Source organism: Chiloscyllium punctatum, chromosome 19, assembly GCF_047496795.1.
Source record: "Chiloscyllium punctatum isolate Juve2018m chromosome 19, sChiPun1.3, whole genome shotgun sequence".
Lineage (NCBI taxonomy): Eukaryota > Metazoa > Chordata > Chondrichthyes > Orectolobiformes > Hemiscylliidae > Chiloscyllium > Chiloscyllium punctatum.
The window spans coordinates 19794210-19866298 of NC_092757.1; positions in this window are offsets into that span (position 1 = coordinate 19794210).

Below are 72089 nucleotides of genomic sequence, written 5' to 3' on the forward strand. Positions count from 1 at the left end.
GTATATGAATAATAAGGGATTAGAGGTACATGGGCCAAATGCTGGTAAATGGGATGGATTTATTTAGATCTTCTGGTCAGCATAGATGAGTTGGACCAAAGGGTCTGTTTCCATGCTGCCCATCTCTATGACTTAAAAAGAGGCATGTTATAGAAGAGGTGGTGCTGGAGATTTTACAACACACAGGAATGGAAAGACCCAGGACCTGATTAAGTGTATCACAGGACATTGTGCGATGCTAGGGAAGAAATTCTGGAGCCACGACCAAAGATATTTATACCATTGACAACCGTGTGTGATGTGCTGGAAAGGCTGGAGAGTGACATAGTGGAGAGTGAAGGAGGTTTGCTAAGATTACAAAGGGATCTTGATGATATGGGTGAATGAGCTGAAAAAACTGTTGATGGAATTCAATCTGAACAAATGCAATCTAGTGCACTTGGTAAAACACACAAGGGTAGAGCTTATACAATTAATGTTCTGGCCTCGGTTAGTGTTTTAGAGCAGAGCGACCTCCGGGTTCAGGTACATAATTCTTGAAGTTTGCGTCACAGGATGGATAAGACAGTGCTTGGCATGCCTGACTATTGCTCAATCCATTGAGTGGAGGATTTGGGACGTCATGTTGAGATTATGCAGACATTTAGGAGGCCTCTTCTGCACTACTCTGTTGAGTTCTGGTCGCTCAGTTAGAGGGAGGATATTATTAAGCTGCAGGGGGTTCAGAAGACATTTACCAAGACGTTGCTGAATATGAAAGACTTGAGTTCTGAAAAATGGTTGGATAGGCTGAGTCTTTTTTCACTGGAGCCTGGAGTTTGAGATGTGATGTTATAAAAGTTTATTTTTTAAAAAATGAGATATACATCGATTTAATGGTAGTTGCCCTTTCTGTAGGATGGGGGAGTCTCAAGAGGAGGGACCACATTTTTTAAGGTTAGAAGAGAGAGATGTTTTAAAAAAAGACATGGGGGCAAATTATTAAACAGAGAGTGTTTTGATTGTGGAATGAACCTCCTGAGCAAGTGTAGACGTGGTTACAATTACAACGTTTAAAAGACAGAGATACTAAACAAATATTTTGTATCAGTTTTTACTAGGGAAAAGGATATGGAAGATATAGAATGTAGGGAAATAGATGGTGACACCTTGCAAAATGTCCATATTACAGAGGAGCAAGTGCTGATGTCTTGAAATGCTAAAGGTGGATAAATTCGCAGGACCTGATCAGGTGTACTCTTGAACTCAGTGGGAAGCTAGAGAAGTGATTACTGGGCATTTTGTTGAGATATTTGTATCATCGATAGTCACAGGTGAGGCGCCGGAAGACTTGGGTCAGCTAACGTGGTGCCACTGTTTAAGAAGAGTGGTAAGGACAAGTCAGGGAATTATAGAGTAGTGAGCCTGACGTCGGTGGTGGGCAAGTTGTTGGAGGGAATCCTGAGGGACAGGATGTACATGTATTTGGAAAAGCAAGGACTGATTAGAGATAGAGATTTGTGCGTGTTATATCATGTCTTAAAAACTTGATAGAGTTTTTTGAAGAAGTATCAAAGAGGATTGAAGAGGGCTGAGCAGTAAATGTGATCTATATGGGCTTCAGTAAGGCGTTCGACAAGGTTCCCCATGGGAGACTGATTAGCAAGATTCGATCTCTTGGAATACAGGGAGAACTAGCTACTTGGATACAGAACTGGCTCAAAGGTAGAAGACAGAGGGTGGTAGTGGAGGTTTGCTTATCAGACTGGAGGTCTGTGACCAGTGGAGTGCCACAAGGATTGGGCCTAAGAATGGTGAATAGCCAAAGGTAAGGGAGTCCAAAACTCGAGAGTACAAACGGGACATGAGAGCGCAAAGATTAAAAGAGGGAGTTGAGGGGCAACATTATCCACAGAGGATGGTGCACAGACTGCCAGGGGAACATGGGAGAAACAAGAACAATGACAACATGGAAAAGACATTTGGGCAGGTACATGGAGGGAACAAGGTTTGAAGAGCTAAGGGCCGAACACAGGCAAATGAGACTCATTCATTATAGGAAACATGGAGAGCATTGATGAGTTGTACCACAGGTTCTGCTTCTGTGCTGTATCACTCTGTATCCAGTTAAAGAGGATTACAGTACCAAAATAAAGCATGTTGTAGACACTGAAGCAATTTACCGCGATAAGGATGGTAGTCTGGAATGCAGTACATTTCAAATATGTGGAGGACTATCGGGAAGGGAGGTTGTTACAGGGACAGGAACTATTATAGGAGTTAAAAATTACTGAAGACACTGGTGCACAAGCCATGCCATAGACACAAAGTTGCAGAGTAGTGAGTCTTAGCACAGTGATGGAGGGAGAACACAGAACAGAAAGATCCCAGGCAGCATTCCCATACCCTCATCGGAGGCCTGCTTGCCCCTCTCTTGTCCTGATGCTCACTAAGACAGCACAGGCCTGGATTGATAACTATGAATTCCCCATGCTCTCTCAGTGCAACATACATTAAAGTAGAGGTGGTGATTCAGTCTGGGGTGTGTCTGTACTGTACTGTGCTCCCCCTCCAGCACTGTATCTATGTCATGTCCTGTTAGCGATGTTTGGAGCCCTCTCATTGCTCCCTGCTCTGTGCACTGAGTGATCTTATCTCACTGCAGGATTTATTGAAGACTCCACATCTCCCTGCCCTTTGTCTCTCTGGCTGACCAATCATCTTCAATGAGGTGTTGGACGAGACCCCAAGCAATTGGGAGGTCTATTGATTCAGGAACTTCCTAAATACCTACAGGAGACAGAGAAATAGACAGAATAGAAACTTAGACTGATGCAGTGAGGGTTACACATGGAGAATGGAAATGAGCCGCAGAGATATCTGGAAAATCCCACTCCATCCCTGGGTTGTGCTGTTGCATTTCTCTGGAGCGGAGAATTCTGTTGGCTCAGGATCTGGAGTAACTGGAAGTGCGGGAGGAGCTGACAGAGGCAGGAATTAGACCCACACAGTGAGGGATACCGCATGGAGAGAGACTGAGTGATATCAGCAGAGTGCTGGAATACTTCGGGATCACACAATCATGTTGGAAGAATGGGTTTAGCTTCATGATGCTCTGGTATCAGTGCTCAGGGATGAGCAACCAGTGAGCAGGCGAAGTGATGGCCGAGTGGTATTATTGCTAGAGCATGTATCCAAAACCTCAGCTAATGTTCAGGGGAAGAGGGTGTGAATTCCACCATCAGAAATGGTGGAGTTTGAAATTAATAATTTTAAATATAGTAATTAACAATCCTGAAATAAATATGAAACCATTGCTGATGTACAAAAAAATCAAATACTTGTCCTTTAGATCAGGGCATCTGCTCATCCTCATGTGGTCTACACGATATACCCACAGCAAAATGTTTGCCTCTCAATTACCCTCTGAAATGGCCGAGCAAGTTACTTAGCTCGAAGGCAGCTAGGGCTGGGCAAGAAAGGCTGGTCAGCCAGAGGCACCCACATCCCATACCCGATTTAAAAAATAATCCATTAGGAAGGTCCCACTGGAACTGTGCTGGGAGCAGTGTCCTGACCAATCATGTCGGTAGGTTTATGGGACAGGGTTTTAAACTGACACAGAGGATGCAGGGACAGGGTTCAGGTGAAATGAGCTTTCCAAATGCAAAGAGAAAAGGTGAAGTATAGGAGCAGCATGGGAATGTGACTGAAGACAAGCAGAAAGGAACCGGATGGGACAGAGTTTAACCACATCAGGGAATGTACATTAGGGAATAGGTCTGTGACAGGAAATTGTGGGAAAGAGTAAATTATGTGTTTTTGGAATGGATAATGTCTCTTCAACAAAGTAGATTGATTTGTGACACAGAGATAAAAGTGATTTAGACACCAGAGAGACATGCGTACAGGGCGAACAAAACGCGGGCATAAACATTCAATTGTTCACCACCTTGTGCAAACTCAGGCATAATGGGCAACGCTATCAGTAATGGATAACAAAGGCATTACAGAGAAATCATTTGACCTCAGATCATGAAGTAGATTCAGTCTGAATTTAAATTCTGGCTACTACTTGCAAAGCACACAAGCAGCAGAACAGTTTTAAGCCACCGAACTGCATTCCATTGCTCATCACTGCATTAAACAGGAACTCATTGGAATTTTTTAACAAACACATTGTGATAATTTTGGGAAACCAATATTCCCATAATCTGGGGCAATCACACTGACAACAGTGATATTGGAAGAGGAGTTCAGAAAAACCCTTTTTTCGGTGTTTTTTTTTAAATAACACATTGTGCAACTGGCTAAGGACATAACTATCTCAGAGCGACCATTGTGTGATGAAACTTAGTGAATGAGTAATGTCACCTGGAGAGATCCTCAGAGAATATGTGATAAAGTGCAGTTTAAAGAAATATGAATTTTTAAAGTAAACCACAGAAAGGATAAGCTACAACGAGAAACAAAAGCAGCCAATTACATGTGTTTGAGATGAGAACTGACCATGGCAAAGAGGCGAAACAGACTGAAATATGTGCCTGTAAATGAACAGTTTGAAGGAAGTGTAAATCACTCAACAAAAGAACATTCCATTGAAACAGACAAAATCTCAGCAAGAAATTCCCACCGGCCCCTCTCTCAGGACAAAATAGACCATATTAGATTATGAGACTGAGAAGATCACCAAAAAGTACTTAAAATCCTGTAGTGACAGAATGTTCTAGGAGTAAGTGTTAAAGGGATTGCAAAGGGTCTGCTCGCAGGAGTTGGACAGTGGGAAGAGGAATCATTGTAAGGGTGTCATGTCACAAAAGGAACAGGGAGGGGTGAAGGTGCTGGAGGTGGTGAGTGTTACAGAGAGTGGTCAGGACCTGAACGGTGTTACAAAGCCAGTCTGAATTGCTGCAGCTGGAGGTGTTCGCAGAGATAGGGAGGGACATATGTATTTTTATTGATTCATTCATGGGATGTGGGTGTCACTGCTAATTACGCAGAGGACAGCTCAGAGTCAGCCGTGTTGCAGTGGGTCTGGAGTCACATGTCGGCCAGGCCAAGTTAGAATCTCAGATGTTCTACACAAAAGGAGGTCAGTGAACCAGATGAGTTCTTCCCACTGATCAACAATGCTTTTATGGGGACCTGACCAAACTCTTGTACAGATAAAATATGACGTCCCAACTCCTACTGTTAATGCTCTGCCCAGTGAAGGAAACCATCCCAAACGCTTTCTTCACCAGCCTGTCAATCTGTGACACCACTTTTAAAGAACTGTGTACCTGGGTCACTCATTGACAACTCGACCCAGGGCTCTAATATTAACTGTACAAGTCCCACCCTGGTTTGTTTCACCAAAATGGCACACTTCACATTTATCTAATTAAACTCCATCTGCTTTTCTTCATCCCACTATCCCAGCAGTACTGTACATCCTGTTGTGTCACAGATAACCTTCATCACTGTCCAGTTTACCACCAATTTCAGTGTCCCCCAAAAAACTTACTTAACTTACTTAACAATATTCCCATCCAAACCATTTATCCAAATGACAAACAACAGGGGACCCACTCCACCGCTGGTCACATGTCTCCCGTCAGAAAAACAATATGTCACCCATCACCCTCAGTCTCCTACCATCAAGATCAATTTTCTGTCCAGTTGACTATCTCCTCCTGAATGCCATAACCTTTTACACTGATCTGAGGTTATTACCCAGTTTACCATACTACACGTAGAACACAGAACAGTACAGAACAAGACCCTTCGGCCATGATGATATGACAATCTTTTATCCGACTGTAAGAGAAAAAAAAGTGGCAGATAGAGTTTAATTCAGATAAATGCGAGGTGCTGCATTTTGGAAAAGCAAATCTTAGCAGGACTTCTACACTTAATGGTAAGGTCCTAGGGAGTGTTGCTGAACCAAGAGACCTTGGGGTTCAGGTTCATAGCACCTTGAAAGTGGAGTCGCAGGTAGATTGGATAGGGAAGGCGGCGTTTGGTATGCTTTCCTTTATGGGTCAGGGTATTGAGTACAGGAGTTGGGAGGTCATGTTACGACTATAAAGCACATTGGTAAGGCCACTGTTGTAATATTGCGTGCAATTTTTGTCTCCTAACTATTGGAAAACTGTTGGGAAATTTGAAAGCGTTCAGAAAAGATTTACAAGTATGTTGCCAGGGTTGGAGGATTTGAGCTACAGGGAGAGGCTGAACTGGCTGGGGCTTTTTTCATTGGAGTGTCAGAGGCTGAGGGGTGACCTTAAAGAGGTTTACAAAATTATGAAGGGCATGGATAGGGTAAATAGACAAAATATTTTCCCTGAGGTTGGGAAGTCCATAGGTTTAGGATAAGAGGGGAAAGATATAAAAGAGAACTAAGGGGCAACGTTTTCACACAGAGGGTGGTACATATATGGAATGAGCTGCCAGAAGAAGTGGTGGAGGCTGGTACAATTGCGACATTTAAGAGGTATTTGTATGGGTATATAAATAGCAGGGGTTTGGAGGGATATGGACCTGATGCTGGCAGGTAGGACTAGATTGGGTTGGGATATTTGGTCGGCATGGACGGGTTGGACTGAAGTGTCTGTTTCCATGCTGTACATCTCTATGACTCTAACTTCCATTCCTTTCATTTTATTATTATCCATGTGCCTATCCAGAAGTATATTAAATGTCCCTAATGCATCGAATTTTACCGCCACCGCTGGCAGTGCACGCCACATACACCACTCTGTATGTAACAAACCTACCTCTGAGATCTCCCCTTAAGCATCTGCTAATCGCCAGAAAATTATAACCCCTTGTAATAGCTATTTATGTCAGGGTAAAAAAAATCTCTCTCTATTCACTCTATATATGACTTCCATCACCTTGTTCACCTCTGCCATGTCACCTCTCATCCTTCTTCACTCCAATGAGAAAAGCCTTAGCTCCCTCAACCTTTCTTCATAAGACATGCTCTCCAGTACAGGCAGCATCTTGGTAAATCTCCTCTTCACCCTCTCTAAAACTTCCACATCCTTCCTGTAATGAAGGGACCAGAACTGAACACAATATTCCCACTGGGGTCTTACCAGGGCTCTATAGAGCTGCAACATAACCTCACGGCTTTAAAACTCAATCCCCAAACTAATGAAATCCCACACAATATATTCCTTCTTAACAAGCGATCAGCGTGGGTGGCAACTTTGAGGGATCTATGGATCTGTTCCTCCACACTGCGAAGGATCCTCCCATTAACCAGGAATTCTGCATTCAAATTCAATCTTCTAAAATGAATGACCTCACACTTTTCTATATTGAACTCCATCTGCTACTTCTCAGCGTCTTGTCAATGTCCCATTGCAACTTACAACAGCCCCCCACACTATCCACCACTCCACCAACCTTCGTGTCATTGGGAAACTTACTAACCAACTCTTCCACTCACACATCCAACTTATTCATAAGAGCACAAAGAGCAGATGTCCTGTAACCATTCCCGGCAGAAAACCACTGGTCACTGAGCTCCAGGACGAATAGTTTCTATCTATCATCGCCCTCTGTCGTCTATGGGCCAGTAATCCTGTATCCAGACAGGCAGGTTTCCCTGTATCCCATGCCTCCATACTTTGTGAATGACCCATAAAGGTGTTTCGTCACATTCTCAAAAGATTCAATAAGACTTGTAAGGCATGACCTGCCCCTGACAAAACCATGCTGACTATCTCTGATCAAACTATGGTTTCCCAAGGAATAATAATAAATCCTGTCTCTCAGATTCCTCTCCAATAATCTGCACACCACAGACATAAGACTGACAGATGTGCAATTCCCAGGATTACCCTATTCCATTTTCTGAACAAGGGAATAATATTTTCCTGCCTCCAATCATCTGGTCCGACTCCAGTGGACAGTGAGGGTGCAAATGTCATCACCCAGGTGCACTGCAATCCATTCCATCGCTTTGTATAGTAACTTTGCACGCATCCATCCATTACAAAATTCTCAACACATCCTCCTTCTTAACATTTACCTGTTCACGTACATCAGCCTGTTTCACGCTGTCCTAACAAATGACAAGGTCCCTCTCAGCAGTGAATACTGAGGCATAGTATTCATTAAGGACCTCGCCTACCTACTGTGACTCCAGGCACAAGTTCCTTCCACTATCCCTGACCGGCCCTATCCTCACTCTGGCCATGCTCTTGTTCCTCCCATAAGTGGAGAATACTTTATGGTTTTCCTTCATCCTTCCCAACAATGCTTATTCACGTCCTCTTCTCGTTGCCCTAAGTCCATTCCACGGTTCCTTCCTGGTACCTTCTGAGAATCCCTACTGTGTGGAAATGGGCCATTTGGCCCAACAAACTCCATACCAACCTTCCAAACAGTATCCAACCCAGCCCCATTCCCCACCCTATTACTCTCCATTTGCCTTGACCTATGCGCCACACCTACATATCCGTGAACACTATGGGTAATTTAGCATGGCTGAGTCACATAATCTGCACATCTTTGGGCTGTGGTGGGAAACCAGAGCACCTGGAGGAAAACCACGCAGACATGGGAAGAATGTGCAAACTCCCCACAGACAGTCGCCTGAGGCTGGAATCGAAATGGACTCCGTGGTGCTATGAGGTCGCAGTGCTAACCACAGAGACATCGTGCCAGCCAATGCAACTCTCTGGAGCCCTGTCTGATCCTTGCTTCCTCGAACTTAAGTAAACTTCCTCCTTCCTCTTGACTAGATGCTAAAGTCCATGTGGACAATGTTGACTTCTCTGCCTTCATCTACCTTTGGCCACCTCCTTGAAAAGTCAATCCGGTTTGTGAAACCTGGTTTTCTACTCACAAAGCCATGCTGACCATCTCGAATCAGCCCTTGCCTTTGTAAATGTAAGGAGCTCCTTTCTCTCAGAATCTCCTCCAACAACTTCCCCATCACTGGGCTCACGGGGCTGGTAATTTCCTGGCTTTTCCCTGCAATCCTTTAGTGATGGAATAGCATTAGCCGCCCTCCAGTGCCTCACTGTGTCTGTTGATAATATACGTATCTCTGTTAGAGACACTGAAATCTCTTCCCTAGCTTCCCACAATATTCTAGGATTGACCTAATGATCTACTGAGGATTGATCTACTTTTATTTGTTTTAAGATTCCAGCACTTTCTCTTCTCTGGTGAGGATTCTTTCCAAGACATCACTATTTATTTCCCCAAGTTCCTGCTCTTCCATGTCTTTCGCCACAGTAAATACTGACAAGATTATTTTGTCTAATATCTCACCCATCTCTTCTGGTTCCACACATGGGTGACTTTATTGATATTTAAGGGGCCCTATTCTCTACCAAGTTACTCTTTAGCCCTTATTGAAACTTGCGTGAAGGCTTCTGATAATTGAAATACACCATAGCCTCCGTACCACCACACCCTCCTACGGCATTACAATTCTGCCACTTATATTCACACCAACAAATTAAATTCAACAGATTCAAAAACAAATTCTCTTTTAATCAATAGGCTTTCTAAGTGGCCAGTTATTGTATCTTGACATATCCTTTCTAACAATTTCCGTATGCTCCCGACTTACTGTTAGGCTAACAATATTTGGTTTCAGTCTGACAGCAGAAAGGGTTGAGGGAGTTCTTGCTTATCAATCTGAAAAAGATAGCTTACAGGGTCAGCACGTAATAGAGAAGGCAAATAAAATGCTGGCATTTATTACAGAGGGAATGGAGTCTAAAAATAGGCAGGTCTAGCTAAAACTATGCAAGGTACAAGGCAGACCACCCCTCGAATATTATGAACAGTGTGAGTGCCCGAAGGAAAAATTTGTCGCATTGGAGGCAGTCCAGACAAGGTTCACTCGGCTGATCCTGGGAATGGAGGGATTTTCTAATGAGAAGAGGTGGAGGATGTGGAGATTGAATCCATTGAAGTTTAGATAATGAGAGAGAAATGGAATGAAACATCCAAGATTCTGAGGGGCTCTGATCGGGCAGATGCTGGGAAGTTAGTAAATAGAACAGTAGAGCACAGCAACAGGCCCTTCGGCCCACCACGTCTATTCTGTCCAAGATACTATTCTAACTCGTACCATCTGCCTGCACATGGTCCATATCCCTCTGTTCTCTGCCTGTTCATGTTTCTGTCTAAATCCCACTTCAAAACTTTACTCACATTTCTGCTTCTACGACCTCAGTCAGTAACATCCACTCTACGTTAAAAAAAACTTGCTTCACACATCTCGTTTAAATTTCCTCTTTCTCACCTTAAACCTATGCGCTCCAGTATTTGAAACGTACACATTGGAAAAGAGATTCTGACTATCTACATTATCTATCCCTGTTCCAAATGTTATGCTCCTGTACCTGGTCACCTGTCAGCCTCTGATACTCCCACAAAACAATCCAACTTTGTTTAATTTCCTCTTACACCTAACACAACCTTAAAAACCCTAACACAGGCAACATGCTGATAAAACACTTTTGCACCCTCTCAAAAGCCTCCCATCTTACCTATTGTGTTGAGATGAGACCTGCTGACAGTACTCCAGATGTGGCCAAACAGAGGTTTTATAGAATCACAGCATCAGTTGCAAACCACTATACTCAACATTTTGAGCGATGAACACCAGTACTCCATTTGCTTTCTTTCCCATCTGAAACACTTCTGTTGCCACTTTCTGGGAGTTACTGACTTGCACCAAGATCCTTCTGTTTATCAATATCCCTCAGTATGCTAACATTCTTAGTGAATTTGACATCATCTCACACTTGTCCAGATTAAACTCAATTTGCCATTTCTGTCTATCTATCCAACTGTTCTGTAACCTCCTGCAGATGTTAATGAATCAGCGAAACAAGGGTTTTGTGGAAAAGGCAGGAAAGCAGAGTTGAACAGTATCAGATCAACCATGATCTGATTGAAGGACAGAGCACACTCAATGGGCCAAATGGCCTCATTCCCCTCCTACATATCATGGTCTGAGCACAAACTCAATATATCCTGCATAACATTATGGGTCTCTGCTCACAAAAGTCCTTTATAATGGGATTATTGGATTTTTATGAGTACACAGCATTTGATCTATAAATATGATATGATGTTATAGAAAACCGTTTCACATACAATCCAGGATTCTATCCATCACAGCACTGATAGTCAGTGCTGTATGAGTCGGCAAGGAGTCCACTGTCACACACCGTTGCAGTACAGCCCTTGCCATAAGTACATTCAGTGTCCTGACTGTAACCATATTGACATTCCAATCACTGGTTGGTGACTACAAAAGAATTCCTGCTAACGGTTGCTGCTGCTTGCTTATTCTCAGCTCCACTTTTGACATTAAGATCCACATGACTTTCTCATTAATATATTAACCTCATCCTTCCTTCACAAGTTGTTGGCTTTTTGTCTAGTCTGCCTATTGGGACTAGATTGGGTTGGGATATCTGCTCAGCATGGATGGGTTGGACCGAAGGGTCGGTTTCCATGCTGCACATCTCTCTGACTCTATAACTCTATCCCAACAACCCTTCAGTATTCACTTCCCAGTGATGGTCATTCTGCAGCTACATCTCTGGAATGACAGTTCCAATCTATCTCTTCACTGTCATTTCATCTGCCTTATGGCGAATACAGGGAGTCATTCCTCAGTCGTGGGGGGTTGAACAGATGGGTAGAGGTTACAGAAATAGGGAGGCTTACGGGGAATCAAGGATGTTACAGTTAAACAGAGTTACATCTGGTCAAGAATGTCAAAGGGACAATGGGGTTTGGGGATTGGAGGAATTTACAGAGATAGAGGGAGCTGGATTAGATTCTGGAGATAGGGATAGGGATGGATGTAGGGAGAGGCAGGTAGTCTGAGAGGCACAGACGGGGAGTGTGTCCGGGAGAAGTGTATTGTGAATACTAACAGACATACGGAAGATTGTAGTGACTAAATACGTTTACAGTTATAAGAAGGCTTCTCGGTTCTGAAGGTTACAGAGATCGGAAGGCAATGGAGAATGCCAGGTTGCTGGGATGGAGACAGTTACACAGATGGGGAGGGTTGCACAAACTGAAAGAGGTTCCTGTGGTCGGGAGGGGTATGGTGTCGGGAATGAGGGTGAAAGTTAGCAAGATAACGATCAAAGAATTGGAGAAGGAGAAGGAGGTTACAAATTTTTCACAGCTAAGGAAGGGTTGTAGGAGCTGGAGAAGGTTACATAGACAGGGACCGATGGAGAGGTTAAAGACAAATACATTGACATGGAGGGTGGTATTGGTGGGAGGAGCTTACAGGGATAGACAGGGCTGTCAGGGTTTACAGGGATGAAGGAATTTAGTATCTACTGGAGAAGGTTAGGGATTAGGGTGTTAGGGACTGCAGAACCTGACAGAGACAGAGAGAATGGCGTGGACTAGAGGGGATTCCAGACAGAGGTAGGATTATCGGGACTGGAGGATATTACAGAGATCACGAACACAGCATGGGCCAGGATTGATGCCTGCGATCCCCTGTGCTGTCGCATTGAGGACCAGTACAGCAGAGGTGAAAGCAGGACCCTCACAAGATGGTGGGAACGAAGCCTAGAGTGTTGCTGTTCCTTGCCCAGCTTTGTATCTCTGTCCTGTCTTCCAGGTCTGAATATAGACGTCTACTAACTCCACCCTGTGCTGTTTACTGTGAGTGATCTTACCGGCTGCAGGATTTACTGAATGTTCCAGATCTCCCTCTCCATCTCTCTCTGGCTGACTAACCAGTTTCAATGAGGTGATGGATGAGACAGGAGTTAGGAACATCCTGATTACCTGTATGAGACAGAAATAGTCAGAATGGGAACTAAGACTGATGCAATGAGGATAATTCATGCAGAGTGGCACAGAGTCCAGCAGAGATCTCGAAACTCCCAGTCTCCATCCCTTGCCCGTGCTGCTGCATCTCTTTGGAGTGGACAATTCTGTTGACTCAGGATCTCAGACCATCTGTAAGAGGGAGAAATGCTGACAGGGGCAGTAAATAGACCAACACAGCGAGGGATACCACATGGAGAGATACTGAGTGATATCACATTATTAGACACTGCACTAACAGGGAATTGTTTGAATTTATAACAAAGGCACTGGGATAATTGTGAGGGGATTCAACCTTCCGATCTCATCATCTCTTTGGCGGTGGGTCACAGACGAGGCTGACTCTCTCCCACTCTTGGGCGGTGCGGGTGCTGAGTTGGCTGTTCAGACCGATGTTGTCTTTCACAGATTCTGTTACACTTGGGGCAGAAGGTGGCCATGGGAAGGGGGTGGGTGGGGCATTGGTGTGGTCACGCGCTCCTTGTGTTGTTTTCTCCTGGATTCCCATTTTTCCCCACAGCAAGTCTCGAGGTGCTCGACACCTTCCCAATGCTCCTTCCCCACTTCAGACGGTCTTGGCCAAGGCCTTAAAGGATTTGATTAAGAGTTGAAAAAAAACCTATCAATTCTGAAGAAGCCAACGTTTAGAAATGTGGACGCATTTGTTAAAGAGATCGCCAGGGAGTCTCCGAGCAGGAGGAGTGCAGTAGGAAGAGGAAACGCCAGCGTTTAATCAGATGATCAGAACAGGGAGAATTGAAGGTGCTGGAGGTGGTGAGGGTGTTACAGAGAGGGGCAAAGGCCTGAACAATGTTACAAAGCCAGTACGAATTGCTGCAGCGAGAGCTGTTTGCAGAGGTAGGGATCGATATCTGTATTTTCATTGATTCATTCATGGCCTGAGGATGTCACCGGATGGACCAACATACATTACCCCACTGCTAATTGCCCAGAGGCAGCTCAGAGTCGGCCATATTGCTGTGGGACTGGAGTTACATGTGAGCCAGACCAAGTAAGAATGCCAGATGCCCCTCTCTAATGGACATACGTGAACAAGTTGATTTTTACCAGTTAATCAACAATGCTTATACGGTGGCCTCACTGATATCCTGTACAGATACACCACGACATTCCAACTCCTACTCTCAATGCTCTGCCCAATGAAGGGTAACCATCCCAAACGCCTGCTTCACCAGCCTGTCTACCTGTGACGCTACTTTCAAAAAACTGCGTACCTGCATCCCTGGGTCAATGAAATGATTGACAACAGTAATAAGGGTCCGAACATTAATTGTACAAGTCCAGCCTTGTCTGCTTTACCACAATACAACATCTTGCATTTCTCCACCTGTTATTCCGAACCTCACTGGTCCAGCAGTACTGTTGTTTCCATCGTACTCTTCGATAACCCTCTTCACTGTCCACATTATCACCAATTTCAGTCTCACTCACAAACTTGCTAACCATGGCTCCTGTATTATCATCCAAACTGTTAATAAAAATGATACACAACAGTGACCCAGCACCGAACACTATAGCACACCGTTGGTCACAGGCCTGCAGTTTGAGTGGCAACCCTCTATGAACATGCTCTGTCTCCTCCCGTCAATCCTGTTTTGTATGCAGTTGGTGAGCGCTCCCTGGTTATGTGTGATCTAAACTACTTAATCAGTCTGTCATGCAGAACCTAGTGAAAGGTCTTGATAAAGTTCATGTGGACATCGTGTACTGCTCTGCTTTGACCTCTCACTTGTCTATCTCCACACTCACATTTGAGGCATGATTTCCCATGCACAAAGGCATGCTGACGATCGTTAATCTGTCCTTACCTTTCCAAATGCACGATGATCGTTTCCCTCAGAATCTCCTCCAACAAATTACCACCCCTGCATCAGTCTCACTGGTCTGTAGTGGCTGTTGATGATGCAAATATCTCTGGGAGGGGCACTGCTATTTTCAACCTCGCTTCTCACAAGTGCCAAGGTTTTCTCTTACTTATTGCATTTTAAGACATCCAGCACCTCCTGTTCTCCAATGTAAACTCTTTTCAAGACATCCCTATGTATTTTACTAACTTCCCGAGCTTCCATGTCTTTCTCCGTAGTAAATCCGAACACAAAATATTTGTTCAGTATCTCCCCCATTAGCAATGATTCCACACAGACAGCCACAATGAACTTTCAGGGGCCCTATTCTCTCCAGTGCTAATTTTTAGCCTTGGTTGAAACTTGTCAAAATCCTTCTGAAATTTCAAATACCCCTCTACCGCAACTAGCCTCCCCCACCCTTATCTATTCTGCCATTTAAGGTCACACCAAAATATAGAATCCAACAGATTCAAAACTATTCCCCTTTTATAAAATCATACATCTCCCATTGTTTCTAAGTATCCAGTTATCATTTATTGTCATATTCTTTATAGCACATTCCAGCACGTTCCCGACTTAATGTCAGGCTCACACCGTTTGGTTTCAGACTGACTGCACAAAGGGTTTTGGGAATCCTTGTGAATCAATCTGAAACAGGTAGCTCACAGGATCAGCAGGTCATAGAGAAGACAAACCAAATGTTGCCATTTATTACAAAAGGAATGGAGTCTAAAAATAGGGAGGTCTTGCTAAAACGATGCAAGATTCAAGTCAGACCACACCTAGATTATAATGAATAGTGTGCGTGCCCTAAGGAAAGACACTCTTGTGTTGGAGGCAGGCCAGGGAAGGTGCACTCGGTTGATCCTGGAGATGGCAGGACTTTCCAATGAGAAGAGGTGGAGTAGATTGCCCTTGAACCTATTGGGGTTTTGAAGATTGGCAGAGAAATTGAATGAAATATCCAGGATTCGGATGGGCTTTGACAGGTTAGGTGTCGTGAAGTTAGAAAATAAAACAGTACAGCAGAGTAAGGGGCCTTTCGGCCCACCATGGCTGTGCTGACCATGATGCTATTCTAAACTAATCGCATCTGCCTTCACATGGGCGATATCCCTCTATTCTGTGCTTGTTCATGTTTCTGTCTAAATGCCCTTCAAATGTTTGCTCTCGTTGCCACCTCTCCCACCTCCTGAGCAGCTTCCACCCTCGTGCTAAAGACAACTGGCCTCATTCATCTCACTTAAAACGTAATGATGGGCGGCACGGTGGCACAGTGGTGAGCACTGCTGCCTCACAGTGCCAGAGACCTGGGTTCAATTCCCACCTCAGGCGACTGTCTGTGTGGAGTTTGCACGTTCTCCCCGTGTCTGCGTGGGTTTCCTCCGGGTGCTCCGTTTTCCTCCCGCAGTCCAAAGATGTGCAGGTCAGGTGAATTGGCCAATATAAATTGCCCGTAGTGTTAGGTAAGGGGTAAATGTAGGGGTATGTGTGGGTTGCGCTTCGGCAGGGCGGTATGGGCGTGTTGGGCTGAAGGGCCTGTTTCCACACAGTAAGTGATCTAATCTAATCTTCTCACTCTCACCTTAAACCGATGCACCCTAGTATTTCATATTTCTACGTTGGAAGGAGGATTCCGACTATCCACACCATCCATGCCTCTCCTAATGCTATATACCTGTACCAGGTCACCCCTCAGTCTCCGATACTCATGCGAAACAATCCAACTGAATCCAACCTCCTTACAGTAAACACATTCTCATCCAGGCAATATTCTGCCAACCCTCTGTTACACCCTCCCCAAAACCTCCACATCGTTCCTGTGGTGTGTCAATGAGAACGACACGGCATGACATGCAAACGTCTGTACTCAATACTGTGACCAATGAAGGGAAACCTACCATTCTCCTCCTTTACCACCGCATCCTGCTGTGTTGTTATTTTTAGGGAGCTATGGATTTGCTTCCAATGTCTCTCTGTTTATCAATGTTTCCAACTAGTCAATTAGTGCACTTCTCTCTTCTATTTGACTTCATAAATGCATCACTTGACACCTGTCCCGATGAAATTCAATTTGCCACATCTCTGCCCAGCGTTCCAGCTGATCTACATTCTGCTGCAACCTTGAACACTCTTCCTCACTATCCACAATTCCACTAACTATCCTTGATCATTACATGCCTTTCCAAATGTCATCTGCAAAATTACCACTCAAACTGCTGACCTTTTCATCTGAATCAAAGATATAAATTACACACAGACATCGCAGCACTGATCCTTGGGAAACAGCATTGGCCACAGACGTCAATCAGAAATTTACCACTCCACATACCTCTGTCTACTATCCCCAAGAAAATATTGTATCCAACTTAAAAACAAGCATGGATTGTGATTTTATCTTCCAGATCTCCCTTGCTATTTGGAAGCTGTCCATTCAAAATGACTCTATATTTTGATTCCCAGATTAAATTGGCTGTCTCACTAATGCACTGACTCCATCCTTTGTTCACAACAAAACAGGACCTTGTTTGGTTTTTTGCCGATTCTGCCTAAATCCCGACAACCTCTCAATAATCACATTGCTGTCATGGTCATGCTGCAGCCACACCTCCACAATAACAGTTCGATCATATCTGTTCCCTTCAGTTAATGCTGTCATTCCATCTGCCTTGTTGCAAATGCATGGTGCGTGTCACCGAGAGAGGGTCTTTGAGGGATGTATAGAGGCCACAGAGTGGGAGAGATGTTTGGGGGCGTGATAATGTTGCAGGGTTAAACATAGTTACAGTTGCTACAGAATGTTTGCAGGAGAAAACATTTTATTGTTTGGAGAAAGATAGAGAGATAAAGCGTCTTTGATGAGATTCCATAGATAGGGATGTGTGTAGGGTTGTGGATCGTTACATGGACTATGTTTATCAGGGCGTAGAAACATTCACAGGATTCCAGGATTTCGTACATTTAACAACAGTTGTGGGATGTGGAGAATATCACAGTGATAGGGAGGATGGTATGGACTGGAGAATATTACAGGGAAAGGGTGGGTAGTAGGGACTGGAGAATGTGGCAAGCACATTGAAGATGATATAAGCTGGAGAACGCTGCAGAAATAGAGAGGAGTATATGGACTGGAGGATGTTGTACGGACAGGGATGAAGTTGTAGACTGGATACAGTTAGAAGGAGAGATAAATTTATGCACTGAAAGGGATGTCAGAGAGAGCGAGTGGCGTGCATGCTGCCAGATACGACAGGGATAGGGAAGCATGTAGAGACTGGAGGAGAGAGTGATAGAAAGTCTTGTGAGAGACCAGATTCACTTATGAGCATAGGATGTGTTACAGTGAGAAGAGACTTTTGCAGATATAAATGAGGATACAATGGCCACCTAGCAGTCACACCTATACATAGCTTTATAGGATCTGCAGGAATTGAAGAGATTATACAGGCTAGGAGTGTTGTATGCAGTGGAGGAGATTAACCTGATAGGGAAGTTTTTAAAGACTCAACAATGTTAGGAAATAATGGGAGTTGCAATGGTGAGAGCACGTTTCAACAATTCGGAGGATAGAGACCTGAAGGAGCTTTGACAGATAGCGATGGTACAGTAAAGGGAATTGTAGTGGCTTCCCTTTCATAAGCAATCCATAAGCATATAAACAGCCTGTTTGACATTTGCATTATCACTCGACCATTCGAGAGACAGTGCTGCAAATATTTCACTGGCTCTGCCTACCAGCTAAGACTGAACTAGCATTACCCAGAAGACCTCGGGCCGCTCTGCCTGTCTGTGCAACTTTTCAAATGAAATATACAGTTCCTTGACAGTAGAGTCACAGGTAGTTAGGATAGCGAAGACAGCGCTTGGTATACATTCCTTTATTGGTCAGAGTATTGAGTACAGGAGTTGGGAGGTCATGTTGCGGCTGTACAAGACAGTGGTTAGGCCACTTTTGGAATGCTGCATGCAACTCTGTTCTACTTCCAATCGGAAGGATTTTGTGAAACTTGAAAGGGTCCAGAAAAGATTTACAACAACGTTGCCAGGGATGAGCTATAGGGAGAGTTTGAACAGGTGATAGTTGTTTTTCCTGGAGAGTCGGAGGCTGAGGGTGACCTTATAGAGGTTTATAAAATCTAGAGGGGCATGGATAGTGTAAATAGACAAAGTCTTTCTCCTGGGGTGTGCGAATCCAGAATTATAGGGCGAGTTTTAGGGTGAGAGTAGAAAGATATAAAAGATAAAAAGGGGCAACTTTTTCACGCAGAGGATAGTACATATATGGAATGAGCTGCCAGAGGAAGTGGTGGAGGCTAGTACAACTGTAACAGTTAAAAGGCATCTGGATGGGTATATGAATAGCAAAGGTTTAGAGGGAGATGGGCCGGGTGCTCGCAGGTGGAACGACATTGGGTTGGGATATCTGATCTGCAGGATGGGACCATGAATGAGTTGTGGAACATGGAGGATGTTATGATTTGAACCACAGATATATGGACTTGAGGTGGTTTCACAGTTTATGAGTGTTGTAGGGACCGGAGGAACTTACAAAGATAGGGATAGTTTTAGATTGGAGGATTCTGCAGAAAACCTTTACGTGGTTAAAGGCAGGATTCTTAGCCGCGTGCAGGAACAAAGGGATCCTGTGTCCCTCAGGTTACCAGCCAAGTTGACAGGCTGTTAAGAAGGCGGTTGGTGTTTTGTCTTTCATTAGCAGGGGGATTGAATTTAAGAGATGTGAGATTTTGCTGCAGCGCTACAGAACCCCAGTTAGACCACACTTTGAATATTGTGAACAGTTCTGTTCGCTTCATTATAGGAAGGACGTGGAAGCTTTAAAGACAGTGTAGAGGAGATTTAGCAGGATGCTTCCTGGACTGGAGGGCATGCCCATAGAAGGTAGGCTGTGGATGCTAGGGCTTTTCTGATCACAGCGAAGGAGGAAGAATGGTGACATGATAGAGGTGTACAAGAGAATGAGAGGCATAGATAGAGTGGATAACCAGAGACTACTTCCCATGGCGAAATGTCCATCACAAGCGGACATACGTTTAAGGTAATTGGCGGAAGGTTTAGCTTAGATATCAGAGGGATATGGGCCAGGTGCTGGCAGGTAGGACGAGATTGGTTGGGATATCCAGTCGGCATGGACGGGACTGGTACGTTATTTACACAGAGTGCGGTGAGTGGGTGGAATGGACTGCCAGCCGTGGTAGTAGATTCAGTCACACTACAGACATCTAAGTAACACTTGGATAGGCACATAAATGATAGTAAAATGTAAGGTATGTAGGTTCGTTTCATCTTCAGAGTAGGATAAAAGGTCAGCACAATATTAAGGGTGGAAGGGCTTGTACTGGAATGTACTATTCCATGTTCTAAATAGCAAGGGTTATGATTGCAGCAAGAGGTTTCGGGAAGCGGGAGAGGATGCGATCTGAATGAAGTGACACAAATAGGAGGCGTTGCTCAGGTTGTATGACTTAACAGAGACAGCAATGGTCTGATCTGGAGCAGATGACCAGACTGGGAGAATTGTGGGGACTGGAGGTGCTTTCACAGGAAGGGAGGAGCATAGAGCCACAGGAGGTTACAGAAATGTGGAGAGATGTCGGGCCTACAGAAGTTCATGAAGATGGGGAGGTTGGGAGGAATGGAGCAGTTTACAGGGATAAGGATGTTGGTAGGATGGGGTGTTTACACAGACAGGACTGTTTCAGGTGAATGGAGCTGAGTACAGAGATAAAGTGGGTTGTACAGATTGGAAAAACAAATAGACATAGGAAGGATAGTCGTGACTGAAGATGTTTATAGACACAGGAAGGCTTAGGTTCTGCAGGTTATTTAGATAAAGGGGGTGTGGAATCAGACAGATTCTCCAAGTCGTAAAGAAAGCAATTTTGGTTGGAGACAGTTTTATAGTTGAGGGAGCATTAGTAACCTCCTCCAGTTTGTTCAGAGTGGGAAGGGTTGTAGGGGAGGGTGATGTTTACACATGTAAAAGATGGAGAAGATTGTGGAAATGAGTAGATGGATGGAGACACTGGAGGAGCTTACATTGACAGGGTGGGCGCTGGCAATGAAAAGATATCATATAGATAGAGGGTCTTGTAGGAACTGTATTGAAAGAGTCACAGGCATTGGAATGACTTCTGCAGATTCGGTGTATTACAGGGACTGAGAGGATTGTAGGGTATCCACAGATTGATCGTGTCTTTAAGAATATGTAGATATGGAAATCTTAAACTCAATGTATGCAGTCTTCATTTCAAGGCCAGAGCCTTATTATCCCTCATCAGCCAAGGATCCCTAACCCTGCCAGCTTTTCCCTTTACCCCAATGGGGCACACTGGTCCTGGATTCTTGAGATCACACTTCGAAAAGCCTCCCATTTGCCAGTTGTTCCTTTTCCTTCAAACAGACTCACCCAATCGATTAGAATCATAATGTAGAGGTGCCGGTGTCGGTTCTGGGGTGTACTGTGTTAAAAATCACCCAACACTCGGTTCCAGTCCAACCAGTTTATTTGAAAGCACTAGCTTTCAGAGCACTGCTTCTTCATCAGGTGGTTGTGGAGCACAATCCTAAGGTACAGAATTTATAGCAACAGGATGGCAGTGTCATGGAATATAGTATCAAACAAATTTAGTTTAAGCCTTTCATCTGTTACAGTGATCACCAGCGCTTCTAAAGCGAGTTGGATTATAACGAGGCATTGTGCAATTTTAAATTCACGGCATTGACGCTGGCCAGATCCTGCCTACTGGCTCCAAACCTGGCCCTGTTCCAGTTTTCCTCTTCAATCTGTGGACCTGCTGATCTTTTTCCATAACGATGTTAAAATGAAGACAGTTGTGGGAACTGGACCCAAAGTGCTCTCTGAATGACACTTCAGTCACTTGCCCGATCTCGTTTTCTGAGGAGAGGTCTAGTGTTGCACCTGCCTGAGTAGAGTAGGGCCCTCTGCATATTGATTTCGGAACCTTCCTTGGACACATTTGAAAAATTGCACTCCGTCCAGGTCTTTTAATACTCAAGGTGGCCCTGTCAAGAAAGGGAATATTAAAATCTCCAGCCTGCACTCGTCTATTATTCCTACAGTTATCTGCAATCTCTCTACACAGCTGCTCCTCTGGTATATGTTGGGTCTATAACAGTCTACAATACAGTCCCAACAAAGTGACCACCCCTCTTCTGCTTTCTAACTTCGAAACATGTGGAATTTTAAATGAACATATGTTTTATAAATTGGAATTAACAATCCATAAATTAGTATTGATAAAAATATAAACACTTGACCTTCAGAGAAAGACAACAGTTCACGCTCATGTGATCTGCACAACATACCCACAGCAAAGTGTTTGCCTCTCAATTACCCTGTGAAATGGGCGAGCCAGCTGGTTAGCTCAAGGACAGCAAGGGATGGGCAATAAAGGCTATTCAGCCAGAGACACCCACATCCCATACCTGATTTTTAAAAAAATCCATTCAGATTGGTCCCAGCACAGTTCCAGTGGAACAATGCCCTGGCCAATCACGTTGGTAGATTTATGGACAGGGCTTTAAACTGACAGAGGATGCAGGGACAGGCTTCAGGTAAAAGGAACTTTCCAAATCCAAAGAGAAAACGTAAAGCATCAGAGCAGCATGGGAATGTGACTGAAGACAACAGAAAGGAACAGGATGGGGCAAAGTTTAACTAACACTGTACATCAGCAAATCGATTTGTGACAGGAAATTGTGGGAACAAGTAAATTATGTTTTTTATTAATGGACAAAGCCTCTGCAACAAGGTAGATGGATTTTTGACACAGAGATAAAAGAGATTTAGACACCAGAGAGAGAATGTGGTTACAGGGCGAACAAAAGGTGGAACAGAAATATTCAAAGGTTCACAACCTTGTGCAAAATGGACGACGCTCGCAATAATGGGTAAGAAAGGCATTACAGAGAAATCATTTGGCCTCAGATCATGAAGTCGAGTCAGTCAGAATGTAAATTCTGGCTACTACATGCCAAGGACACAAGCAGCAGAACAGTTTTAGACCCCCCACCGAACAGCATTTCATGGCTCGTCACTGCAATAAATAGGAATTCATTGGAATGTTTAATACAGGCATGGTGAACATTTAGTGAAATGTCAATATTCCCAAAGTCTGGAACAATCACACTGACAAACGTGATATGGGAAGAGGAGTTCGGAGAATTTTTTTTCACTGTTTCTTAGAATAACACATTGTGCAACTGGCGAGGGACGTAACTGTCTCAGAGCGACTGTTGTGTGATAAAACATAGTGAATGAGTAATGTCGCCTGGAGAGATCCTCTGGGAAATTGTGATAAAGTGCAATTTAAAGAAATATAAAGTTTTAAAGCGAATCACAGAAAGGACAACTAGAAACAAAAATAGCCAATTACGTGGGTTTGAGAGGAGAACTGACCAAGGTAAACAGGCTAAACAGACTGCAATATGTGTTTGTAAATGAACAGTGGAAAACATTTGAAGGAACAGTGTAAATCACTCAACAAAAGGACATTCCACTGAAACAGACAAAAACTCAGCAAGAAATCCCCACCAGTCCCTCACTCAGGACAAAATGGATCATATTAGATTATGAGGCTGAGAAGATCAACACAAAGGACTTAAAATCCTGAAGTGAGAGAGAGTTTTAGAGTAAGTTTTAAAGGGATTGCAATAGGTCTGTTCGCAGGAGGAGGACAGTGGGAAGGGGAATCGTTGTCAGGGTTTATTGACACGATAAGAACATGGAGAGCTGAAGGTGCTGAAGGTGGTGAGAGTGTTACAGAGAGTGGTCAGGGCCTGAACTGTGTTACAAAGCCAGTACGAATTGCTGCAGCTGGAGGGGTTTGCAGAGGTAGGGAGGGACATATGTATTTTTATTTATTCATTCATGGGATGTGGGTGTCACTGCCTAGACCAGCATTCTTTGACCCCATGCTAATTACCCAGAGATTGTTGTGGCCCTGGTGGATATATGTCATACTTTGCTGGACACAGGTGAAGTGCTGAATGACTGGAGGATGGCTGATGTGGTTCCTTTGTTCAAGAAGGGCAGCAGGGGTAGGCCAGGTAATTACAGAGCAGATAGTCTGACATCAGGGGGAGGGAGATTATTGGAAACAATTGTGAGGATGAATCAACACTTGCAAAGGTAAGGATCAACTCAGTTTGGTCATCACAGATTTGGCAGAGGGAGATACTGTCTGAGGAATTCAGTTCAGTTTTTTTAAAATGATGCTTAAGTATATTGATGAAGGCAGTGCAGATGATGTGGTTTACACGGACTTGAAAAAGTCCTTTGACAAGATGCAAAATGGATGGCTGGTCGAAAAGGACTGGTTTCCAAGGCAAGTTGGCAAATTGGATGAAAAATTGGTGGATAGAATATTTTCACCACCGGATGTACAACAGGGATCTGTGCAGCAACCATTCAACATTAATAACTCGGATGTGAAAGCAGAAGGTATCATTAGTCGGTTTGCAGATGACATAAAAGGTGAGTGCGTTGTTCAAAGTGAGGAGGATGGTCTCTGTCTGCAGTCCGATGTCGATCGGATGATAATCTAAGCAGAGTTTAGTTCTGATCGAAGTTAGGTAATACTCTGTGGGAGGTACGATAAGCGAAGAACAGACATAATAAACGGTAGGTCCTTGCGGAGTACTGAGGAATACAGGGACCTTGATGGACAAGTCCATAGATCCCTGAAAGTGTCAGCACCGGGAGTCAGGTTGGGAAAGGCACCTCAACTGGGAGCGGTAGAGGGACCCATATCCTTGTGGGCTGAATTGATAGAGCAGCTTCAGAGGATATAACCTAATCTGGCAGGGTGTTGGTCCTTAAATAGACGAAAGGTCAGAAAGAAGATTGAGGCTGGTGCACGAGTTAAAGACAGCAATTTCAACAGACAAGGCAGGCAAGAACATAGCAGGGAATGGGGGAAAACTGATGATTAAACTGCATTTATTTCAATGCAAAGGGCCAGACATCTCAGGAAGACGAACTCAAGGCATGGATTGGAACATGGGACTGGGATATTATAGTTATTACAGAAACACAGCTGAGGGAGGGACAGGACTGGCAGTTCATTGTTTAAAGGTAGAGATGCTACAGGAAGCGGAGGCAAGAGAGGACGTGTGGTGGTGGGTTTCGATTGCATGAATCATCACAGCAGTACTTAGAGAGGATATTCCTGTGGGATCGCCCAGTGAAGCTATGTGAGTGGAACAGAGAAATAAGAATTGGTCATAACTTTGATACGATCGGACTGCTGACCCCGAATACTCTGTGGCAGACTGAGGAACAAACCTGTCAGGACATCTTAAATATCAACCATAATAATAGGGCTCTTATGGTAGCATTTTTGAACTTTCCAAACTTAGACTGAGACTGTCAGTGTTCAGTGTTTGCAAGGGAGGAATTTGGTAATTGTGGTCCAGAAAACTCCCAATCAATATGTAAATGGGCTGAAAAGAGAAAGGGGCAAAACCTGACCTCGACATGGGAATGAAGGTAGGGAGAGGGACTGAGATGTGAGTGGGAAAGCGTTTTGCCAAAGTGACCACAGTTCTAGTAGTTTGAAAATAGCTTTGGAAAAGGACAGGCCTAGTCCACAAGTGCAAGTTATAAAATGGAGCCTGACCAATCTTGATTGTATTAGCCAGGAACTTTCAAAATGTGATTGGGGAAGGGAATGATTTACAGCGAAAGGGAAGTTTGGCAAGTGAGAATATTTTAAAAGTGAGATAAACTGATCAATCAGCGCCAGCATTTTCCTGTTTCTGTGCAAGTCAATGCTGACAGCATTCAGAAACACTGGCTGTCTATGCAGGGTCTGGTCACGGAAAAGGGGGCATATGTCATGTATAGCCAGCTGGATCAAGGGAATCCCTGAGGATATACAGGGGCTAAAGGAATACACTGAGTCGAAAACAGGAATGGAGAAAGGCTAAATGAAATAGTCTCAGCAGAGAAGGAAAGGGGAATCCAAAAGTGATTGTATCAGTATATTAAGAGTGCATAATTAACTCAGGACAAAATAGTGTCCATTAAAGATCAATGAGGCCATCGATGTGTGGAACTGATGGATATTTGCAAAGATCCTAAACAACCTTTTCACTCCAGAACGTATGTGGAGAAAGACTGAGGAACTCAGGGAACAAGAGTAATACGTTAGACCACAATTGGAGTTCTCTGCAAATTCAGTCTCCCTGCTACAGGAAAGATGTTGTGAAACTTGAAAGGACTCAGAAAAGATTACAAGATATTGCCCGGGTTGTTGCTGAATAAGCTGGGGTTACTGTCACTGGATAATCGGAGACTGAAGGATGACCTTACAGAGGTTTATATAAACATGAGGGGCATGGATAGTGTAAGCATTCAAGGCCTTTTCCCAGATGGTAGGGAGCCCAAAACTAGAGGGCATAGGTTTAAGGTTAGAGGTGAATGGTTTACAGAGGGACATACGGGACAGCTTCTTCACACACATGGTGATGTGTGTATGGAATGAGCTGAGAGAGAAAGTAATGGAGACTGATACAATTACAACATTAAAAAGGTATCTGGATGGGCATCTGAATAGTAAGGGTGTAGACGTGTATGGGCCAAATGCTTGAAAAGGGAATGGATTTATTTAGATCTTCTGGTAAGCCTGGACGAGTTGGGGACCGAAGGGTCTGTTTCTATGCTGTATATCTCTATGACTTGAAAATAGTGCACGTTATAGAAGAGGTGGTGCTGGAGGTTTTAAAACACAAAGCTATGGCAAGTCCCAGAACCTGATTAAGTGTATCAGAGGAAACTGTGGGATGCTAGGGAAGAAATTGTGGAGCCCCTAGCAAAGGTATGTGTACTACTGACAGCCATGTGTGATGGGCTGGCAGGCTGGAGGGTGGCATCATGGACAGTGAAGGAGGTTTTCTGAGATTACAAAGGGATCTTGATGAAGGGAGTAAATGTGCTGAAAAACTAGAGATGGAATTCAATCTGAATAAATATGAGGAAATGCATTTTGTGAAACAAACAAGGGTAGAGCTTATACAATTCATGTTAAGGCTTCGGTTAGTGTTTTAGAGCAGAGGGACCTCCGGGTTCAGGTACATAATCCTTGAAGTTTGCGTCACAGGACGGATAAGACAGTGCTTGGCATGCCTGACTATTGCTCAGTCCATTGAGTGGAGGATTTGGGACGTCATGTTGAGATTGCACAGACATTTGTGAGGCCTGTTCTACAATACTCTGTCCAGTTCTGGTCGCCCAGTTAACAGGGAGGATACTATTAAGCTGCAGGGCATTCAGAAGAGATTTACCAGGATATTGCTGGGTATGGAAGGCTTGAGTTATGAAAAATGGCTGGATAGGCTGAGTCTTTTTTCACTGGAGCCTGGAGGTTGAGACATAATGCTATAAAGGTTTATGAAAAAACATGAGGTACATAGATCAATTTAATGGTAGTTGCCTTTTCCTCAGGATGGGGGAGTCTCAAGAGGAGGGGTCACATTTTTAAGGTTAGAGGAGAGAGATGTTCAAAAAAAAGATATGGGGCAATTTGCTACACGGAGGGTGGTTTGAGTGTGGAATGAACTTCCTGAGAAAGGGGTTGATGTGGGTACAATTACAACATCCAAAAGATATTTGGATAAACAGGTGAATAGGGAAGGGTTGGAGTGATATGCGCCAGCAACAGGCAGCTAGGAAGAGTTTAGTTTTAGATTATGGTGGGTATCAACTGAAGGGTCAGTTTCCATGCTGTACGGCTCTATGACAAGAACATATTTTTATTCCATTATTGAAGAAAGGATCAGGGCTGGGTCCACTGATGTGCATCATCTACATAAACGATTTGATTGAAAAAATAGGAGTGATTGTGAGAAAGTTTGTTGATGATCAAGTGAATGGTTTCGTGGGCAGTGAATACAGTTATCAAAGGGGATCTTGACCAACTGGGCCAGTGGACCAAGGAATGAAAGATGGAGTTTAATTCAGGTGTTGGATTTTGTTAAGACAAACCAGGGAGGACTAACGCAGTTAATGGAAGGGCTCTGGCCAGGGTTGTTGAACAGAGAGAGAGAGAGAAAGACCAGGGGGTGCAAGTTTCATTGTTCCTCGGAAGTGGCATCACAGGTGGACAGGGTGGGGAAAGCGATATTTGGCACATTTGCCGACATTGGCGAGCACTTTGTTATATACGTTGGAGATATTTGTAACATTGTCCTAAATATTTCACTTGGGCAGAGGAGGTCACGGGGTGACCCTACGAATAGTGAATAACCAAGCGTAGGTGAGTCCAAAACTAGAGGTCATAAACGGGATTTGAGAGAACAAGGATTTCAAGAGGGAGCTAAGCGGGAACATTATCTACAGAGGATGGTGCAAAGACAGAAGAGACTGCCTCAGGCACATTGGAGAAACAAGAACAATTACAGCATGGAAAAGACATTTGAGCAGGTACATGGAAAGGAGAAGTTTTGAAGAGATAAGGGCCAAATGCAAGCAAATGAGACTCATTCAGTTTAGGTAATATGGGCAGCATTGAGGAGTTGGACCACAGGTTCTGTTTCCGTGCTGTATTACTCTGTATCCAGTTAAAGAGGATTAGTGTACCAAAATAAGGCATGTTGTAGACACTGAAGCAAGTTACAGCGATGGGGATGGTAGCCTGGAATGCAGTACGTTTCAAATATGTGGAGGGACTATCGGGAAGGGAGCAGGTTACAGGGACAGGGAATATTGTAGGAGTTAAAAATGACTGAAGACGCTGGTGCACAAGCCATGCCACAGATACAGTGTTGCAGAGTAGAGAGTCTTAGTACAGTATTGAAAGGAGAACACATAACAGAAAGATCCCAGGCAGCATTCACAAACTCTCGTTGGAGAGCGCCACGGTGGCACAGTGGTTTGCACTGCTGCCTTACAGTGCCAGAGACCTGGGTTCAATTCCCATCTCAGGCGACTGACTGTGTGGAATTTGCACGTTCTCCCCGTGTCTGCGTGGGTTTCGTCCCACGGTCAAAAATTTGCAGGTTAGGTGAATTGGCCATTCTAAATTGCTCGTAGTGTTAGGTAAGGGGGAGATATAGGGATATGGGTGGGTTGCGTTTCGGCGGGGTGGTGTGGCTTGTTTCCACACTGAAAGTAATCTAATCCCCTCTGTTGTTCTGATGCTCACTAAGTACAACACAGGATTCGGATTGATAATTATGAACTCCCGATGCTGTCTCAATGTGGTAGATTGAGCATGGGGTGTGTCGATACTGTGCTCCAGATCCAGCACTGTATCTATGTCCTGTCTTGTTAGCCGATGTTTCGAGCCCTCTCATTGCTCTCCGCTCAGTGATCTTACCTCACTGCAGGATTTATTGAAGGCTCCAGATCTCCCTTCCCTTTGTCTCTCTGGCTGACCAACCATCTTCAATGACGTGATGGATGAGACACACAGCAGTTGGGAAGTCTATTGAGTCAGCAACTTCTTGAGTACCGACAGGAGACAGAGAAAGACAGAATGGGAAATTAGACTGACGCGGTGAGGGTTACACATGGAGAATGGAAATGAGCCCAAACAGATATCTGGAAAATCCCAAACTCCATCCCTGGCCTGTGCTGTTGCGTCTCTCTGGAATTGAGACTTCTGTCGCTCAGGATCGAGAGTAGCTGCAAGTGTATGAGACGCTGACAGAGGCAGCAATTCGACCCACACAGTGAGGGATACCACATGGAGAGAGACTAAGAGATATCACTGGAGTGCTGCAAGACTTCAGGATCACACAGCCATGTTGGAAGAATGGGTTTAGCTTCATGTATCAGTGCTCAGGGATGAGCAACCAGTGAGCAGATGAAGTGATAGCCAAGTAACATTATTGTAAGGGCATTTGTCCAAAACCTCAGCTAATGTTCAGGCGAGGCAGGTTTGAATCCCACCATAAGATATGGTGGAAATTAAAAATCATTAATTTTAAAAATAGCAATTAACAATCCATAAACAAATATGAAACCATTGCTGATGTACAAAAATCACAATCCCTTAGATTAGATTCCCTATAGTGTGGAAACAGGCCTTTCGACCCAACCAGTCCACACCATCCCTCCAAAGAGTAACCCACTCAGACACATCTCCCTCGACTTAATACACCTAACATTATGGGCAATTTAGCATGGCCAATTCGCCTGACCTGCGCGTCTTTGGACCGTGGGAGGAAACCGGAGCATCCGGAAGCAATGCACACAGACACGGAGAGAATGTGCAAACTCCACAAAGTCGCCCGGGGCTGGAATCGAACGTGGGACCCTGGTGCAGTGAGGCAGGAGTGCTAATTACTGAGCCACCGTGCCGCCCACTTGTCCTTTCGACAACGAGATCTGATCATCCTCACGTGGTCTGCACGACATACACACAGCAAAGTGATTGCCTCTCAATTGCCCTCTATAATGGCCAAGCAAGCTACTCAGCTCACGGCCAGCTCGGGATGGGCAATAAAGGCTGGTCAGCCAGAGACACCCACATCCCCTACCTGATTTATAAAAAACAATCCAATAGGATGGGCCCACTGGAACCGTGCTGGGACCAGTGTCCTGGCCAATCATGTCAGTAGGTTTATGGACAGGGCTTTAAACTGACAGAAAGAATGCTGGGACAGGGTTCAGGTGAAAGGAGCTTTCCAAATTCAAAGAGAAAAGGTGAAGCATCGGAACAGTATGGGGATGTGGCTGAAGGCAATCAGAAAGGTACAGGATGGGACAGAGTTTAACAAAAACTGTACATCAGTGAATAGGTTTGTGACATGAAATTGTGGGAAAGAGTCAATTATGTTTTTTTTTCAATGGACAAAGTCTTATCAATAAGGTAGATGGATTTGTGACACTGAGATAAAATAGGTTTAGACAACAGAGACCTGGTTACAGGGTGAACAAAAGGTGGACATAAATATTCAATTGATCACAACCTTGCGGAAACTCAGGCAAAATGGGTAACACTAACAATAATGGATAAGAAAGGCATCACAGAGAAAGCATTTGGTCTCAGATCATGAAGTAGAATCAGTCTGAATGTAAATTCTGGCTACTACTTGCTAAGGACACAAGCAGCAGAATAGTTTTAGCCACCAAACAGCATTGCATTGCTCATCACTGCATTGCACAGGAACTCATTGGAATTTTTTAACAAATACATTGTGATAATTTTGGGAAACATCAATATTCAAAATGTAGGACAGTCACACTGGCAAGAGTGATATTGGAAGAGGAGTTCAGAGAATTAGTTTTCAGTGTTTCTTTGAATAACAAATTGTGCAACTGGTGAGGGACGTAATTATCTCAGAGCGACCGTTGTGTGCTGAAACTTCATGAATGAATAATATCACCTGGAGAGATCCTCTGCGAAATTGTGATAAAGTGCAGTTTAAAGAAATATAAAGTTTTTAAGTGAATCACAGAAAGGACAAGCTACAACTAGAAACAAAAATAACCAATAAAATGAGTTGGAGAGGAGAACTGACCAAGGTAAATAGGCTAAACAGACTGAAATATGTGCCTGTCAATGAACAGCGGAAAACATTAGAAGGAGCAGTGTAAAACACTCAACAAAAGGACATTCCATTGAAACAGACAAATCCTCAGCAAGAAATCCCCATCGGTCCCTCACTCAAGTAAAAAGGATATTAGTTAATCGGGCTTAGAGGATCACCAAAAAGTACTTAAAATCCTGAAGTGAGAGAATGTTTTAGGAGTAAGTTTTAAAGGGATAGCAAAGGGTCTGCTCGCAGGAGGAGGTCAGATGGAAGAGGGAATAATTGTCAAGGTTTTATGTCCCAAAAGGAACCGGGAGAGTTGAAGGTGCTGGAGGTGGTGAGAGTGTTACAGAGAGTGGTCAGGGTCTGAACGGTGTTACAAAGCCAGTACAGATTGCTGCAGCTGGAGGGGTTTGCAGAGGTAGGGAGGGATATATGTATTTCTATTTATTCATTCATGGGACGAGGATGTCACTGATTGGACCAACATTCTTTGCCCCACTGCTAATTACCCAGAGTATAGCACAGAGTCAGCCATATTGCTGTGGGTCTGGTGTCACATGCTGGCCAGACCAGGTTAGAATGTCAGATGTTCTTCTCTAAAGTACGTAAGTGAACCAGATGAGTACTTCCTACTGGTCAACAATGCTTTTATGGTGGCCTCACCAACGTCCTGTACAGCCACACCATGACATCCCAACTTCTACTCACAATGCTCTACCCAATGAATGTAACCACCCCAAACGTCTGCTTCACCAACCTGTCTACCTGTGACACCACTTACAATGAACTGTCTATCTGCATCCCTGGGTCTCTGACTGACAACACTACCCAGGGCCAGAACATTAACTGTATAGGGCCCACCCTGGTTTGTTTCACCAAAATGGAACACCTCACATATATCTAATTAAACTCCATCTGCTATTCTTCAGCCCACTATCCCAGCAGTACTGTTCATCCTGTTGTTTCATAGATAACTTTCTTCACTGTCAACTTTACCAACAATTTCAGTGTCACTCAAAAAACTTACTTACCACAAAACCAACATTCCCATCCAAACCATTTATCCAAATGACAAACAACAGGGGACCCACTTCACCGCTGGTCACATGTCTCCAGTCAAAAAAGCAACATGTCTCCCATCACCCTCTGTCTCCTACTATCAAGCCCAATTTTGTATCCAGTTGACTAGCTCCTCCTGAATGCCATATCCTTTTACATTGATCTGAGCTTATTACCCAGTTTACCATACAGAACATAGAACACAGAACAGTACAGCACAAGACCCTTCGGATATGATGCCATGCCCATCTTTTACCCAACTGGAAGATCAAACTAACTTACATACCCTTCATTTTGCCCATCCAAGAGTCTGTTAAAGTGTCCCGTTCCACACACCCACCACTCTCTTTCTAAAGAACCTACATCTGAAATTTCCGCTTACCCATCCTCCAATCACCTTACAATTATGCCCCCTTGTACCATGTATGCCATGGGATAAAGAGGTGTCTCACCGTTCACTCTATCTTTGCCTCACACCATCTTGTTCACCTCCACCAAATCACACCACACTCTTCTTCACTCCATGGAGAAAAGCCTTAGCTCCCTCAACCTTTCTTCATAAAACATGCTCTCCAGTCCAGGTAGCATCCTGGTAAATCTTCCCTTTACCCTATCTAAAGCTTCCACATCCTTCCGATAATGAAGGGATCAAAACTGAACACAATATTCTAATTGGGATCTAAACAGCACTGTATAGAGCTGCAGCATGGCTTTAAAACTCAATCCCCCAGCTAATGAAAGCCAATACAACATATTCTTTATTAACAACACGATCAGCTTGGTGGCAAATTTGATGGATCTCTGGTCATGAAATCCAAGATCCATCTGTTCCTCCACACTATTCAGTATTCTGCCTTTACCCCTGTATTCTGCATTCAAGTCACACCTTCCAAAATGCATCACTTCACACTTTTCCAGATTTGACTTCATCTGCCACTTCTCAGGCCAGCTGTACATCCTGTCAATGTCCCATTGCAACCTCCAGCAGATATCCACACTATTCACCACTCCACCAACCTTTGTGTCATTGCCAAACGTACTTACCCACTCTTCCACTCATTCATAAAATCACAAAGAGCAGAGAGTTTTTGACCTCTCCCTGCAGAAAACCACTGGTCACTGAGCTCCAGGCTGAATGATTTTCATCTGTCATCACCCTCTGTCTTCTATGGGCCAGGAATTCTGTATCCAGACAGGCAGGTTTCCCGGTATCCCATGCTCTGTACTTTCTCAATGAGCCATAAATGTGTTTTGTCACATTCTCAAAGGATTCAATAAGATTTGTGATGCATGACCTGTCCCTTACAAAGCCATGACGACTTCCTCTAATCAAACTATGGTTTTCCAAGGAATTATAAATCCTGTATCTCAGAGTCCTCTCCAATTATCTGCACATCACAGACAAAAGACTGACAGGTCTGTGATGCCCAGGATTATCTCTATTCCATTTCTTGAAAAACGCACGGCTGATTCACCTAATCTGCACATCTTTGGGCTGTCGGTGGAAACCGGAGCACCTGTCGGTAACCCACGCAGACATGGAGAGAATGTGCAAACTCCACGCAGACAGTCACCTGGGGCTGGAATTGAATAACGTCCCTAGTACTGTGAGGCAGCAGTGCTAACCACTGAGCCACCGTGCTGCCCCATGTAACTCTCTAGAGCCCTGCTTCTGATCCTTGGTTCCTCAAACTTAAATTAGCAAACTTCTTCCTCTTGACTAGATGTTCTACATCCCTTGGAACCTTGTCAAATGCTTTGCTGAAGTTTATGTCGACAACGCTGACTGCTCTGCTTCATCTATCGCTTGGTCAACTCCTCGAAGAGTCAATCCGGTTTGTGAAACACTGTTTCCCACTCACAAAGCCATGCTGACTATCTCTAATCAGCCCTTGCCTTTCCAAATATATGTAGCTCCTTTCTCTCAGAATCTCCTCCAACAACTTACCCAGCACTGGCTCACTGGGTTGTGATTTCCTGGCTGCTCCTTGCAGACCTTAAGTGATGGAACAGCATTAGCCACCCTCTGGTCTTCCGGTAACTCATTGTGTCTGATGATAATATAAATATCTCTGTTAGGGACACTGCAATCTCTTCCCGAGAGTCCCACAATATTCTAGGATCGACCTAATAAGTGACTGAGGATTGATCTACCTTTATTTGTTTTATGATTCCAGCACTTATTCTTCTCGTTTGAGGATTCTTTCCAAGACATCACTATTTATTTCCCCACCTTCTTGAGCTTCCATGTCTTTCTCCACAGTAAATACTGACAAGACTATTTTGTCTAATATCTCACCCACCTCCTGACAGTTAAGGTGCCCTTTTCTCTACTGAGTTATTCTTTAGCCCTTATTGAAACTTGTGTAAAGGTTTCTGAAAATTCAAATAAACCATATCTTTGGTACAACCACCCCTACACCTGTATCTATACTTCCATTTATATTCACAACAATAAAAAAAATCCAACAGGCTCAAAAACACATTCTCTTGAGTGAGGGACCGATGGGGATTTCTTGCTGAGGATTTGTCTGTTTCAAAGGAATGTCCTTTTGTTGAGTGTTTTACACTGTTCGTTCAAATGTTTTCCACTGTTCATTTACAGGCACATATTTCAGTGTGTTTAGCCTATTTACCTTGGTCAGTTCTCCTCTCAAACTCATGTCATTGCTTATTTTTGTTTCTAGTTGTAGTTTGTCCTTTCTGTGATTCACTTTAAAACTTTATATTTCTTTAAACTGAAATTTATCACAATTTCGCAGAGGATCTCTCCAGATGATATTACTCATTCACGAAGTTTCATCGCACAATGGTCGCTCTGAGATAGTTATGTCCCTATCCAGTTGCACAATTTGTTATTCAAAGAAACACTTAAAACTAATTCTCTGAACTCCTCTTCCAATATCACTCTTGCCTGTGTGACTGTCCCACATTTTGTGAATATTGATGTTTCCCAAAATTATCACAATGTGTTTGTTAAAAAAATTCCAATGAGTTCCTGTGCAATGCAGTGATGAGCAATGCAATGCTGTTTGGTGGCTAAAACTGTTCTGCTGCTTGTGTCCTTGGCAGGTAGTAGCCAGAAATTACATTCAGACTGACTCTACTTCATGATCTGAGACCAAATGCTTTCTCTGTAATACCTTTCTTATCCATTACCATTTTGCCTGAGTTTGCACAAGGTGGTGAACCATTGAATATTTATGCCCACCTTTGTTCACCCTGTAACCATATCTCTCTGGTGTCTAAATCTCTTTTATCTCTGTGTCACAAATCCATCTGCCTTCATGATAAGATTTCATCCATTCAAAAGAACACATAATTGACTCTTTCCCACAATTTCATGTCACAAACCTATTCACGGATGTACAGTTTCAGTGAATCACTGTCCCATTCTGTACCTTTCTGATTGCCTTCAGCCACATCCCCATACTGTTCCGATGCTTCGCCTTTTCTCTTGTGATTTGGAAAGCTCCTTTCACCTGGACGCTGTCCAGCATTCTTTCTGTCAGTTTAAAGCCCTGTCCATAAACCTACTGACATGAATGGCCAGGGCACTGGTCCCAACACGGCTCCAGTGGACCACCTATCGGATATTTTTTTATTAATCACGTCGGGGATGTGGGTGTCTCTGGCTGACCAGCCTTTATTGCCTATCCCTTGCTGTCCGTGAGCTGAGTTGCGTGCTTGGCCATTTCAGGGGGCAATTGAGAGGCAAACACTTTGCTGTGGGTATGTCGTACTGATCACGTCAGGATGATCAGATCTCGTTGTCGAAACGAAAGTGGGCGGCATGATGGTTCAGTGATTAGCACTCCTGCCTCACAGCACCAGTGTCCCAGGTACGATTCCAGCCGTGGGCGACTGTGTGGTGCTTGCACATTCTCCCCGTGTCTACGTGAATTGCCTCTGGATACTCCGGTTTCCTCCCACAGTCCAAACACGTGCAGGCCAGGTGAATTGGCCATGCTAAGTTGCCCATAATGTTAGGTGTATTAGGTCGAGGGTGATGGGTCTGAGTGGGTTACTCATGGGCCGAAAGACCTGTTTTCACACTGTATGGAATCTAATCTAAGGGATTGTGATTTTTGAACATCAGCAATGGTTTCATATTTGTTTATGGATTGTTAATTGTTATTTTTTAAATTATTGATTTTAAAGTCCTCCATATCTTATGATTCAAACCTGGCACCCCTGAACATTAGCTGAGGTTTTGGACCAATGCCCTAACAATAATGTTACTTGGCTATCACTTCACCTGCTCACTGTTTGCTCATCCCTGAGCACTGACACATGAAGCTAAACCCATTCTTCCAACATGATTGTGTGCTCCTGAAGTCTTCCAGCACTCTGCTGACATCACTCAGTCTCTCTCCATGTGGTATCTCTCACTGTGTGGGTCCAATTGCTGCCTCTGTCAGCGTCTCTCACTCTTGCAGCTACTCTCGATCCTGAGCTAACAGAATTCTACACTCCAGAGAGACGCAACAGCACAGGCCAGGGATGGAGTTTGTGATTTTCCAGATATCTGTTTGGGCTCATTTCCATTCTCCTTGTGTAACCCTCACTGCATCAGTCTAATTTCCCATTCTGTCTATTTCTCTGTCTCCCGTAGGTACTCAGAAAGTTGCTGACTCAATAGACTTCCCAACTGTTGTGTGTCTCATTAATCACCTCATTGAAGATGGTTGGTCAGGCAGAGAGACAAAGGGAAGGGAGATCTGGAGCCTTCAACAAATCCTGCAGTGAGGTAAGTTCACCAAACATCGCTAACAAGACATGACAATGATACAGTGCTGGATGGGGAGCCCAGTATAGACACACCCCATGCTCAATCACCACGTCTACTTTAACTTATGTTGCACTGAGACAGCATGGCGAGTTCATAGTTATCAATCCAGTCCTGTGCAGTCTTAGCGAGCATCAGTACAACAGAGGGGAGAGTCGGCCTCCGACAAGAGGTTGTGAATGCTGCCTCGGATCTTTCTGTTCTGTGTTCTCCCTCCAGCATTGTACTAAGAACCACTACTCTGCAACACTATCTGTGGCATATCTTGTGCACCAGCCTCTTCAGTCATTTTTAACTCCTACAATAATACCTGTCCCAGTAACCTCCTCCCTTCCCGATAGTCCCTCCACATATTTGAAATGTACTGCATTCCAGACTACCATCCCCATCGCTGTAGCTTGCTTCAGTGTCTACAACATGTCTTATCTTCGTACACTAATCCTCTTTAGCTGGATACAGAGTGATACAGCACGGAAACAGAACCTGTGGTACAACTCCTCAATGCTGCCCATGTGACCTAAACTGAATGAGTCCCATTTGCCTGCATTTGGCCCTTAGCTCTTCAAACCTTTACCTCTCCATGTACCTCCGCAACTGTCTTTTCCATGCTGTAATTGTTCTTGTTTCTCCCATGTGCCTGAGGCAGTCTGTTCCATCGATGCATCATCCTCTGTGGATAATGTTCCCCCTCCGCTCCCTCTTTAAATCCTTGCTCTCTCAAATCCTGTTTATACCCTCTAGTTTTGGACTCACCTACCCTTGGTTATTCACCGTTCTTAGGGTCACCCCGTGGCCTCCTCTGCCCAAGGGAAATATTTAGGACAATGTTACAAATATCTCCAACGTATGTAACAAAGTGCTCGCCAATGTCGGCAAATGTGCCAAATTTCGCTTTCCCCACCCCGTCCACCTGTGATGTCACTTCCGAGGAACAATGTAACTTGCACCCCCTCGTCTCTCTCTCTCTCTCTCTCTCTCTCTCTCTCTCTCTCTCTCTCTCTCTCTGTTCAACAACCCTGGCCAGAGCACTTCCATTAACTGTGTTAGTCCTCCCTGGTTTGTCTTTACAAAATCCAACACCTGAATTAAACTCCATCTTTCATTCCTTGGTCCACTGGCCCAGTTGGTCAAGATCCGCATTGATAACCGTATTTACTGCCCACTACACCATTCATTTGATCATCAACAAACTTTCACACAACCACTCCTTTAGTTTCAACCAAATCGTTTATGTCGATGATGCACATCAGTGGATCCAGCCCTGATCCTTTCTTCAATAATGGAATAAAACCATATTCTTGTCATAGAGCCATACAGCATGGAAACTGACCCTTCAGTTGATACCCACCATAATCTAAAACTAAACTCTTCCCAGCTGCCTGTTGGTGGCCCATATCACTCCAACCCTTCCCTATTCAACTGTTTATCCAAATATTTTTTAAACGTTGTAATTGTACCCACATCAACCCCTTTCTCAGGAAGTTCATTCCACACTCAAACCACCCTCTGTGTCGCAAATTGCCCCATACCTTGTGTTTGAACATCCCTCTCCTCTAACCTTAAAAATGTGGACCATCCACTTCAGACTACCCCATCCTGAGGAAAAGGCAACTACCAATAAATTGATCTATATACCTCTTTTTTTTTCATAAACCTTTATAGCATTATGTCTCAACCTCCAGGCTCCAGTGAAAAACGACTCAGCCTATCCAGCCATTTTCCAGAAGTCAAGCCTTCCATACCCAGCAATATCCTGGTAAATCTCTTCTGAATGCCCTGCAGCTGAATGATATCCTCCCTGTTAACTGGGCGACCAGAAGTGGAGAGAGTATTGCAGAACAGTCCTCACAAATGTCTGTACAATCTCAACATGACGTCCCAAATCCTACACACAATGGACTGAGCAATAGTCAGGCACGCAAAGCACTGTCTTATCCATGTTGTGATGCAAACTTCAAGAATTATGGACCTGAACCCGGAGGTCACTCTGCTCTAAAACACTAAGAGAGGCCCGAACCCTAATTGTATAAGCTCTACCCTTGTTTGTTTTACAAAATGCATTTCCTCGTATTTATTCAGATTGAATTCCATCTCTAGTTTTTCAGCACATTCAATCCCTTCTTCAGGATCCCTTTGTAATCTCAGAAAACCTCCTTCACTGTCCATGATGCCACCCTCCAGCCTGCCAGCCCATCACACATGGCTGTCAGTAGTACACATACCTTTGCTAGGGGCTCCACAATTTCTTCCCTAGCATCCCACAGTTTCCTCTGATACACTTAATCAGGTTCTGGGACTTGCCATAGCTTTGTGTTTTAAAACCTCCAGCACCACCTCTTCTATAACGTGCACTATTTTCAAGTCATAGAGATATACAGCATAGAAACAGACCCTTCGGTCCCCAACTCGTCCAGGCTTACCAGAAGATCTAAATAAATCCATTCCCTTTTCAAGCATTTGGCCCATACACGTCTACACCCTTACTATTCAGATGCCCATCCAGATACCTTTTTAATGTTGTAATTGTATCAGTCTCCATTACTTTCTCTCTCAGCTCATTCCATACACACATCACCATGTGTGTGAAGAAGCTGTCCCGTACGTCCCTCTGTAAACCAATCACTTCTAACCTTAAACCTCTGCCCTCTAGTTTTGGACTCCCTATCTTCTGGGAAAAGGCCTTGAATGCTTACACTATCCATGCCCCTCAAGTTTATGTAATACTCTGTAAGGTCATCCCTCAGTCTCCGATTCTCCAGTGACTGTAACCCCAGCTTATTCAGCAACAACCCAGGCAATGTCTTGTAAATCTTTTCTGAGTCCTTTCAAGTTTCACAACATCCTTCCTGTAGCAGAGAGACTGGAATTGCAGAGAACTCCAATTGTGATCTAATGTGTTACTCTTGTTCCCTGAGTTCCCCAGTCTTTCTCAACAGTAAGTTCTGGAATGAAAAAATTGTTTAGGATCTTAGCAAATATCCATCAGTTCCAAACATCGATGGCCTCATTGATCTTTAATGGACACTATTTTGTCCTGAGTTAATTATGCACTCTTAATATACTGATACAATCACTTTTGGATTCTCCTTTCCTTCTCTGCTGAGGCTATTTCATTTAGCCTATCTCCAATCCTGTTTTCAACTCAAAGTGTATTCCTTTAGCCCCTGTATATCCTCAGGGATTCCCTTGATCCAGCTGGCTATACCTGACATGTGCCCCCTTTTCCTTGACAAGCCCCTCAGTATACAGCCAGTGTTTCCAAATGCTGTCACCATTGACTTGCACACAAACAGGAAAATGCTGTCGATGATCAATCAGTTTATCTCACTTTTAAAATATTCTCACTTGCCAAACTTCCCTTTCGCTGTAAATCATTCCCTTCCCCAATCACATTTTTTAAATTTCCTGGCTAATACAATCAAGATTGGTCAGGCTTCATTTTATAACTTGCACTTGTGGACCAGACCTGTCCTTTTACAAAGCTGTTTTCAATCTACTAGAACTGTGGTCACTTTGGCAAAATGCTTTCCCACTCACACCTCAGTCCCTTTCCCTACATTAATTCCCATGTCGAGGTCAGGTTTTGCCCCTTTCTCTTTTCAGGCCACTTACATATTGATTGGCAGTTTTCTGGACCACAATTACCAAATTCCTCCCTTGCAAACACTGAACACTGGCAGTCCCAGTCTACGTTTGGAAAGTTCAAAAACCCTACCAGAACAGCCTTATTATTATGGTTGATATTTAAGATGTCCCGACATATTTGTTCCTCAGTCTGCCACAGATTATTTGCGGTCAGCAGTCCGATCGTATCAAAGTGAGGACCCATTCTTATTTCTCTGTTCCTCTAACATAGCTTCACTGGGCGATCCCACAGGAATATCCTCTCTAAGTACTGCTGTGATGATTCATGCAATCGAAACCCACCATCACACGTCCTCTCTTGCCTCCGCTTCCTGTAGCATCTCTACCTTGAAACAATGAACTGTCAGTCCTGCCCCTCCCTCAGCTGTGTTTCTGTAATAACTATAATATCCCAGTCCCATGTTCCAATCCATGTCCTGAGTTCATCTTCCTTAGCTGTCAGGCCCCTTGCATTGAAATAAATGCAGTTTAGTCATCAGTTTCCCACCATTCCCTGCTATTTTCTTGTCTGCCTTGTCTGTTGAAATTGCTGTCTTTAACTTGTGTACCAGCCTCAAACTTCTTACTGGCCTTTCATTTATTTAAGGTCCAAAATCCTGCCAGACTGTGTTATATCCTCTCAAGCAGCATCTAGCAATTCACCCCACCAGGATATGGGTCCCTCTACCGCTCCCAGTTGAGGTGTCTTTCCCACCGTGTCAACCTGTGCCAACACCTTCAGGGATCTATGGACTTGTCCACCAAGGTCCCGATATTCCTCAGTACTCCGCAAGGACCTACCGTTTATTATGTCTGTTCTTCGCTTATCGTACCTCCCACACAGTATTACCTCACTTCAATCAGAACTAAACTCTGCTTAGATTATCATCCGATCGACGTCGGACTGCAGACAGAGACCATCCTCCTCACTGTGAACAACACCCTCATCTTTCATGTCAGCTGCAAATGAACTAATGACACCTTCTGCTTTCACATCTGAGTTATTAATGTTCAATGGTTCCTGCAAAGATCCCTGTGGTACATCCACTGGTGAAAGTATTCTATCCACCAATTTTGCATCTAATTTGCCAACTTGCCTTGGAACCCAGTCCTTTTGGACCGGCCTTCCATGTTGGATCTTGTTTAAGGTCTTATTCAAGTCCATGTAAACCACATCATCTGCACAGCCCTCATCCATATAATTAAGCACCATTTCAAAAAAACTGAACAGAATTCCTCAGACAGTAGCTTCCTCTGCCAAATCCATGATGACGAAACCGAGTTGATCCTTACCTTTGCAAGTGTTAATTCATTCTCACAATTGTTTCCAATAATTTCCCTCCCCCTGCTGTCAGACTATCTGCTCTGTAATTTCCTGTCTTATCCCTGCTGCCCTTCTTGAACAAAGGAACCACATTAACGATCTTCCAGTTATTCAGCACTTCACCTGTGGCCAGCAAAGTATTAAATGTATCCACCAGGGCCACAACAATCTCTGGGTAATTAGCATGGGGTCAAAGAATGCTGGTCCAGGCAGTGACACCCACATCCCATGAATGAATAAATAAAAATACATATGTCCCTCCCTACTTCTGCAAACCCCTCCAGCTGCAGCAATTCGTACTGGCTTTGTAACACCGTTCAGGCCCTGACCACTCTCTGAAACACTCTCACCACCTCCAGCACCTTCACCTCTCCCTGTTCCTATCGTATCAATAAACCCTGACAATGATTCCCCTTCCCACTGCCCTCGTCCTGCTCGCAGACCCTTTACAATCCCTTTAAAACTTACTCGTAAAACTCTCTCTCACTTCAGAATTTTATGTACTTTGTGGTGATCTCCTCAGCCTCATAATCTAATATGAATCATTTTGTCCTCAGTGAGGGACTGGTGGGGATTTCTTGCTGAGTTTTTATCTGTTTCAGTGGAATGTCAATTTGTTGAGTGTTTTAAACTGTTCCTTCAAATGATTTCCACTGTTCATTTACAGACACATATTTCAGTCTGTTTAGCCTGTTTACCTTGGTCAGTTCTCCTCTCAAACCCACGTAATTGGCTATTTTTGTTTCTAGTTGTCCTTCCTGTGATTCGCTTTAAAACTTTATATTTCTTTAAATTGCACTTTATCACAATTTCCCAGAGGATCTCTCCAGGCGACATTACTCATTCACTATGTTTTATCACACAACAGTCGCTCTGAGACAGTTACGTCCCTCGCCAGTTGCACAATGTGTTATTCTAAGAAACACTGAAAAAAATTCTCTGAACTCCTCTTCCAATGTCAATGTTGTCAGTGTGATTGTCCCAGACGTTGGGAATATTGACGTTTCACTAAATGTTCACCATGCCTTTACTAAAAATTCCAATGAATTCCTATTTACTGCAGTGATGAGACATGAAATGCTATTCGGTGGGTGGTCTAAAACTTTTCTGCTGCTTGTGTCCTTGGCAAGTAGTAGCCAGAATTAACATTGAGACTGACTCTACTTCATGATCTGATGCCAAATGCTTTCTCTGTAATGTCTTTCTTAACCATTATTGTTAGCGTCGTCCATTTTGCCTGAATTTGCACAAGGTTGTGAACCATTGAATATTTCTGTTCCACCTTTTGTTCGCCCTGTAACCACATCTCTCTGGTGTCGACATCTCTTTTATCTCTGTGTCACAAATCCATCTACCTTGTTGCAGAGACTTTGTCCATTAATAAAAAAACCATAACTTACTCGTTCCCACAATTTCCTGTCACAAATGGATTTGCTGATCTACAGTTTTAGTTAAACTTTGTCCCATCCTGTTCCTTTCTGTTGTCTTCGGTCATATTCCCACATTGCTCTGCTGCTTCACGTTTTCTCTTTATATTTGGAAAGCTCCTTTCACCTGAAGCCTGTCCCTGCATCCTCTCTGTCAGTTTAAAGACCTGTCCATAAATCTACCAACGTGATTTGCCAGGACATTGTTCCACTGGAACTGTGGTGGCACCAATCTGAATGGATCTTTTTAAAAAATCAGGTATAGGATGTGGGTGTCTCTGGCTGACTAGCCTTTATTGCCCATCCCTTGCTGCCCTTGAGCTATGCAGCTGGTTCGCCCATTTCACAGGGTAATTGAGAGGCAAACACTTTGCTGTGGGTCTGTCATGCAGAACACATGAGCGTGAACTGTTGTCTTTCTCTGGGTCAAATGTTTGGATTTTTATCAATACTTATTTATGGATTGTTCATTCAAATTTTTAAAACATATATTCATTTAAAATTCCACATGGTTAGAAGTTAGATAGAAAAAGCGGGGTGGTCACTTTGTTGGGACTGTATTGTAGACTGTTGTAGACCCAACAGATACCAGAGGAGCAGCTGTGTAGAGAGATTGCAGATAACTATAGGAATAATAGAGGAGTGCAGGCTGGAGATTTTAATATTCCCTATATTGACTGGGCCACCTAGAGTATAAAAGACATGGAAGGAGAGCAATTTTTCACATGTGTCCAAGGAAGGTTCCTAAACCAATATGCAGAGGGCCCTACTCCACTCAGGCATGTGCAACACTGGACCTCCCCTCAGAAAACAAGGTCGGGCAAGTGACTGAAGTGTCATTCAGAGAGCACTTTGGGTCCAGTGCCAACAACTTTCTTCGTTTTAACATAGTTATGGAAAAAGATCAACAGGTCCATAGATTGAAGAGGAATACTGGAACAGGGCCAGGTTTGGGGCCATTCTGCAGGATCTGGCAGGCGTCAATGTCGTGAATTTAAAATTGCACAATGCCCAGTTATAATCCAACTCGCTTTGGAAGCGCAGGGGATCACTGTAACAGATGAAAGGCTTAAACTAAATTTGCTTGATATTATATTCCATGACGCTGCCATCCCGTTGCTATAAATTCTGTGCCTTAGGATTGTGCTCCACAACCACCTGATGAAGAAGCAGTGCTCTGAAAGCTAGTGCTTTCAAATAAACTGGTTGGACTGGAACCGAGTGTTGGGTGATTTTTAATTTTGTACACCCCCAGTCTGACACCGGCACCTCCACATCATGATTCTAATCGATTGGGTGAGTCTGTTTGAAGGAAAAGGAACAACTGGCAAATGGGAAGCTTTTCAAAGTGTGATCTCAAGAATCCAGGACCAGTGTGCCCCATTGGGGTAAAGGGAAAAGCTGGCAGGGTTAGGGATCCTTGGCTGATGAGGGATAATAAGGCTCTGGTCTTGAAATGAAGACTGCATACATTGGGTTTAAGATTTCCATATCTACATATTCTTAAAGACACGATCAATCTGTGGATACCCTACAATCCTCTCAGTCCCTGTAATACACAGAATCTGCTGAAGTCATTCCAATGCCTGTGACTCTTTCAATACAGTTCCTACAAGACCCTCTATCTATGTGATATCTTTTCATTGCCAGCGCCCACCCTGTCAATGTAAGCTCCTCCAGTGTCTCCATCCATCTACTCATTTCCACAATCTTCTCCAGCCCTTACATGTGCAAACATCACCCTCCCCTACAACCCTTCCCACCCTGACCAAACTGGAGGAAGTTACTAACGCTCCCTAATCTGTGAAACTGTCTCCAACCAAAATTGCTGTCTTTATCACTTGGAGAATCTGTCTGATTCCACACGCCCTTTATCTAAATAACCTGCAGAACCTAAGCCTTCCTGTGTCTTTTAACATCTTCAGTGACGAATACCCTCCGTATGTCTATTTGTTTTTCCAATCTGTACAATCCACTTTATCACTGTACTCAGCTCCATTCACCTGAAACATTCCTATCTGTATAAAACAACCCATCCTACCAACATCCTTATCCCTGTAAACGGCTCCATTCCTCCCAACCTCCCCATCTCCATGAACTTCTGTCGGCCCACAGCTCTCCACATTTCTCTAACTTCCTGTGGCTCTCTGCTCCTCCCTCCCTGTGAAAGCACCTGCACTCCCCACAATTCTCGCAGTCTGGGTCATTTGCTCCAGATCAGACCATTGCTGTCTCTGTTACCTCATACAACCTGAGCAACACCTCCTATTTGTGTCTCTTCATTCAGATCGCATCCTCTCACGCTTCCCGAAACCTCTTGCTGCCATCATAACCCTTGCTATTGAGAACATGGAATAGCACATTCCAGTACAAGCCCTTCCGCCCACAATATTGTGCTGACCTTTTATCCTACTCTGACGATGAAACGAACCTACATACCTTACATATTACTATCATTGATGTGCCGATCCAAGAGTTGCTTAGATGTCTGTAATGTGTCTGAATCTACTACCATGGCTGGCAATCCATTCCACCCACCCACCACACTCTGTGTAAATAACGTACCAGTCCCTTCCATACCGACAGGATATCCAAACCCAATCTAGTCCTACCTGTCAGCACCTGGCCCATATCCCCCTGATATCTAAGCTAAACCTTCCACCAATTACCTTAAACGTATGTCCCCTGTGATCGCCATTTTGCCATGGGAAGTAGTCTCTGGTTATCCACTCTATCTATGCCTCTCATTCCCTTGTACACCTCTATCAAGTCACCATTCTTCCTCCTTCGCTGTGATCAGAAAAGCCCTAGCTTCCACAACCTACCTTCTATGGGCATGCCCTCCAGTCCAGGCAGCATTCTGCTAAATCTCCTCTGCACTGTCTTTAAAGCTTCCACATCCTTCCTATAATGAAGCGAACAGATCTGTTCACAATATTCGAAGTGTGGTCTAACTGGGGTTCTGTAGAGCTGCCGCAAAATCTCACATCTCTTAAATTCAGTCCCCCTGCTAATGAAAGCCAACACACCATCCGAATTCTTAACAGCCTGTCACCTTGGGTGGTAACCTGAGGGACACAGGATCCCTTTGTTCCTGCACGCTGCTAAGAATCCTGCCTTTAACCACGTAAAGGTTTTCTGCAGAATCCTCCAATCTAAAACTATCCCTATCTTTGTAAGTTCCTCCAGTCCCTACAACACTCATAAACTGTGAAACCTCCTCAAGTCCATATATTCCTAATGTCTGCAAAATCACCCTATCTTTATGTCCCTCCATATCTCTGTAACCGCCACCATCCTCCAGTGCCCTTCTGGGGAACGTTGCAGAGGAAGGAGGAATTGGAGAGTCTGGGCCATGTTACGAGATATGATGGGCTGCAGAACCTGGAGGATGATACAAATGTCGGAAGGGACGTGGGACTTGCAGAAGGTTAGAGGTTCCGGGATTCATTGAACCTGCAAGATGGGACAGGGGATGGCTTGTGGAACATGGAGGATATTATGATTTGAACCACAGGTAATTTTTGATTGGACCATTCATCCGATCTGACAGTCATAGAGATGTACAGCATAGAAACAGACCCTCCATTCTAACCCGGCCATGCCGACAGGATATTCCAACCCAATCTAGTCCCACCTGCCTGTACCTGGCCTATCTCCCTCCAAACTCTTTCTATTCATATATCCATCAAAATGCTTCTTATATGTTGCAATTGTACCATCTGTAAGATTGGCAGAAATATCCAATCAAAAATTACAGATGGTTCAAATCGTAACATCCTCCAGGTTCCACAACCCATTCATGGGCCAATCCTGCAGATCAGATATCCCAACCCAATGTAGTCCCACCTGTTAGCACCCGGCCCATCTCCCTCTAAACCCTTCCTATTCAGATACCCATCCAGATGCCTTTTAACTGTTGCAATTGTACAACCTTCCACAACTTCCTCTGGCAGCTTATTCCATACATGTACTATCCTCTACGTGGAATAGTTGCCCCTTAGTTCTCTTATATATCTTTCTATTCTTACCATAAACCTCGCCCTATAATTCTGGACTCGCATACCCCAGGAAAAAGACTTTGTCTAAATTGCCCGTCGTGTTAGCTGTAGGGGTAAATGTAGGGGAAGGGGTATGGGTGGGTGCGCTTCGGCGGGTCGGTGTGGACTTGTTGGGCCGAAGGGCCTGTTTCCACACTGTAAGTAATCTAATCTAATCTAAGTAATCTAATCTATTTACCCTATCTATGCCCCTCTTGATTTTATAAATCTCGAGAAGGTCACCCTCAGCCCCCGAATCTCCAGGAAAAACCCATCACCTGTTCAAACTCTCCCTATAGCTCATCCCTGGCAACATTCTTGTAAATCTTTTCTGAACCCTATCAAGTTTCACAACATCATTCCGATATGAAGTAGAATAGAGTTGCATGCAGTACTCCAAAAGTGGCCTCACCAGTGTCCTGTACAGCCGCAACATAACCTCCCAACTCCTGTACTCAATACTCTGATCAATAACGGAATGTGTACCAAGCGCCTTTTTCTCTATCCTAACTATCTGTGGCTCTACTGTCAAGGAACACTTTATTTCATTTGAAAAATTGCAAAGACAGGTAGAGTGGCCCGAGGTCTTCTGGGTAATGCTAGGTCAGTCTAAGCTGGTCGGCAGAGCCAGTGAAATATTTGCAGCGCTGTCTGTTGAATGGTAGAGAGATAATGCATATGTCAAACAGGCTGTTTTAAGTGCTTATGGATTGCTTATGAAAGGGAAGTCACTACAATTCCCTTCACTGTACCATCGCTATCTGTCAAAGCTCCTTCAGGTCTATATCTTTGGAATTGTTAAAACCTGCTCTCACCATTGCAACTCCCATTATTTCCTAACATTGGTGAGTCTCCAAAAGCTTACCTATCAGGTTAATCTCCTCCACTGCATACAACACTCCTAGCCTGTGTAATCTCTTCACATCCTTAAGTTCCTATATACCTATGTATTGGTGCGACTGCTTTGTGGCCATTGTATTCTCGTTTATATCTGCAAATGGCTCTGCTCACTGCAGCACATCCTATGCTAATAAGGGAATCTGGTCTCTCATAATGCTCTCTATGACTCTCTCCTCCAGTCTCTACAAACTTCCCTATCCCTGTCGTATCTTGCAGCATGCGCACCACCCTCTCTGACATACCTTCCAGTGCATAAAATCATCTCTCCTTCTAACTTTATCCAGTCTACAACTTCCTCCCTATCCGTGCAACATTCTCCAGTCGATATCATCTTCCATGTGCTTGCAATATTCTCCAGTCCATACCACCCTCCCTTTCCCTGTAATATTCTCCAGTCCATACCATCCTCCCTATCACTGTGATATTCTCCAGATCCCACAACTGTTGTTAAATGTAAGACATCCTGGAATCCTGTGAATGTTTCTACACCCTTATCAACATAGTCCATGTATCGATCCACAACCCTATACACATCCCTATCTCTGAAGTCTAATCAAAGACAGTTTTCTCTCTAACTTCCTCCAAACAATACAAACTTTTCTCCTGCGTACATTCTGTAGCAACTGTAACTATGTTTAACCCTGCAACCTTGTTGCGCCCCCAAACATCTCTCCCACTCTGTGACCTCTAACCATCCCTCAAAGGCCCTCTATCGGTGACACGCACCATGCATTTGCAACAAGGCAGATGGAATGACAGCATTAACTGAAGAGAACAGATATGATCGAACAGTTATTGTGGAGGTGTGGCTGCAGCATGACCATAACAGCAATGTGATTATTGAGGGGTTGTAGGGATTTAGGCAGGATCAGCAAAAAAATCAAACAAGGTCCCGTTTTTTGGGAACAAAGGATGCAGTCAGTGCATTAGTGACACAGCCAATTTAATCTGGGAATTAAAATATAGAGTCATTTTGAATGGACAGCTTCCAAATAGCAAGGGGGATCTGGAAGATCAAATCACAATCCATGCTCGTTGTTAAGTTGGATACAACATTTTCTTGGTGATAGTAGACAGAGGTATGTGGAGTGGTAAATTTCTGATTGGACGTCTGTGGCCAATAGTGTTTCACAGGGATCAGTGCTGCGACGTCTGTCTGTGTGTAATTTATATCTGTGATTCAGATGAAAAGGTCAGCAGTTTGAGTGGTAATTTTGCAGACGACATTTAAAAAGGCATGTAATGATCAGGAATAGTTAGGGGAATTGTGGATAGTGAGGAAGAGTGTTCAAGGTTGCAGCAGTGTGCAGATCAGCTGGAACGCTGTGCAGAGAAATCGCAAATCGAATTTCATCGGGACAAGTGCGAAGTGATGCATTTATGAATTCAAATGGAAGAGAGAAGTGCACTAATTGACTAATTGGAAACATTGATAAACTGATGACCTTGGATGCAAATCTGTAGCTCCCTCAAAATAACAACACAGTAGGATGTGGTGGTAAAGGAGGAGTATGGTAGGTTTCCCTTCATTGGTCACAGTATTGAGTACAGACGTTTGCATGTCATGTTGTGACTGAATGAAACTTCAGTCGGCTATGTTTGGAAGGTTGCGTGTCATTCTCGTTGACACACTCCAGGAAGGATGTGGAGGCTTTGGGGAGCGTGCAACAGAGGGTTGGCACAATATTGCCTGGATGAGAATGTGTTTACTGTAAGGAGGTTGGACGCAGTTGAATTCTTTTGCGAGAGTATCGGAGACTGAGGGGTAATCTGGTACAGGTAAATAGCATTTCGTGAGGCGTAAATAGTGTGGATGTTTGGAATCCTTCCAATGTAGAAATAAGAAATACTAATGCTCCTCGGTTTAAGTTGAGAGTGAGAGTTTTAAGTGAGATGAATGAGTCCAGTTGTCTTTACTGAGAGGGTGGAAGCTGCTCAGGAGGTGGGAGAGGTAGCAATGAGAGCAAAGTTTTGAAGTGGCCTTTAGACAGAAGCATGAACAGGCAGAGAATAGAGGGATATCGCCCATGTGCAGGCAGATGGGATTAGTTTAGAATAGCATCATGGTCAGCACAGCCATGGTGGGCTGAAGGGCCTATTACTATGCTTTACTGTTCTCTTTTCTAACTTCACGGCATCTACCCTATCAAAGCCCCTCAGAATCCAGGATGTTTCATTCAATTTCTTTCCCATTCTTCAAAATCCCAATAGGTTCAAGGGCAATCTGCTCTATCTCTTTTCATTGGAAAATCCCACCATCTCCAGAATCAGCCGAGTGAACCTTCGCTGGCCTGCCTCCAATTCAAGAGTGTCTTAACTTAGGGCACTCATACTGTTCAATATAATCTAGGTTGGACTGACTTGTACCTTGCATCGTTTTAGCAAGCCCTCCCTAATTTTAGACTCCTTTCCCTTTGCCTTCTCGATTACCTGCTGATCCTGTAAGCTACCTGTTTCAGATTGATTCACAAGGATTCCCAAAATCCTTTGTGCAGTCAGTCTGAAACAAACGGTGTTCGCCTGACAGTAAGTCGGGAATGTGCTGGAATGTGTTTTAAAGGATATGACAGGAAATGATAACTGGATGTTTAGAAACAATGGGAGTTGTATGATTTTATAAAAGGGGAATATTTTTAAATCTGTTGGATTCTATGTTTTGGTTTGACTATAAATAGATAAGGTTGGGGGAGGCTAGTTGCGGTAGAGGGATATTTAAAATTTCAGAAGCATTTTGACAAGTTTCAACAGGGGCTAAAACTTAGCTCGTGAGAGAATAGGGCCCCTGAATGGTCATTGAGGCTGTCTGTGTGGAATCACTGCTGATGGGTGAGATACTGAACAAATATTTTGTGTTAGGATTTACTGTGATGAAAGACATTGAAGCTCTGGAACTTGGGAAAATACATAGGGATGTCTTGAAAAGAGTGCACATTGGAGAACAGGAGGTGCTGGATGTCTTAAAATGGAAAAAGTTAGATAAAACCTTGGGACATGGTCAGATGTATCCCAGCGCCTTGTGAGAAGCGGGGGAGGAAATTACAGGGCCCCTTCAAGAGATATTTGTATCATGGACAGCTACTACGGACCAGTGAGACTGATGGCAGGGCGGTAAGTTGTTGGAGGAGATTCTGAGAGAAACTATCATCGTGCATTTGGAAAGGTAAGGACAGATTAATGATCATCAGCATGGCTGATTACACGGGAAATCATGCCTCAAATCTGAGTGTGGAGGTCGACAAGTGAGAGATCAAAGCATAGCAGTACACGATGTCCACATGAACTTTAGCAAGGCCTTTGACAAGGTTCTGCATGGCAGACTGGTGAGTAAGTTTAGATCAGACATAACCAGGGAGCGCTCACTAACTAGATACAAAACAGGATTGACGGTAGGAGACAGAACATGCTCATAGAGGGTTTCTGCTCAAACTGCAGGCCTGTGACCAACGGTGTGCTATAGGGTTTGGTGCTGGGTCACTGTTGTGCATCATTTATATAAACAGTTTGGATGATAATACAGGAGTCATGGTTAGCAAGTTTGCGTGTGAGACTGAAATTGGTGATAAAGTGGACAGTGAAGAGGATTATCGAAGAGTACAATGGGATCAACAGTACTGCTGGACCAGTGAGGTTAGGAATAACAGGTGGAGAAATGCAAGATGTTGTATTGTGGTAAAGCAGACCAGGCTGGTCTTGTACAATTAATGTTCGGGCCCTGGGTACCATTGTCAATCAGTGACCCAGGGACACAGGTACACAGTTTTTTGAAAATAGCGTCACGGGTAGACAGGCTGGTGAAGCAGGCGTTTGGCATGGTTATCCTTCATTGGGAAGAGCATTGAGAGTAGGAGTTGGGATGTCATGGTGTATCTGTACAGGACATTAGTGAGGCCTCTGTATAAGCATTTTTGATTATCTGGAAAAAATTAACTTGTTCACGTATGTCCTTTAGGGAGGGACATCTAACATTCTTACCTGGTCTGGCTCACATGTGACTCCAGTCCCACAGCAATATGGCTGATACTGAGCTGCCTCTGGGAAATTAGCAGGAGGGCAATATATGCTGGTCCAACCAGTGACATACTTAGGCCGTGAATGAATCAATGAAAAATACATATGTCCATCACTCCCTTTGCAAACAGCTCTAGCTGCAGCAATCCGTACTAGCTTTGTCATGTTGTTCAGGCCTTTGCCCCTCTCTGTAACACTCGCACCACCTCCAGCCCCTTCAATTCTCCCTGTTCCTCTACTATGATTAAACACTGACAATATTTCCTCTTCCTACTGCACTCCTCCACATTTCTAAATGTTGGTTACTTCAGAATTGATCGGTTTTTTTTCATCTCTTAATCAAATCGGCCAAGACCCGTCTGAAGTGGGAAGGAGCATTGGGAAGGTGTCGAGCACCTCGAGACTTTCTGTGGGGAAAACGGGAATCCAGGAGAAAACAGCACAAGGAGCGCGCTGTCATATCAACGCCCCACCCACCCCCTTTCCATGTCCACCTTCTGCCTCAAGTGTAACAGAGACTGTGGAAGGCCATATCAGTCTCTACGGCCAACTCCAGACTCACCCACCCCACTGAGAGTGGGAGAGAGTCTACTTTATCTGTGAGCCAGGGCCAAAGAGATGATGTGATAGGAAGGTTGAAACCCCTCACAATTATCCCAGTGTCTTTGTTATAAATTCAATCAATTCCCTGTTAATACAGTGTCTAATAATGTGCTATCACTCAGTATGTCTCCATCTGGTGTTCTCTCGCTGAGTCAGTCTATTTACTGCCTCTGTCAGCATTTCTCCCTCTTACAGATGGTCTGAGATCCTGAGTCAACAGAATTGTCCATTCCAGAGAGATGCAGCAGCACAGGCAAGGGATGGAGACTTGGATTATCGAGATCTCTGCTGGACTCAGCGCCATTCTGCGTGTGTAATCCTCATTGCATCAGTCTAATTTCCCATTCTGTCTATTTCTGTGTCATGCAGGTCATCAAGATGTTCCTACCTCCTGTCTCATCCATCACCTCATTGAAACTGGTTGGTCAGCCAGAGAGAGATGGAGAGTGAGATCTGGAGCCTTCAGTAATTCCTGCAGCCAGTACGATCGCTCACAGTGAACAGCACAGGGTGGAGGTAGTAGACTTCTATATTCAGACCTGGAAGAGCGGACATAGATACAGTGCTGGGCAAGGAACAGCAACATTCTAGGTTTCATTCCCACCATCTTGTGAGGATCCTGCTTTCACCTCTTCTGTACTGGTCCTCAGTGCGACAGCACAGGGGATCGCAGGCATCAATCCTGGCCCATGCTGTGTTAGTGATCTCTGAAATATTCTCCAGTCCCGATAATCCGACCTCTGTCTGGAATCTCCTCTAGTCCACACCATTCTCTGTGTCTCTGTCTCTGTCTCTGTCAGGTTCTCCAGTCCCTAACACCCTAATCCCTAACCTTCTCCAGTAGATACTAAATTCCTTCATCCCTGTAAACCCTGACAGCCCTGTCTATCCCTGTGAGCTCCTCCCACCAATACCACCCTCCATGTCAATGTATTTGTCTTAAACCTCTCCATCCGTCCCTACCGATGTAATCTTCTCCAGCTCCTACAACCCTTCCTTAGCTGTGAAAAATTTGTAATCTCCTAATCCTTCTCCAATTCTTTGATCTTTATCTTGTTAAATTTCACCCTCATTCCCGACACCATACCACTCGCGTCCACAGGAACCTCTTTCAGTTTGTGCAACCCTCCCCATCTGTGTAACTGTCTCCATCCCAGCAACCTGGCATTCTCCATTGCCTTCCGATCTTTGTAACCTTCAGAACCGAGAAGCCTTCTTACAACTGTAAACGTCTTCAGTCACTATAATCTTCCATATGTCTGTTAGTAGTCACAATAGACTTCTCCCGGACTCACTCCCCGTCTGTGCCTCTGAGACTGCCTGCCTCTCCCTACAGCCATCCCTATCCCTATCTCTATCTCCAGAATCTAATCCAGCTACATTATCTCTGTAAATTTCACCAATTCCCAAACCCTTTGTCCCACTGACATTCTTGACCAGATGTAACTCTGTTTAACTCTAACATCCTTCAGCCCCTGTAAGCCTCCCTATCTCTGTAACCTCGACCCATCTGTTCAACCCCCCACTACTGAGGACTGTCTCCCTGCATTCGCTATAAGGAAGATGGAATGACAGTGAATAGATATGATGGAAATGTCATTCCGGAGATGTTGCTGCAGAATGACCATCGCTGGGAAGTGAATACTGAAGTGTTGTTGGGATAGAGTCATAGAGCAGAGAGATGTGCAGCATGGAAACCGACCCTTCTGTCCAACCCATCCATGCTGAGCAGTTATCCCAACCCAATCTAGTCCCAATGAGCAGACTAGGCAAAAAGCCAACAACTTGTGAAGGAAGAATGTGGTTAATGTATTAATGAGACAGTCATGTGGATCTGAATATCAAAAGTGGAGCTGAGAATAAACAAACAGCAGCAACCGTTAGCAGGAATTCTTTTGTAAGCACCAGACAGTGATGGGAATGTCAATATGGTTACAGTCAGGATACTTAATGTACTTATGTCACGGCAGTACAGTAACTGTGTGTGACAGTGGTCTCCATGCCGACTGATACAGCACTGACTATCAGTGCTGTGATGGATAGAATCCTGGATTGTCTGTGAGACGGTTTTCTATTACATCATATCATATATGTAGATCAAATGCTGTGTACTAATAAAAATCCAATAATCCCATTATAAAGGAGTTTGTGAGCAGAGACCCATAATATTATGCAGGATATATTGAGTTTGTGCTCAGACCATGATATGTAGGAGGGGAATGAGGCCATTTGGCCCATTGAGTGTGCTCTGTCCTTCAATCAGATCATGGCTGATCTGATACTGTTCAACTCTACTTTCCTCCCTTTTCCACAAAACCCTTGCTTCGCTGATTCATTAAAATCCGCAGGAGGTTGCAGAACAGTTGGAGAGATAGACAGAAATGGCAAATTGAGTTTAATCTGGACAAGTGTGAGATGATGTCAAATTCAATAAGAACGTTAGTATACTGAGGGATATTGATATACAGAAGGATCTTGGTGCAGGTAAGTAACTCCCAGAAAATGGCAACAGAAGAGTTTCAGATGGGATAGAAAGCAAATGGAGTACGAGCCTTCATCAGTCACAATGTTGAGAATAGTGGTTTGCATCCGATGCTGTGATTCTATAAAACGTAGTTTGGCCACATTTGGAGTACTATGTGCAGGTCCCATCTCCACATAATAGGGAGGATGGGGAGGCTTTGGAGAGGGTGCAAAAGGGGTTTACCAGCATGTTGCCTGTGTTAGTGTTTTTAAGGGTGTGTTCGGTGTAAGAGGAAATTAAACAAAGTTGGATTGTTTTATGGGAGTATCAGAGGCTGACAGGTGACCAGGTACAGGAATATAATATTTGGAACAGGGATAAATAATGTAGATAGTCAGAATCTCTTTTCCAATGTGTACGTTTCAAATACTGGAGTGCATAGGTTTAAGGTGAGAAAGAGGAAGTTTAAAAGAGATGTGTGAAGCAAGTTTTTTTTAACGTAGAGTGGATGTTACTGACTGAGGTCGTAGAAGCAGAAATGTGAGTAAAGTTTTGAAGTGGGATTTGGACAGAAACATGAACAGGCAGAGAACAGAGGGATATGGACCATGTGCAAAGCAGATGGTATGAGTTAGAATAGTATCTTGGACAGCATAGATGTGGTGGACCGAAGGGCCTGTTGCTATGCTCTACTGTTCTATTTACTAACTTCCCAGCATCTATCCGATCAGACCCCCTCAGAATCTTGGATGTTCCATTCCATTTCTCTCTCATTACCTAAACTTCAATGGATTCAACCTCCACATCCTCCACCTCTTCTCATTAGAAAATCCCTGTATTCCCAGGATCAGCCGAGTGAACCTTCTCTGGACGGCCTCCAATGCGACAATATCTTTCCTGCTGGCACTCACACTGTTCATAATATTCGAGGTGTGGTCTGACTTGTACCTTGCATAGGTTTAGCTCGACCTGCCTATTTGTAGACTCCATTACCTCTGTAATAAATGTCAGTGTTTGATTTGCCTTCTCTATTACCTGCTGACACTGTGAGCTACCTTTTTCAGATTGGTAAACAAGAACTCCCACAACCTTTTCTGCTGTCAGTCTGAAACCAAATAGTGTTAGCCTGACAGTACGTTGGGAACAGACTGAAATTGTTAGAAAGGGTATGTCAACATACAATAACAGCCACTTAGAAAGCCAGTTGATTAAAAGAGAATTTGTTTTTGAGGCTGTTGAATTTAATTTGTTGGTGTGAATATAAGTGGCAGAATTGTAATGGCGTAGGAGGGTGTGGTGGTACGGGGGATATGGTGTATTTCAATTATTAATAGCCTTTATGCAAGTTTCAATAAGGGCTAAAGAGTAACTTGGTAGAGAATAGGGCCCCTTAAAGATCAATAACGTCACCCATGTCTGGCACCAGAGGAGATGGGTGAGATATTAGACAAAATAATCTTGTCAGTATTTACTGTGGCGAAAGATATGGAAGCTTCCAACTTGGGGAAATAAATAGCGATGTGTTGGAAAGAATCATCACCAGAGAAGAGAAAGTGCTGAAATCTTAAAACAAATAAAGCTAGATCAATCCTCAGTAGTTCATTGTGTCGATCCGAGAATATTAATGGAAGCTAGGGAAGAGATTTCAGTGTCTCTCACAGAGATATTTATATTATCAACAGACACAGTGAGGTATCGGAAGACTGGAGGGCGAATAATGCTGTTCCATCACTTAAGGATTGCAGGGAAAAGCCAGGAAATTACAGCCCAGTGAGCCCAGTGATGGAGAAGTTGTTGGAGGAGATTCTGAGAGAAAGGAGCTCCTTACATTTACAAAGGCAAGGGCTGATTTGAGATGGTCAGCATGGCTTTGTGAGTGGGAAACCACGTTGCACAAACCGGATTGACACTTCGACGAAGTGGACAAAGATAGATGAAGGCAGAGCAGTCAAAGTTGTCCACATGGACTTTAGCATCTAGTCAAGAGGAAGGAGGACGCTTACTTCAGGTCGAGGAAGCAAGGACCAGACATGGCTCCAGAGAGCTGCATTGGGTGGCACGATGTCTCTGTGGTTAGCACTGCAACCTCATAACACTACGGACTCCATTTCGATTCCAGCCTCAGGCGACTGTCTGTGGGGAGTTTGCACATTCTTCCCATGTCTGCGTGGTTTTCCTCCAGGTGCTCTGGTTTCCCCCCCACAGCCCAAAGATGTGCAGATTATGTGTATCAGCCATGCTAAATTAATCATAGTGTTCATGGATATGTAGGTGTGGCGCATTAGTCAGGGCAAATGTAGAGTAATAGGTTGGGGAGTGGGGCTGGATTATTTACTGTTTGGAAGGTTGGTATGGAGGTGTTGGGACAAATGGCCCATTTGCACACAGTAGGGATTCTCTGAAGGTACCAGGAAGGAACCGTGGAATGGACTTAGGGCAACTAGAAGAGGATGTGAAAAAGCATTGTTGGGAAGGATGAAGGAAAACCGTAAGGTATTCTCCACTTATGGGAGCAACAAGAGCATGGCCAGATTGAGGATAGGTTCGGTCAGGGATAGTGGAAAGAACTTGTGCCTGGAGTCACAGGAGGTACGCGAGGTCCTTAATGAATACTATGCCTCAGTATTCACTGCTGAGAGGGATCTTGTCATTTGTTAGGACAGCGTGAAACAGGCTGATGTACGTGAACAGGTGGATGTTATGAAGGAGGATGTGCTGAGAATTTTGTTACTATACAAAGCGAGGGAATGGATTGCTGCACACCCGGGTGATGACATTTGCACCCTCACTGTCCACTGGAGTCGGACCAGATGATTGGAGGCAGGAAAATATTATTCCCTTGTTCAGGAAAGGGAATAGGGATAATCCTGGGAATTGCACAGCTGCCAGTCTTATGTCTGTGGTGTGCAGATTGTTGGAGAGGACTCTGAGAGACAGGATTTATGATTCCTTGGGAAACCATAGCTTGATCAGAGATAGTCAGCATGGTTTTGTCAGGGGCAGGTCATGCCTTACAAGTCTTTTCGAATCTTTTGAAAATGTGACAAAACAGCTTTATGGCTCATTCAGAAAGTATGGAGGCCTGGGATACAGGGAAACCTGTCTGTCTGGATACGGGATTACTGGCCCACAGAAGACAGAGGGCGATGATAGATAGAAACCATTCATCCTGGAGCTCAGTGACCAGTGGTTTTCTGCAGGGAGTGTTCACAGGACTTCTGCTCTTTGTGATTTTATGAATAAGTTGGATGTGTGAGTGGAAGAGTTGGTTAGTAAGTTTCCCAATGACACAAAGGTTGGTGGAGTGATTGATAGTGTGGGGGGCTGTTGTAGGTTGCAACGGGACATTGACCAGACGCTGAGAAGTAGCAGATAGAGTTCAATATGGAAAAGTGTGAGGTCATTCATTTTAGAAGATTGAATTTGAATGCAGAATTCCTGGTTAATGGTAGGTTCTTTGGCAGTGTGGACGAACAGATCCATAGATCCCTCAAAGTTGCCACCCAAGCTGAGCGGCTTGTTAAAGAGGAATATATTGTGTGGGATTTCATTAGTTTGGGGATTGAGTTTTAAAGCCGTGAGGTTATGTTGCAGCTCTATAGAGCTCTGGTTCGACCCCAGTTGGAATATTATGTTCGGTTCTGGTCCCTTCATTACATGAAGGATGTGGAAGTTTGAGAGAGGGTAAAGAGGAGATTTACCAAGATGCTGCCTGTACTGGAGGCCATGTCTTTTGAAGAAATGTTGAGGGAGCTAAGGCTTTTCTCATTGGAGTGAAGAAGGACGAGGGGTGACTTGGTAGAGGTGAATTAGGTGATGAAAGTCATAGATAGAGTGTATAGAGAGAGATTCTGTTTACCCTGACATAAATAGCTATTACAAGGGGTTATAAATTTCTGGTGATTAGCAGATGGTTAAGGGGAGATCTCAGAGGTAGGTTCGTTACATATAGAGTGTATGTGGAATGCAATGCCAGCTGTGGCAGTAAAATTCGATGTATTAGGGACATTTAATGTACTTCTGGATAGGCACATGGATGATAATAAAATGAAGGGAAGGGAAGTTAGAGTCGTAGAGATGTACAGCATGGAAACAGACACTTCAGTCCAACCCGTCCATGCCGACCAGATATCCCAAACCAATCTAGTCCCACCTGCCAGCACCTGGTCCATATCCCTCCAAACCCTTCATATTCATATACCCATCCAAATACCTCTTAAATGTTGCAATTGTACCAGCCTCCACCACTTCTTCTGGCAGCTCGTTCCATACACGTACCACCCTATGTGTGAAAAAGTTGCCCCTTAGTTCTCTTTTGTATCTTTCCCCTCTCACCCTAAACCTATGGACTTCCCAACCCCAGGGAAAATACTTTGACTATTTACCCTATCCATGCCCTTCATAATTTTGTAAACGTCTATAAGGTCACCCCTCAGCCTCCGACACTCCAATGAAAAATGTCCCAGCCAGTTCAGCCTCTCCCTATAGCTCATATCCTCCAACCCTGGCAACATCCTTGTAAATCTTTTCTGAAAGCTTTCAAATTTCCCAACATTTTTCCAATAGTAAGGAGACCAGAATCGCACGCAATATTACAACAGTGGCCTAACCAATGTGCTGTACAGTCGCAAGATGACCTCCCAACTCCTGTACTCAATACTCTGACCAATAAGGGAAAGCATACCAAACGCCTTCTTCCCTATCCTATCTACCTGCGACTCCACTTTCAAGCTGCTATGAAACTGAATCCCAAGGTCTTTTGGTTCAGCAACACTCCCTAGGAACTTACCATTATGTGTGTAAGTCCCGCAAAGATTTGCTTTCACAAAATGCAGCTCCTCGTATTTATCTGTATTCAACTCTATCTGCTACTTTGTTTATCTTACAGTCGGATAAAAGATTGGCATATCATCATGGACGAAGGGTCTTGTTCTGTACTGTTCTGTGTTCTACGTGTCGCATGGTAAACTGGGTAATAAGCTCAGATCAGTGTAAAAGGATATGGCGTTCAGGAGGAGCTCGTCAACTGGACAGAAAATTGGGCTTGATGGTAGGAGACTGAGGGTGGTGGGAGACATATTGTTTTTCTGACTGGAGGCATGTGACCAGCAGTGGAGTGGGCCCACTGTTGTTTGTCATTTGGATAAATGTTTTGGATGGGAATATTATTAAATAAGTTAAATAAGTTTTTTGGGTGACACTGAAATTGGTGGTAAACTGGACAGTGATGAAGGTTATCTATGACACAACAGGATGTACAGTACTGCTGGGATAGTGGGCTGAAGAAAAACAGATGGAGTTTAACTAGATAAATGTGAAGTGTGCCATTTTGGTGAAACAAACCAGGGTGGGACTTGTACAGTTAATATTAGAGCCCTGGGTCGAGTTGTCAATCAGTGACCCAGGTACACAGTTCTTCAAAAGTGGTGTCACAGATAGACAGGCTGGTGAAGAAGGCGTTTGGGATGGTTTCCTTCACTGGGCAGAGCATTGACAGTAGGAGTTGGGACGTCATGTTGTATCTGTACAAGATATTGGTCAGGCCAACATAAAAGCATTGTTGATCAGTGGGAAGAACTCATCTGGTTCACTGACCTCCTTTTGTGTAGAACATCTGACATTATAACTTGGCCTGGCTAACATGTGACTCCAGACCCACTACAACATGGCTGACTCTGAGCTGTCCTCTGTGTAACTAGCAGTGACACCCACATCCCATGAACGAATAAATAAAAATACATATGTCCCTCCCTACCTCTGCAAACCCCTCCATCTGCAGCAATTCAGACTGGCTTTGTAACACCGTTCAGATCCTGACCACTCTCTGTAACACTCTCACCACCTCCCGCACCTTCACCCCTCCCTGTTCCTTTTGTGACATTAAACCCTTACACTGATTCCTCATGCCACTGTCCAACTCCTGCGAGCAGACCCTTTGCAATCCCTTTAAAACTTAGTCCTAGAACATTCTCTCACTTCAGGATTTTAAGTACTTTTTGGTGATCTTTTAAGCCTCATAATCTAATATGATTCATTTTGTCCAGAGTGAGGGGCCGGTGGGAATTTTTTGCTGAGATTTTGTCTGTTTCGATGGAATGTTCTTTTGTTGAGTGATTTACACTTCCTTCAATCTGTTCTTATACAGGCACATATTTCAGTCTGTTTCGCGTCTTTGCCATGGTCAGTTCTCATCTCAAACCCATGTAATTGGCTGTTTTTGTTTCTAGTTGTTGCTTATCCTTTCTTTGGTTCACTTTAAAACTTTATATTTCTTTAAACTGCACTTTATCACAATTTCTCTGAGGATCTATCTAGGTGACATTACTCATTCAATAAATTTGATCACACAACGTTCGCTCTGACATAGTTATGTCCATAGCCTGTTGCACAATTTGTTATTTAAAAAAAACCCACCGAAAACACATTTTCTGAACTCCTCTTCCAATATCACTGTTGTTAGTGTGACTGTCCCAGATTATGTGAATATTGAAGTTTCCCAAAATTATCACAATGCCTTTGTTTAAAAAATTCCAATGAGTTCCTGTTTCATGCAGTGATAAGCAATGGAAGTTAGTTCGGTGGCTAAAACTGTTCGGCTGCTTGTGTCCTTGGCAAGTCGTAGCCAGAATTTACATTCAGACTGACTCGACTTCATGATCTGTGGTCAAATGATTTCTCTGTAATGCCTTTCTGATCCATTATTGTTAGCGTTACTCATTTTGCCTGAGTTTGCACAAGGTGGTGATCCATTGAATATATATGCCCACGTTTTGTTCGCCATGTACGCATGTCTCTCTGGTGTCTAAATCTCTTTTATCTCTGTGTCACAAATCAATCTACCTTGTTGAAGAGACATTATCCCATTTTAAAAAAAAACGTAATTTACTCTATCCTACATTTTCCTGTCACAGACCTATTCCCTGATGTACATTCCCTGATGTAGTTAAACTCTGTCCCATCCTGTTCCTTTCTGCTTGTCTTCAGTCACATTCCCAGCTGCTCCCATACTTCACCTTTTCTCTTTGCATTTGGAAAGCTCATTTCACCTGAACCCTGTCCCAGCATTCTCTTTGTCAGTTTAAAGCCCTGTCCCATAAACCTACCGACATGATTGGCCAGGACACTGGTTCCAGTACAGTTCCAGTGGGACCTTCCTAATGGATTATTTTTTTAAATCAGGTATGGGATGTGGGTGCCTTTGGCTGACCAGCCTTTCTTGCCCAGCCCTAGCTGCCTTCGAGCTAAGTAACTTGCTTGGCCATTTCCGAGGGTAATTGAGAGGCAAACACTTTGCTGTGAGTATGTCGTGTAGACCACGTGAGGATGAGCAGATATCCTTATGTAAAGGACAAGTATTTGGTTTTTTTTGTACATCAGCAATGGTTTCATATTTATTGATGGATTGTTAATTACTATTTTTAAAATATTAATTTTAAACTCCACCATTTCTGATGTGGGATTCAAACCCTCTTCCCCTGAACATTAGCTGAGGCTTTGGACACATGCTCTCGCAATAATAACACTCGGCCAACACTTCGCCTGCTCACTGGTTGATCATCTTTGAGCACTTACACATGAAGCTAAACCCATTCTTCCAACATGACTGTGTGATCCTGAAGTCTTGCATCACTCTGGTGATATCACTCAGTCTCTCTCCATGCGGTATCCCTCACTGTGTGGGTCTAAATGCTGTCTCTGTCAGCGCCTCCCGCTCTTCCAGTTGCTCCAGACCCTGAGCCAACAGAATTCTCCAGGGATGGAGTGGGATTTTCCAGATATCTGTGGGGCTCATTTCCATTCTCCATGTGTAACCCTCACTGCAGCAGTCAAATTTTCTATTCTGTCTATTTGTGTGTCTCCTGTAGGTATTTAGGAAGTTCCTGACTCAATAGACCTTCCAATTGCTGGGGGTCTCGTCCATCACCTCATTGAAGATGTTTGGTCAGCCAGAGAAACAAAGGGCAGGGAGATGTGGAGTCTTCAATAAATCCTGCCGTGAGGTAAGATCACTCACAATGCACAGAGCAGGGAGCAATGAGAGGGCTCCAAACTTTGCTAACAGGACATGACATAGATACAGTGCTGTAGGGGGAGCACAGTACAGTACAGATACACCCCAGACTCAATCACCACCTCTACTTTAATTTACGTTGCACTGAGTCAGTATGGGGAGTTCATAGTTATCAATCCAGGCCTGTGCTTTCTTAGTGAGCATCAGGACAACAGATGGGGAAGCAGGCCTCCGACGAGAGGTTGGGAATGCTGCCTGGGATCTTTCTGTTCTGTGTTCTCCCTCCATCACTGTGGTAATACTCACTACTCTGCAACTTTGTGCCTATGGCATGGCTTGTGCACCAGTGTCCTCAATAATTTTTAATTCCTATAATAGTTCCTGTCCCTGTAACTACCACCCTTTCCGATAGTCCTCCACATATTTGAAATGTACTGCATTCCAGACTACCATCTTTTTCGTTGTAAATTGCTTCAGTGTCTACAACATGTTTTATTTCGGTAATGTAATCCTCTTTAACTGGATACAGAGTGTTACAGCATAGAAACAGAACCTGTGGTAAAACTCATCAATGCTCTCCATGTTTCCTATAATGAATGAGTCTCATTTGCCTGTGTTCGGCCCTTAGCTCTTCAAACATTCTCCCCTCCATGTACTTGCCCAAATGTCTTTTCCATGTTGTAATTGTTCTTGTTTCTCCCATGTTCCCCTGGCAGTCTGTGCACCATCCTCTGTGGATAATGTTGCCCCTCAGCTCCCTCTTTAAATCTTTGCTCTCCCATGTCCCATTTGTACTCTCGAGTTTTGGAATCCCTTACTCTTGGGTATTCACCATTCTTAGGCCCAATCCTTGTGGCACTCCACTGGTTACAGACCTCCAGTCTGATAAGCAAACCTCTACCACAACCCTCTGTCTTCTACCTTTGAGCCAGTTCTGTCTCCAAATAGCTAGTTATCCCTGTATTCCGTGAGATCGAATCTTGCTATCAGTCTCCCATGGGGAACCTTGTCGAACGCCTTACTAAAGTCCATATAGTTCACATCTACCGCTCAGCCCTCTTCAATCTTCTATGATACTTCAAAACACTCAATCAAGATTGTGAGACATGATCTCCCACGCACAAATCTCTATCTCTAATCAGTCCTTGCTTTTCCAAATACATGTACATCCTGTCCCTCAGGGTTCCCTCCAACAACTTGCACACTACTGACGTCAGGCTCACTGCTTTATAATTCCCTGGCTTGTCCTTACCACACTTCTTAAACAGAGGCACCACGTTAGCTGACCTCCAGTCATCTGGCACCTCACCTGTGACTATCGATGATACAAATATCTCAACAAAAGGCCCAGTAATCACTTCTCTAGCTTCCCACAGAGCTCTCGGGTACACCTGATCAGGTCGTGGGAATTTATCCACCTTTATGCATTTCATGACATCCAGCACTTGCTCCTTTGTAAAACGGACATTTTGCAAGGTGTCACCATCTATTTCCCTATATTCTATATCTTCGATATCCTTTTCCCCAGTAAACACTGATGCAAAATATTCATTTTGTATCTCTGCCTTTTAAACGTTGTAATTGTAACCACGTCCACCCTTCCTCAGGAAGTTCATTCCTCAATCAAAGCACCCTCTGTGTAACAATTTGCCCCCATATCTTTTTTTTTGAACATCTCTCTCTTCTAACATTAAAAATGTGGTCCCTCCTCTTGAGACTCCCCCATCCTATGGAAAAGGCAACTACCATTAAATCGATCTATATTTCATTTTTTAAAATAAACTTTTATAACATCACATCTCAAACTCCAGGCTCCAGTGAAACAAAAACTCAGCCTATCCAGCCATTTTTCAGAACTCAAGCCTTTCATATCCAACAATGTCCTGGTAAATCGCTGCTGAACACCCTGCAGCTTAATAATATCCTTACTATAACTGGGCGACCAGAACTCGGCAGAGGAGTGCAGAAGAGGCCTCATAAATGTCTGGAAAAGCGCAGCAGGTCAGGCAGCATCCAAGGAACAGGAGAATCGACGTTTCGGACATAAGCCCTTCTTCAGGAATTATACCCGGAACGTCGATTCTCCTGTCCCTTGGATGCTGCCTGACCTGCTGCGCTTTTCCAGCAACACATTTTCAGCTCTGATCTCCAGCATCTGCAGTCCTCACTTTCTCCTCAAAAATGTCTGCACAATCTCAACATCACGTCCCAAATCCTACACTCAATAGTCAGGCATGCCAAGCACTGTCTATTTTATCCTGTGACGCAAACTTCAAGAATTATGTACCTGAACCCAAAGGTCCCTCTGCTCTAAAATACTAACCGAAGCCCGAACATGAATTGTATAAGCTCTACCCTTGTTTGTTTTACCAAATGCACTACCTTGCATTTATTCAGATTGAATACCATCTACAGTTTTTCAGCCTATTCACCCATTTCATCAAGATCCCTTTTTAATCTCAAAAAACCTCCTTCACTGCCTACTATGCCACCCTCCAGCCTTTCCAGCACATCACACGTGGTTGTCAATGTATAAATATCTTTGCTCGCGGCTCCATAATTTCTTCCCGAGCATCGCACAATGTCCTGTGATACACTTAATCAGGTCATGGGTCTTTCCATTCCTTTGTGTTGTAAAATCTCCAGCACCACCTCTTCGATAACATGCACTCTTTTTAAGTCATAGAGATGGGCAGCATGGAAACAGACCCTTTGGTCTAACTCGTCTATGCTGACCAGAAGATCTATATAAATCCATCCCATTTATCAGCATTTGGCTCATGTACCTTTAAACCCTTTTTATTCATATCCCCATCCAGATGCCTTTTAAATGTTGTCATAGTATCAGTATCTGCTACATTCTCTCTCAGCTCATTCCATACGTACATCACAATGTGCATAAAAAAGCTGTCCCTTCATTGCCATTTAAACTTTTCCACTTCAACCTTAAACCTATGCCCTCTAGTTTTGGACTCTCCAACCCCTGGGAAATGACCTTGAATATTTACCCAGTCCATACCCCTCATGTTTATATAATCCTCTGTCTTTGATGCTCCAGGGAAAATAACCCCAGCTTATTCAGCAACAACACAGGCAACATCTTGTAAATCTTTTCTGAACACTTTCAACTTTCACAACATCCTTCCTCTAGCGGGGATACTGGAATTGCAGAGAACTCCAATTGTGGTCTAACATATTACTCTTGTTCCCTGAGTTCCCCAGTCTTTGTCCACAATAAGTTCTGGAGTAAAAAATGTGTTTAAGGTCTTAGCCATATCCTGCAGTTCCACACACCAATGGTCTCATTGACCTTTAAGGGACACTATTTTGTCTCGAGTTATTTTTACTCTTAATATATTTATACAATCACATTTGGATTCTCCTTATCATTCTCTGCTGAGGCTATTTCATGTACCCTTTCTACATTCCTGATTTCTACCCAAAGTGTATTCCTAAAGTCCCTGTGATCCTCAGGGATTCCCTTGATCCAGCTGGCTATACCTGACATTTGCACCGTTTTCCTTGACCAGACCCTCAATAGACAGCCAGTGTTTCCAAATGCTGTCAGCATTGACCTGCACACAAACAGGAACATGCTGGCGCTGATCGATCAGTTTATCTCACTTTTAAAATATTCTCACTTGCCAGACTTCCCTTTCCCTGCAAATAGACTCCCCAATCACCTTTTGAGAGTTCCTGGCTAATATTATCAAGATTAGTCTGGCCTCATTTTATAACTTGAACCTGTGGACATACCCTGTCCTTTTCCATCGTTATTTTCGAACTAATAGACTTGAGTCACTTTGGCAAAATGCTTTCCCACTCACACCACAGTCCCTTTCCCTACCTTGTTTCCCAAGTGGAGGTCAGGTTTTGCCCTTTTCTCTTTTCAGGCCATTTACATATTGATTGGGAGTTTTCTGGAACACAATTACCAAATTCCTCCCTTACACACTGAACATTGGCAGTCCCAGTCTAGGTTTGGAAAGTTTAAAAACCCCAACCATAACAGCCCTATTATTATGATTGATATTTGAGATCTCCTGATATGTTTGTTTCTCAGTCTGCCACTGATTATTCGGGGTCAGTAAGACAATCGTGTCAGAGTGTTGACCCATTCTTATTTCTGAGTTCCAAAAACATAGCGTCACTGGGTGATCCCATAGGAATATCCTCTCTTGGTACTGATGTAATGATTCATGTAATGAAAACCCACCACCACACGTCCTCTCTTCCCTCCCCTTCGATGCTTCCTGTCGCATCTCTACCTTGAAACAATGAGCTGCCAGTCCTGTCCCTCCATCAGCTTTGTTTCTGTAATAACTATAATATCCCAGTCCCATGTTCCAATCCATGCTCTGAGTTCATCTTCCTTAGCTGCCAGGCCCCTTGCATTGAAATAAATGCAGTTTAATCATCTGTTCCCCCTCCCCCATTTCTTGCTTTGTTCTTGCCTGCCTTGTCTGCAGAAATTGCTGTCTTTAACTTGTGCACCAACCTCAATCTTCTTTCTGGCCTTATGACTGTTTAAGGTGCAACACCCTGCCAGATTAGATTTTATCCTCTCAAGCAGCTCTAACAATTCGCCCCATCAGGATGTGGGTCCCCCTCGTGCTCCCAGTTCAGGTGCCTTCCCCACCCTGTCAACCTGTGCTGACACCTTCAGACATCCAGGGACTTGCCCACCAAGGTCCCGGTGTTACTTAGTTCTCCAGGAGGACCTACCCTTCATGATGTATATCCTTCGCTTATGAGACTTCCCACAATGCATTACCACACAGTGATCAGAAGTAAACTCCATCTGCCATTAGTCAGTGTGTACATCTCTGAGTATGACTAACTTCATCCAGTCTCGCCAACCGTCCCTACCTCTAATTGTCGAGAGAATGCACAACCCTCCCTATTGCATTAACCTCCTCCAGTCCCTCTCATGGACACCATCTATAAAGCTTCTCCTGTTCCTGACTATATTTTCCTCCTGTTCCAATAAACCCTAGTGAACTTTGTGACCTAGTCCAATCTCTGCAGTGCTCTGTATAATCAGCCTCACTGTGCCTGGAACCTGGATTCAATTCCAGCCTTGGCCGACTCTCTCTGTGGACTTTGCATGTTCTCCCCCCGACTGTGTGGGTTTCTTCCGGGTGCTCTGGTTTCCTGTCATAGTCCAACATTTGCACGATACGTGATTGGCCATCATAAATTGACTGTGGTATTCCGGCAAGTGTGGTTTAGGTGAGTTCACCATGAGGAATGCAGGGTTTATTGGGCAGGGAGAGGGATGGGTCTGGTTAGGATGCTCTTTCGAGGGTTGGTGTGGACCTGTTGGGCCGAATGGCCTGTTTCCACACTGTGGAGATTATATTCAGATTATTGCCCAGTCCTGCCAACCATCCCTGTCTCTTGAACCTTGCCTCATCCCTAATACTCCCCATATATATGTAATCTCCAACAGTCTCTAAAACACTCCTTGGCGATGTAAGCTTCTCCAGTCCTTACCACGATCGATATGACTGTCACCTCTTCCTGCTTTTAGAACAATCCCTATAACAGTTGCCATTTGTTACAGCACTCCCAATCACTGTTCCATCCTGAAACCCCGAAAAACATTTATATCTCTGTAAACTCATCTGTACTGTCTATACTTCCTTTTGACAATCCCGTTCTGAGACTTTCTCTGTATGAAAGAATTCATTAAGTGTAGCTAACCCTTATTATTGTAACTTCCCTCCAGTCTTACAGAATTGAGGATCTGTAGAAGCTCTTTTCAAACTCACATCCATCTCTGTGTCTGTAATCTCCTCCACTCCCCATAATGCATTGTCTCTGAGCTCCTCTGTAGTCCATTTAACATTCCCTAACACTGTCTGTATCAATATCACATACTCCAAAAACACAAACTTCCCTTTCTGTGTAAATCCCTACACCAGTCCCTATCCCTCTAAGCTCCGTCTAACAATACAACCCTCCATGTCTGTGTATTCACCTTCAGTCCCCACATTCCTCCCTATCTGTGTAACTTTCTCCATGCATTTTTGTTTCAGTCTCTTCAACCGTTCTTATCAGTGTAATATCTTCCGGACCCGAAAGCTCTCCCTCTCTTTAACTTTCTCAGGCCACACAGCCCTCACTATCTGTGACCTACTCCTGTCAGAGAACCCTTCCTCTGTGAACTGCTCGAACTCTTCAACTCTCCATAACCTCCTGCAGCTCTTACAGCCCTCCCTGTCTACATAACCTCTTCCAGTCCCTAAAACGCCATCAGTCTGTAGAGACCGTACCACCATCCCTATCTGTGTTATCCTCTCAGGTCCCTGCAACACTCCCCATTCCAATGCCTGTGCCTCTCCTGATCCTGTTCCTACAGGACTCATTAACTATGTAACATCCTCCCGTCACTATCGCCAACCCTGTCATTGTAAGCTCCTCCAGTCTCTCCATCATCTACCTATCCCCATAACATTCTCCAGCTCTTACACGCCTATCTGTGTAAACATTACCCTCCCCTCCAACCCTCCCTACCGCAGGAACTTCCTCCTGTTTGTGCTATCCTTCCTTATCTGTGAAACTGTCTCCAATTTCTACCCCAATGTCTGAAAAAAGGATCCGGATTCCACAGCCTCCATGTTCAAATAACCCCCAGAACCTAAGCCTTCCTATATCTATAAACATCTTCAGTCACGATGACCCTCCATATCTCTGTTTGTTCTTCCAGTCGATAGAAACATCTTTATCTCTGTCATCTGCTCAGCTCCCTAAAACACTTCCTGTCTGTGTAACGCAGCCCAGTCCTACAAACATACTTATCCCTGTAAACTTCTCCATTCATCCCAACATTCCCAACTCCATGAACCCGTCAGCCCTACAGCTCTCCACATTTCTGTAACCTCCTGTGGGTCGATGGTCCTCCCTCCCTGTGAAACTACCTCTCGTCCCCATATTCTTCCCAATCTGGGTCCTCTGCTCCAGATCAGACCATTGCTGTCTCTGTAAAAACCTCCACTCCTGAAAACTCTTCCCATTTGTGTAACCTCGTTCAGACCCCATACTCTCCAGCTTCCTGAATCCTCTTCCTGCCATTGCAAACAAAACCACATGTTTATGTAATATCCACCAGTGCTTAAACCTCCCCGACTTAGCAACCTCTTGCAGTCCTAACAAAGCATCTAAACTGTGAAACCTCTCATTTCGCTACAATCCTCCCTCCCTCCCCCCTCAAATGCGTTCATCATCATGAAACCTCACAATTACGGAAGCCTCCTTTTGGCATTGCAACCCTCCTAATATCTGCAAAATCCTCGTTCTCTGATATCCCTCACTACCTCTGTAACCCCCACCACCCTCCAGTGCCCTTCTGGGGAACATGGCAGAGGAGGGAAGATTTGTAGAGTCCAGGCCATGTTACGGCGGTAGAATCTTGGGAATTACAGATTTAGTCTTATGTTTGTGAAGTGCAGATTATTGGACAGGATTCTAAAGACTGGTTTTCCAAGTAGTCATAAATCCTTAGTTAAAGGTTAGACAGTCAGTATGGGTTTGTGTGGGGCAGGTCATGCCTCACAATCCTTCTTGAATTATTTGAGGACATGGCTGAATACTTTGATGGCTCATTCAGAAAATAAGGAGGCATGGGATACAGGGAAATCTGTCTGTCTGGATACAGGATTGGATGACCTAGAGAAGAGAGAGTATGGCAGCAGATGGACAGTATTGAGCCTGGAGCTCAGTGACCAGTGGGGTTCTGTAACAATCAGCTCTGGGACTCTGCTCTATGTGATTTTCATAAGTGACTTGGATGAGGATGTTGGAGAGTGGGTTAGTAAGTTTTCCAATCACATGAAGGTTGGTGGAGTGGTGGGGAATGTGGAGGGCTTTTGTAGGTTGCAATGGGACATTGACAGGACACAGAGCTGGGCTGGAATTGGCAGATGGAGTCCAATCTGGAAAAGTGTGAAGTGATTCATTCTGGAAGGTCGAATTTGAATACAGAGTACAGGGTGAAAGGCAGAATACTTGGCAGTGTGGAGAAACAGAGAGACCATGGGGTGCATATCCATTTTTCCCTCAAGTTGCCACGCACGTTGATAGGGTTGTTAAAAAGGCATATGTTGTGTTGGCTCCCCTTAGAAGGGGATTGATTTTAAGAGCCGTGAGGTTTTACTGCATCTTTATAGCGTCCTGGTGAGACCACACTTGGAATATTGTGTTTAGTTCTGGTCCCCTGTTACAGGAAGGATGTTCAAGTTTTAGAGAGCATACACTGGAGATTTACCAGGATGCTGCATGGAATGGAGGGCATTTCTTATGGAGAAAGTTTGAGGGAGCTAAGGCTTTTCTCATGGGAGTGAAGAAGGGAGTGGGGAGACCTGAGTAGAGGTGAACAAAATGATGAGAGGCACAGAGAGAGTGAACAGTCAGAGACTTTTCCTCCTATGGAATAAATGGGTATTACAAGGGGGTGTAATTTTAAGGTGAATGGAGGATGGATAATAAGATAGAGAATGGTAGGTGGTTGGAATGCACTGCCAATGGTGGTAGTAAAATTAGATACATGCAAGAAATGTAATAGACTCTTGGATAGACACATGGATGATAATAAAATGTAGGGTATGGAGGCTAGTTTGATCTTAGTCAGATAAAA